This window comes from Terrapene carolina, unplaced genomic scaffold (assembly GCF_002925995.2).
Source record: "Terrapene carolina triunguis isolate 2854851 unplaced genomic scaffold, T_m_triunguis-2.0 Scaffold58, whole genome shotgun sequence".
Lineage (NCBI taxonomy): Eukaryota > Metazoa > Chordata > Testudines > Emydidae > Terrapene > Terrapene triunguis.
In genome coordinates this window covers 25,799,963-25,865,406 of record NW_020664409.1, presented here as the reverse complement: position 1 = coordinate 25,865,406, position 65,444 = coordinate 25,799,963, and the positions used below count along the sequence as shown (strand labels likewise).

General features: G+C 43.0%; 2 protein-coding genes across 4 annotated transcripts in view; one reads left to right on the top strand and one right to left on the bottom strand.

Annotated features, from left to right (window-relative positions):
• Nucleotides 1-20,781: 20,781 nt before the first annotated feature.
• CEP76 (centrosomal protein 76) lies at nt 20,782-61,651 on the bottom strand. Its single transcript, XM_024212590.1, has 12 exons — nt 61,526-61,651; nt 53,606-53,761; nt 53,146-53,227; nt 52,658-52,882; nt 50,040-50,225; nt 47,614-47,711; nt 45,856-45,984; nt 43,581-43,772; nt 40,872-41,038; nt 33,150-33,483; nt 23,025-23,242; nt 20,782-21,128 (listed from the first exon to the last, which is right to left on the bottom strand). Exons 1-12 carry the CDS (start codon nt 61,586-61,588, stop codon nt 20,990-20,992), a joined length of 1,989 nt encoding a protein of 662 aa, XP_024068358.1. The 5' UTR covers nt 61,589-61,651; the 3' UTR covers nt 20,782-20,989.
• A 3,593-nt stretch (nt 61,652-65,244) lies between these two features.
• Nucleotides 65,245-65,444, top strand: part of PSMG2 (proteasome assembly chaperone 2) — a 17,331-nt gene continuing 17,131 nt past the window's right edge. For 2 of the 3 annotated variants that reach the window (XM_026660915.1, XM_026660907.1), the window contains exon 1: nt 65,245-65,355. In XM_026660915.1, coding sequence (XP_026516700.1) covers nt 65,296-65,355 — 60 coding nt within the window. In that variant the 5' untranslated portion in view covers nt 65,245-65,295. The other variant, XM_026660921.2, reaches the window with a different exon arrangement.

Below are 65,444 nucleotides of genomic sequence, written 5' to 3'. Positions count from 1 at the left end.
GGCGGCCAGAGCGCCGGGGGCAGGGCGGCCGGAGCCCTGGGGGGAGGGCGGCGAGCCCCGGCTGGGGCTCGGCTCTCCCCCCCCCGGCGGCCAGAGCGCCGCGCCGCCGCCCCCCTCCAGGTGCCGCCCCAAGCACCACCTTGGGTGCTTGGTGCCTGGAGCCGGCCCTGTCCACAATAAGGCAATGCTCTATTTCTTTACCATAAAGAAAACCTAAAGACTTGTTTGAGCATTACTACCAAACAAACTAATTTCATATATTTTAGATAATATATAATTTAACAAGATGCGTTGAAGCTATGTTGCTACTGAAAATATGCAGATTGAATCTGAAGCTTTTATTTTCATATTTGCGAGGAGGAACGTATCAGCATAGACGAGAACTGAATTTTATGCTTACAAAAATTATAAACAGCGGACACGAGTGGTACAGTATATTAGCACATTTACATATCACTGTGTACCACACAACAGCAGATAACAGTTTATGTTTCAGCTGACTATGCTCAGGAGATGCTGAGTACAACTAATTAGGATCATATCCTGCATGTGTAGCAAATATCACACCCCATATAAACTGTACAAATTTAAACTGATCAAGCCACTAACAAAAATAAATTGCTTACAGGAGGTCTTTATTAGGAATGTGGAGCAAACCTGTACTCAGTTCTCTTTGGGATATTCTCTGATGGGCTAAAGACAGGTGACTACCCATAAGGGTGACCTCTCACACAGATTTCACTGTATGAAGATGCAGTGCTAACTTGCTTCAGAGACTTGTAGAACTGTTACTGTTGGGAAGCAACGGGAAATATGATTGTGCTCTTCTGCATTTCATTTACTCATGTATTAACCAACACAACAGCTTTCACTATCCCGGAAAGTGAAAAGGAACTAAATACGAATATTTTTTGTTTGGCCAGAATTGCAGGATCTGGACTACAGTAGTGTGATGCTATCAAGACACCTACAACACTAACAAAGACATAATTTACAGTCAGTCTAGTTCATGTGATCATTCCTCCCGCCCTCCCACCCCCCAAGTATATTTGCAACATTCACATTGGAACCCATACAGGATATCACTAACAACTACAACCCGTAATCAATGTGGACCATATCCTAACAGAATTTTTTCACAAACAACCCCCCAACTTCATCATCAGAAGCGCTCAACAGACCAGGACCCACCAACTCAAAGCGGCAACAGACCCTGCCGTGACAACAGATGCAAAACCTGAAGACACATCTCCACTGCTACAATGATCAATACCCTCCCTCCACAGCACACCTTTCAAGATCCATGGGTACTACACATGCCTATTACAACATGTGATGTACCTCATCCAGCGCACTAAATTCCCCGATAACAACTATGAGGGTGAAACCAGACAATCATGCTCTCGAATGAACTCACACAGAAAAATGATAAAAGACAAAAACACTTTATTACCCGTAGGCAAACACTTTTCATAAAATGATCACTCCATATTTGATCTCTCAGTCCTCAGCCTCAGAGGAAACATGCACACCTTCAAAAGACAAGCCTGGGATCTTAAATTAATAACTTTGCTAGACACTAAAAATCATGGGTTTAGGCCTGGTCTACACTAGAAAATTTGATCAGTTTAACTACATCAATCAGGAGTGTCAAAAATCCAGATGCCTGACTGGCACTGTTAAAATGACCTAAATCCCTGTATACACAGTGCTGAGGTTGATGGAAGAAGTCTCCTGTCGACCAAGCTACCACCTCTCAGGGAGGTGGATTGCCCCTACACCAACAGGAGAACCCCCATCAGTCTGAAGGGGTAAAACAAATAATCATTTTCATATTTGATCTCTTTAAGTGACGCACCTAACACAAGAGAGAAGTTGGTCCAATAAAAGATATCGCACCCACTTGTCTCTCTAATATCCTGGAATTGACATGGCTACAACTACACTACATACACCTAATACAATGCCTTTTTAAAATGAGCCCAATTTATCAGTAGTCCATGCTTCTTTACAGAACAATTTGTAGGCCACTCCAGGGGCTAACAGTTCATGTTTCAAAAAGTTCCTTTGTAATTAATACCTGATGTGATTTTAGAAAACCTCTAAGACACACACACAAAATAACTACTGTAAGTGAGGCAACTCTATGCCTAGCAATAGATCTGAAACTCATTTTGGGTGCAACATTAATTTGCTGCTTAAGTACTATGCCTGCTTTCTTACAGTGTAAAATAAGTGTATACCTAGAGTAGATAATCATATTCAGAAAGGATCAGCGTGGGAAAAAAGTATTCTGCAATGAATAAGGTGGAACCATCAGAGCATATAGCATGATGTGCAATGAACTGACTCACATGCAAGTCTGTGATTAACTGGTGAGAGTAACTCAGCAACATTCTAGAGTGGAGATGAAGTTAGAGGTCAAGAAAAATCTACCTTCAGTGTTTCTCAGGTACCACTCAAGATTTTTTTTTTTTTTTTTAAATCAGACACTCCAGTGATATTAAGTGCTGGCTGAAGATGTCCTCCGATTAACTAAATACAAAGGGAAAAATACATATTTAGTCTAATTAATAATTTCTCATGAATTTTTGCCCTCATTCTCCATGGCCACCATCTCCCATTATTGCCAATAGGGCTTCAGCCCAGTTTGTCCTCACTGAAGTTGGCTGCCGTTTCCTTCCCATTCTGCATGTGGGAGTGAGGCTGTCCCATAGTAAAGATGGGAAACAATTCCCACTGTTTCTAGTATGGCTGAAGACAGGCTGCCCTCAGGCAAGATGGCCATACCAGGTAGTCGGAATGTGCAGGAGGCCAGAGAGAGGGAAGAGGAGTGCTGAGGAATTTAGTAGTCAGGGAACAGACTCAGCATTGTTAACCCCAAGTGTTTAGAAACTGTGAGTCAGGCCCCGAAATATAGTGAGATTTTAGAAATATAATATTTAGTTTGCCTTAGATTTTTGAGCCTTTAGGGTGCACACTGGTCACATTTTCAAGCTTCTCTCTGAAACTTTAAGGACAGGAAATTTCCTTTTTTAAATTGAAGTTGAGATTATGATCTAATCACTTGATTCCAGGAGCTGGAGCATTAAGAACACCAAATATTGAGAGACTTTTGATAAAACTGTGGGAGCTGGTAACACCAAGACTTGAGAGTGTTGCAGGGCAATGTGGAGAGGTAGGAAAAGAGACTACAGGTGCTGGGCAATATCGGGGAGCGGAGGAACATGTTGAGGACAGGAATAAAAATGAAATGGGGCGACAGACAAATATGGAGGGAGCAAGAGGGAGTTTAGGATGTGGCAGCAGATGTAGGGACAGAAGGTAAACTAGAAGGGGAAAAGGAATGTGAAGTCTGACAGGAGACGTTTATTGGGAGAAATCCTAATTCCACTGAAGAAAATGGGAGTTCTGCCATTGTCTTCAATGGAGCCAGGATTTCACCAAAGCTATTTACCACCACCCTAGTTTGATAATCCTGCAGCATATAATTGTATTTATCTTTCTTGTCAATTCATTACTTTTGCCCAGTCTCACGGTCTTTTTTACCTCTTATGCCTCCATTTTAAAAGTTTATCATCTTATTAATGCAATTTTGTTTGTTCTCTACCTTGGCTTTAGTTTTTGCATACTCTTAATTGCATTGTATATCTGTCTGGCTTCTGTTCCTTTGAAAATGTGTTGTGCTAAAATTCACATATCATTCTCAATCATATTTTAATTATCTACATTTGCCAGTAAGACTAACCTGAGAGTGTATTTGAAGTGGGACAGTATTTATTAAGCATTATAAAAGTATTTTTATAAGCATTACTAAAGTATCAATCGCCCTGCGCTAACTCATGAATTCATCTAAAAGTAAAAGAGGAATGTCCCCCATCCCAGTTCTTGTACCACAAAATTAAAAAAAGCCTTCTTGTGCTATGTTCCCAAACTTGAAGGATTAATCCTTCATAATTTATGTCCAGGGTGTTAGATATCTTCCATTCCCCTCATCATGTCATGCCTCAATTACTGCAACATCCTTTTCTCTGGCCTTGACAAATGCCATCTTGCTCCCGTTATATTCATTCATAATGCTACTGCAAATATCATTTTCCTTGACGGTCGTTTTGACCATGTCACCCCGTTCTTTGCATCTCTCCACTGGCTCCCTCTACTCTATCACCTCAAATATAAGATGCCTATCTTCATTTTCAAGTTCCTTCACAATCAATCCTCACTCTAGCTATCATCTCTCATTCACTACCATGATGTCAACTCCCACCTCTAGCTGGCCCACAATACAAGCCTCCACCACCCATTTGTTAAGTTTTCAAACAAGCCCCTTCATGCTTTCTCCCATGATTCCCCTCACACTTGGGAGGAGCTCCCAGAAAACCTCCACAGAAAGCCCTCCTTATCGTCCTTCAAAATCTCCCTTAAAACTTTACATTTCTGTGATGCCTACAAAAAACTTGACTGCTGGTTAGGCTGCTGACTACCCTGCTGACCAATATGGTCTCTAGTTTCCTGGTACTCCCCCATCTGTCTGTAATCATCTGGAGTCTCTTGTTTATACTTCGATTGTGAGTTTTTGGAGCAGAGACTTAGATATCTGCTCAGGACTAATTTTTAAACCCAACTGAGACTTGAACCAGACCCAAGCCCATCCAACCCAAGAAGGCTGAGGTGTTTTCCTACCCAACCCTTCCCTCAGAACCTGAGTCAGCACTGCCACTACCTCCTGCCCTTGGGGTCAGTGCAGCAGTGGCTGCGTCCTCGGCTCCCGCCTGTCACAGCCCCCTGCTGCACCATGCCGACCCCACGGGCAGGATGAGGAGAGCCAACCTGAGCATGAGAGGGTCAGGTTGTTTTCCAACTCAAACCCATAATTGTAGTCAGGTCCCGCTGGTCTTGGATTGAGCAGTAGGACTCTACAGGGACAGTATTGTTGTTCTTTGTTTATATATTGCTTAGCACAATGGGGTCCTGATCCAGGACTCGGGCTCCTAAGTGCCACAGTAATTCAAGTAATATATAATAACTATTCCATAAGAACATAAGAATGGCCCTACTGGGTCAGACCAAAGGTCCAGCTAGCCCAGTATCCTGTCTTCCGACAGTGGCCAATGCTAGGTGCCCCAGAGGGAATGAATAGAACGGGTAATCACCAAGTGATCCATCCCATGTTGCCCATTTCCAGCTTCTGGCAAACAAAGGCTAGGGACACCAATTTGGCTTTTCTTGTCTCAGAAATTTTATCTCATCATTGTTCCCTTTGATCTGGCATTCTATAGCAAAATCCTATTAACTTACCCTTTTTATTATCTTTATGTCATGATGAACCTACAATGTCTGAATCCTACAATTCTGCCAATATTTCCTAGAGCAGTAGGTTACATTTAGGCTAAATTACAGTAGGTTATATTTAAGGCTATTTCTTGCTTTTATATTTTCCTTTGATCTTGCCTAAAATCTCAATTGTTCATTATTTATTCCTCATTCCCTCATTGATTTGTCAATCCACCACATTTTGGTTATATTCCCTTGTGTGTGTACTTCAAGGTCACCCTCTATTTTTGTCAGGCTTCTTGCATAAGTAATGTTGTAGACACATTACAAGGTGTCTTTTGGCAATATACTTCTTCCTTACCATGAAGTTTTTTGTCCTTTGCTTATTTGTCATCTCCCTCTCCAGTCTTGTCTATGCTAGAGTTTTTAGCCATCAACGTAGGGGCACTGGTGTGAACTCTTAGTGCACAGGGTATATCCATGTAAACCATGATTAGAATTAATGGAGTTTACTGGTATAGCTACACTAATGGCAAAAGCCAGTGTAACAAGGCCTAAGGTTCATGGTACCTCTTTCACAGCTTAACACAAGAACTGTTTTTCTCTTCCTTTCTAGTGACTAGTGTCTGTTCCACTTCCACCCTATCCCATTAGTTGATATAAAATGATGCCTGCCATTCTTACCTGTCCACTCTATCAATGTACTGAGGACTACAAGTAACTATGAGGCTTTAGGATACCAAACTTTACTATCCTTAAATAGCAGTAAGTCTCATTTCTGGATATGTTAAAATAAAAACTCAAAGTCAGAGATAATTAAACATTAATTTAAGCTTATAAGGAGTACTAATTTCTCAAAGCATACATACTTTCAAATATTAAAAGCAACAAATTTTAAAACCAAAACAGGGAATTCATGGCTATTCTGATGCATTTATCACAGTTCAGGGCAACTGTGCCTCTCCTCCCCCTCTATAGTTCCACAAGGGCACCCCATCTAGGCTTCCAGCTTTCCAGCCATCATCTCTCTTGGATGGAGACCAGCATCTCTCCCCCTTCTGACCGAGATATTTCCAGGCTGAACAATTCCTTGCCTTCTCTGGGTTATTTCCAGCAAAAGACAGTCTTCCTAAGCAGGCATGCTTCGCTTCTCTCCTCAGAGATGGTATACAATATAATTGCCCCAGTGACAAGTTACCACACAGTTCTTTCTAAGTAAGCACATTTTACTCTTAAGGTAAAAGCAATACACAGAAAACATATTAAAAATTACAGAAGGACTTGCACACATGCTAATAAGCTTACCAGAGATCACCCCTGTAACTCCAGCATGGGCTCTGGTAGGTGAGCTGTCCTTCAAAACCCCCACACACAGATGTTCCTGTCGTTTCGAATTCATAACACTCTTCTGCCCAGAACAGTAACCACACATGAATATGTGAATCACTCATTTATCTGGTTAGGTTCTTTGAAGAAAACCTGAATATGTAATCAGCCAGACAACAAGTCTCTGCTCAAACCTACAGTTTCAAATGGATAGATTCCAGGTGTTTAATTTGCATTTCCTTTATACCAATATTTCCTAGGAAATCTACTTCATACGTATTGTCTCAAAAAGTACTTTGAAGTTCCTAATATCTCCCAAAGATTGTATTAATCCTCTCTTTCTCCTAAAGAAGTTCCATACAATCCCACAACAATACATAAACCATTTACATTTTTAACATAGTGGGCTTCTAAAATACTTAAGCTTAATTCAGTAAAGTTTAAACTTAATTCAAGAAGGTTTGTCGAAAATATTACAGGAAATTGCCATCTGTCACACCATTTTCTTTCAAAGGGTCAATACTACTAGAAGTATAATGTCTTTACATAGATTTTCCATTCTTTAAAAATAACCTATATATATTTTTCTAAATGTTTTTTGAAAGACCGATGGGCAAAAAGCATTTCTTGCCATGAACTAGATCTGAAGTTAATAGGCCCCATATACTCCTTTCCAATATAGAGTCACACAAAGGGTGCAAGAAGGGCAGAACAGCAGAAACCATACCTCTACAGTATACAGTCCGTGAAAACCACTCTGTAGTCAACACTCTGCAAATCTTTTTGGGGTAGAGGCAAGGAGCACACATTCTCTGTGCTCCCATCAACTAGTGGAAGATTTTGAGGATTAAATGTGCATAATAATTAATGCTGGTCAAACAAGCAGTAATTCTCCACTTTGCCTTCTATCCATGGGCATGTGAGGTGGAGGATGGTGGAAAAGAACATCCACTGACATCACCGTTCTCTGGGAAGCCACACGCTCAGTAGAGAATGGGAAGGGAGCACTGTGGATGTGCCAGCCCTCATGATTGACAGCTGGAGACTGGCCTTGTGAGATTTTCAAACCACCGCTTGCCCCCTCCACAATTCCTCAAAGCCATCCCTCCTCTTTAGGAGCTCAATCCAATCCCCACTGAAGTTAACAGACACCTATACATTGACTTTATACTGGTATTGGATCTGGCCCTAAGGGAGCACGTAAAGGAAACTGAGATTTCTGAGTATATTTTTCCATCTCAAAGATTTTCTCATATGTAAGGAACATGTAAGCTAGAGCTTTTAATAACTAAAATTTGGCAGATCAGTTACAGCAACAACCTTATTTCTGAGAAGGAACCTTATATTTGTTCAACTCTAACACTGATGAATACATTGCCAAGGATTTAATATCAGTTTTTAATAGTCATATAACTGTCACCTCAACTATATGCTTGAGGTATAAATAATATATAAGAAATGCTTATTCACAATAGCATTTATATAATGAAACATCTCTACACCAAAATGTTCTAATATTTCTCAATGACCAGTTGCCGGTCTCTGAGATCTCCCTGACACAGTTTAGGAAGGCAGCAAGCCAGTCCCTGGTACCAAAAAGATTGAGAAACACTGATCTAACTTATACAGAGGTTTTGTTTTTATCTGCTCTGGCATTTTATCAAATGTTGCTGTAAATTAATTTTTCATAAAACATAAGTAACAAAGGACAAGCCATTTGAGTTAAACATATTTTGTACCTTCTTGGTTTCTGCAATTTTATATAAGAACCCACATATCTGTAGCATTTACATACCAGACAGAGTAATTATGATTCACACTAAGGTGATCATAGTGGACTCAGCACTTCATTTCTGCTAGATTAATCTATTTCTACTTATTACATTTGTAATGTTTATTTCTTCCCCATCTAGCAAAATGATGAGATTTGCAATATACTCTGAAGACAGTCAGGTACTTTATAGGCATCTCTAAAGCAAATTCTGTAATACCGCTTTATCTCTGCATTTGCTGTTCCATTAGCATAGGCTATACTGACAGGCATGACTGATCACATCCTCAACAAAGCTTGAATGTTCACTAAACCAAGATACCATTCTCGGGGGACTCCTTTATTTGCCCATACACACAGGATTCCACTGTATACAAAAACAGCAACCAACATCCAATATTTGCTTCTTTTGATAAATTAAACCTGTACAATAAAGCTAAAATCAAATATGCTTATGTGTATTACTACAGAAAAATAAAGCTTGGTGCAAGAGACTAGCTTTTGAGCTCCACATGCCCTGCAGGAATAAAGATGAGTAGGATGGATTAGCACCTAAATTCAGAATATCTTTGCTTTTATTCATTAGAAATTTAACAGAAAAAAATATTTTAAATGTTAAAAAATGTAGGATCCTAATCATTAACATAATGCACAGACAACTAAAACAAAGTATTTAAGAATCGTTTTCTCTTTTACGTACCTCATAGGACCCAACTTCAGAGTTATTTCTTCTGTACAAACTGATGACATTTCAGACATACACAGCTCTTTATGGTATGTAACCCTGGGCCTCATCCAAAACCAATTTAAGTCAATGGAAAGGCTACAAATCATTTCACTGAGCTTTGGATCAGGCCCTTTATGCTCATCTGAACTAGTTGTGATGCCATCAATTTCTGCAGGAGGAACAGAACAAAGCTGTGTTTCTTTGTTTTATACGCTAAGTCTAGTCAGTTACATTTTAAAAATCTATTTATTTGTAAATTCAAAAATAGCTGTGTATTCCCCTAATGATGTAAGGCAGGGTTTGAAAAATCCACTTGCAGGAAGCTGTTCTGGAAAAATGCCATCAATTTCTGCAGAATCTGTTTTTTAATTTAAATAGTAATTAATTTCTAGCTTTTATGTTTGTGGAGATAACTTTGGTTTAATCTTCCAAACACAAACTAATGCAATGCTGTCTTCCTAAGTCTACAGACAGCTCCAGTGCCTGTGCTACTGCTCATTGCTTCCAAAGCTACAACAAAATGAAACTATGATTCTTGTTAATTTTCATTGCTACTAACCAGAAGATTGTGAGTAGCAATGAAAAGCTAGAATCAGGTTGATTTCATGCTATTGCTGGTTGTGAAAGCCATGGGCCAGAAGCAATACACCTACCCACTGCAGAAGAGGACCTGAAAACAGAGGCTGAGAGAATAGTACTAAAGAACGCACACCCTCAGAACACCTTGGTAGAATCCAGAAAGCTGAGGAAGAGGTATATTTTGCAAAACCACTCCCAAAAAATTACAGCTGTCAGGAGGATATAGGGTGGGAGGGAGGAACACAGAGAACATTGATCCCTTTCAGCAGCCATGGGTGGTGTTGAGTGGAGGATTCAAATTTATCAGACACCTACCAGCTGGAGGCTGATACAAAAGATGGAGCCAGTGAGCAGGGTCTAGGGACAGCTCTATGGTAGGAATCCCAGCATCTTTCCTTTTTCCAGTATATGGGGAGGAAGAAGCATTGCCCCTTGGCCACCTCCTCCACCCAATCTTTTATATCAATCTTTGGCTAACGGGTTTGGTTCTCTGGCTCTTAGGTGTATAGTAAGATTTTCAAGACCTAAACATGAGTACGTAATATGAATAGATGTTTGAGGGTGACACACAAAAAATAGGGAGAAGACAGGGAATAAAATGTAGAAAAAGAGAGAAAATTATATAAGGGGTTGGAGGGAAAAATGGAAAAGAAAAAAAAATAGGCCTTGTCTATACTAGGATTTAAAGTATGATACACCTCTACCCCAATATAACGCTGTCCTGGGGAGCCAAAAAAATCTTACCGCGTTATAGGTGAAACTGCGTTATATCGAACTTGCTTCGATCCGCCGGAGCGCGCAGCCCCGCCCCCCCAAGCGCTGCTTTACCACGTTATATCCGAATTCATGTTATATCAGGACGCGTTATATCGGGGTAGAGTTGTATTAGCTAAGCAATACATTTTAGAAGTCTAGTGTAGACAAGGCACACTACATTTAACATGAGATAAACTGGTCAAGTTAAAGCCTAATGAGGAGCCTGAGCTTTACATTACACTTTAATCCATGCCTAGACAGGGCCTTACTGAAGACAACTAAGAAAAAGATATATCATGATCTGTTATAAGAAAGAAAAGAGGAAGTGGAGTGAAGCCAGGAAAGGAAAGGAGGTATAAACAAAAACAAGAGAGATGTAATAATTTAATACATTTTCTGAAAAAAGTCTGATTGAAAATGTTAGAAGTAAAATGTGCTTCTGCAGTGCACAACTCTTTTCCTGTGTCCCTGCAAAATGCAGGGGCTGGTTGTGGAAGTTTTGTCCCACTGGTTAGTAGGAGTTGTGTAAAATTTTCAATTGATGTAATATCAGACTTTTTATTTATTTATTTTATTTAAAAAGCATTCCAGATCAATTTTAAATTGGAATTTCCGTTAGACTAATATCACAAGATTATGTCTTATTTTTCACCCTATGTATTTTGATATTTGTATGCAGCCTCACTAGTTCCAGACAGGATTACTGTAATTCTCTGCCACTGTTTGTCCAGACAGACATCTTTTAAAAGACTTCATTAATTCATAATTCCAGATTAGTATTCATGTTCTAAATGCTTAATTTATGTTACTCCCATTTTGAAGACTTTATATAATAATCCTCTGTTTCATATCAATTTTCAAATCTTGATTCCTATTAAGGAATTTCGCTGACATTTACTCTTATCATGATGTGGACTTTTGGGATGCTATTATCTGTGAGATCTGCTTCACTTTTATATCCTTCATACTGACGGTTTTAGATTTCATACAGAAATCAAGCTTCGTTTACATAAAAAAGAGCTTATAGGCTTTTTCACTTATGAACATGAGCTTTGAAACTCCATGAACTGAAAAATTTGATGACAACTGAAAATACATTATTTCTATAAACTTTAAAATACCTAGTGGTATGTGCTATGTCACTGGCAGAAATAGACTGTTTTGCTATTTGGCTAATGTTAGCATACCTATCTATAACATCAATCTATTTCTGGTGAGTGTTCTAAGATGCTGATCTGTTTTCAAAAATGTTTTAGGAGAGGTAATCTAATCATAGACATTTGAAAGGTACATCTTATAAATACTTATAATATGGTATTATATTACTCAGACACCAAAAATATATATTATACATTATAATTATACTCCATTATAAAATACTGCACATACATATTATATATCTGTGTGTGCATCATACATTTAAAATATTTATATTTCATATCCTGTATGTTCTACCCTGGATATCAAAAATGCATACAAATAAGCTTTTATTATATATGTTATAGTATTACTCCCTAACCACTATATGCCTCTGTTAATTTGGTCTTCTCCCGAAAAATTTACTATTTTTGTTTTTTTGGATGCCAAATGGCACAAACAAAGGCACAAAAGAAGGCATACATCGTTAATACCTCCGCCTCCCCCTCAACATTCAGTCCTCTGAACACTGTGCACGGTCTCTCTGACAGCTGCTCTCTTTGTTTTGCTTTGCAGCGCCTTCCCCCTCGTCATGCTGACCTACATGGGCAGCTTTCATCGATTTCCCTTCTCCAGGCTCCCTCTCCCACCAGCAGAAGGATTCTGATTGAAGGAGCCGCCGGAGCTCTCCAAATCAACACACACACCCTTGTGTACCTGGGGCACTGTTAGTCAGTCCAGCTTGGTAGAACCAGTGCAGTGTTACACTAGACAAGCTATCGCAAAGAAAGCCACTGAGTCCGATTTGCTCTGACCCCTTCTAAAGTGCAGCACACACACACCCCCGGGGGCCCCGTCTCCCCGAGCGGTCCGGCTATAATTCTCTGCCATTCTGCGGGCTCTGTGCTGCTCGTCTCCGCATCAACCACGATGGGGGGGGAGGGGGGGACGGGGGGAGACAAGATGTACAGTAGGGCCCAACATGGGAGACCCCTGACCCAAGTTCAATACAGCCATTTATAGCAGGGATGGTGAAATGTGACATTCATACACAGCGGGATTCACACACGGGCGAACCAGGAGCAGAATCGCCGTGGCCGCAGGGCAGGCGGATGGGTCCTGGGGAAAGGGATTTACTCCCAGTGTGAACGGGAAAGGATTGCGTTGGGGGGGGGGGGGGACACCAGATTCAGTTCGGTGCGGCTGGAGGGGGGAAGCCGGGGACGTGGGGAAGGGGCGGAGGCTGGAGGCAGCCCGGAGCCCCGCAGAAGAGAAGGGCCGGATAACAGGAGGGGCTGGAACAGCCCCAGGTCAACAGCGGTGGGAAAAGGGAAGGGCCCGGGGCTCAGACTCACCCGCAGGGCTGCGGGGGTGGGCGCCGGTAGGGAGCCGAGCCCCTGACCCGGGGTCACTGCGAGAGGGAGGCCCGGGGAGGGAGCAGCCTGTACCCGCAGGGCGCCCCTGGCCGCCTCACCTGCTGCCGGAGGGGAAGCCCCACTGGGCGGCTCCAGGGTGACGGCTCCGTCCTTCCAGATGCGGACGTGGGAGGCCGCCTCCGCCCTGGCGGCGGGGGTCTCGCGGCGGCGGCCCCGGGCCCGCAGGGAGCCGCAGCACTGGTAGCACACGGCCCACGCCTGCTCCTCGTTGATGGGCTGGTTGTAGAGCCTCAGGATCTGCTCCAGGGAGAGCGCGTCCCGCGCCTCGTCCTCCCTGCGGCAGGAGGCGTCTCCTGCCGCCGCCTCCCGGGGCCAGTCTCCGGGCAGAGCCCCGGCGCGAGCCATCCCCGCTGCTGCCTGCCGCGCCTCAGCGCAGGGAGCTCTGTTGCCGGGCCCCGCTGCGTCCCGTCCGCGCCGGCCTCATACTCCCCCTGCTCCGCCAGCCCGCGCCGCCGGAGACGCGGCGAGCACCGACCCGCAGCAGCGCCCCAGCTACTCAGCGGCAGCGCGGCCGCCCGCTCATAGCAACGCAACGGCGTCCCCTCCCCGCCAGATCTCCGCGGGGCCGCACCGCCTCCTGCCGGCGGAGAGCGGGGCCGGGGAAGCGCCGCGCCGCCGCTCAGTGACTGGGAGGAGGTGGCTGGGATGGGTTGACACGAAACCCAGATTTAGCCGCCCCCTATAGGCAGCCGAAGTCCCTCCTCGGCCATCTTCCTTGCTAAAGCGCTTGCGGCACCCTACACAGCACCTCGGTGCAGGGACACGCGTGACACAGACTTGCACATAGGGGCTCAGAGTCAGGAAGCATAAGCCACATATGGGAACTGGGAGAGACAAAGCGCTGCTCAGGCCAAAAGCAAAGAGGCGCTTCTGTGCAACCAAGGTTTTTACTCCAACATCCAGCTACCATAGCAACCTGCCAGTAGCGCAGGAAAAAATACTAAGGCGAGATGGATAGACGTAGAATAAAACCCCCAAACACTGTGGGAATTACCATAATGGAACGTCTATACACCTGAAAGAGGGTCTCTCTCTTTTATATGTGATCCTGAATTGATCACATTTAATATGTGCAAGCAGAATAAAATCCAGCCTAGTAATATATATACTTGCTGCTTGAAAAGAGCCAATTTCACAACGCTGAAAATAATTATGACCCAACTCAGATGGGAGAACGAATTTAATTGGATAATTTTAAATGACAATGAGGAATAATTTTAAATTACCATAGTAGGTTCCCATAAAGCCACAATTTCACAAATGAGGAAGAAGGTTGCCATAGTTAAAATAAACTGCCTGATCTAAAAGGGAACTGAAGCCAGCTATAAAAATAAAATTATATATAACAAATTAAAGAAAGGGGAGGTCAATCATAAGGAATATAAATCAGAAGCTAAGACTTGTAGAAAATACATAAGGGAATGCAGGGGGCAGAAGGAGAAATCTAAGGCCAGCAGCGTTAAGGACAATAAGAAGTTTTAAAAATACCATTACAAATATCAATTACAGTTTATAAGTACCTATGTGGGGAACAAATATTTAATAATGGCACCTCAGTCTAGCAGAGAAAGTATAACACAATCCAATGGCTGGAAGACATATCCAGACTGGAAACTAGACATATCCAGACTGGAAATAAGGTAATTTTTTAACAGTGAGTAGTATTAACCATTAGAACAATTTACCAAGGGTCAGGGATTGGCAAACTTTGGAACGCAGCCCATCAGGGAAATCTGCTGGCAGGGCGGGACCATTTGTTTACCTGCAGCATCCGCAGGTTCGGCTGATCGCAGCTCCCACTGGCCGCAGTTCGCCGTTCCAGGCCAATTGGCTGTGGGAAGTGGCATGGGCCAAGGGAAGTGCTGGTAAACAAACCGTCCTGGCTCGCCAGCGGATTTCCCTGACAGGCCGCGTTCCAAAGGTTGACGATCCCTATCAGTTGCAATCATAATTATTGGAAGATGGATTCTGTATAGAACTTTTGTAACAAAACCCACAGCCAGGCAGAACTGTCTTGAAAGTGGAATAAAAATCTGGGACAAGTTTAGAGAGTTTCATAAACCATTTCAACACTAGGTGTTTTATGACTACATTGGAAACCAATGGCAACCAGTGCAATGCTTTCCAATAGAAAGCATGTCTACGGTATGTACCTAGAGGTCTTCCTTTATAACATGCAGAAATGATGCATGAGGGGGTCAAGTGCCCCCCCTCCCAGATATCTGTCTGGCCTGCTGGTGAGGGAGGGAGAGGGACATGTGGGGGAAGGCGGGGAGGGGGAAGGCACAGCAGCAGCAGGACAGAGCCCCCTCCTGCAGGTAACTCTGCTGGGGCAGGAAAAGCACGGTGACCCTGGCCTGGGCACAGGGCGAGGGGAATTCCTGGGCAAAGGAGACATGTGGGGTGGTCATGTGTCCTCTCCTTTAGATTGTGCCCCCCAGTATGGGAGGGCATGAATCGTCTATGACATGGCATGAAAAACACTACACTCTAAAAAAACGATTAATTAAACAATGCCATGATACAGAGATCATGAGGCCTTTATGCAATAAAATGTGCAACAATGCTTTCCCTTTGCAACATCAGCAGACACTGCTATACATCTGGAACTCTAATTATTCTGCACACTAAGCTGGCAGGATTCAGTATAGAGCCACGAAAACGGAATTGCTCTCCACCTATTAGGATGACTAGCAAACTTTGATTTTCCTAGGTCTCACATTCCAGTACACTGTAGGTGACAGTCTGTACATGTCCTGTGATGTTACCATTTATGAAGGCCTCTCCTAGAGCCAACTAATGTTTGACTTCCCAAATATCCTAGAAATATCCCTCTTGCAGCAGAGGTTGAATTTGGTTCATCGTGGGACTAGGAGCTGGTACTTTTTTCTGGGAGAAAAATGCTCTAGAATTTAACCTTTACTTCTTTTTAAAAGTCCTAATCATTATGATTACAATAAAAACCTTCAAGATATGAACTGCATTTAACTCAAGGTACTGATGTCTTCTCTACAGACAGTACAAAACAATATCTGTAAGTGGTGTGGAACGCTCTGATTCATCTTAACGGGACATTTACTACTCAATTTAAAATAGCAGCATAGATAACTATTTAATTGCTCAGTAAAGCATACAAAGAAGAGTGGCAGTTATTGTGCACATCTACACAATGTACTGGGCATCACAGGTGGGCAGGACTTGATTTGAAAACATATACTGAAAGAACTGCCACTCCCCTCTCCTTCTTCTCTCTCTTCTCCCCTTCCCCCCAGCCCCCCTCCGCCCTTGGCTCAATCCATTTTGCATATATTTCTCCCTGTTAGAACATTAGGAGAAAGAGATGCACTCTGTAACAGGGCCAATGAGTAAGTATTAGGGATGTTAGAAAGAGAAAAAACTCCTACAATCATCATCCAGCCTAAGTCACTGCCAATGCAGGATTGTTCCCTGTAGAACATGCAAGTAGCAGACTTTGGGTATGGAAAGTTCTTCTCATGAAAATTTAAGATATTCTCCCCCCACTTGGGAGGCAGAAGAGGCTAGTATATTGCTGATTATATGTAATTTAAATGTAAAGAAAATTTTACTTGTATATTGGAAGGTTTACACAAATGTAGATTAGTGGGTATAATGTGAAGATTTCTATACTGTTACAGAGTTGCACTTTGGATTCACACACAACCTTTTCTGATCAAATTTCTCTCACTCCTATTCAGTTAGATATGAAGTTTCTCTTATGATTTACTTAAATTGTAGTTTCTTCAGGGCAGGGACTGTCTTTTTGTTATCGCTTTATACAGTGTCTAGCACAAAAGGGGCCCTGATCAGGCCCCTATGGACTCCTTCATACAAATAATTACTCCAATGGCAAACTGGACCTCTGGTTTTCAGAGGCCTGAGCATCTGCATAAGTCACTTTCTCCTACAACTGGTCTCCTTACCTCAGTGACTATCAAAGTAAGTTCAATAAGGTATGTTAGAGAGCATGTTTTTAAAAATTGGAATGAAACAAACTAAAAATTAGCTTGAGTCTTTCTTCTGTCAACAAGACTGATAGGTGGTGTTATCCATTATCATCAATTATAAATTTGGGTTTCAAGATCACATTGGAATCTAGTTATATTCTGCAGTGTGGTTTTAATTATCTCTAATCTAGCCTGTTCTCTCATGTCCTTTCTGTGACATTGATTCATTCATGACTTTAATTAAAGCTTCATCTATGGGTGGGATGCTTTAAAGTATTTTTTCACATTTAAAAAAATAAGATAAATTTTAAATTAGAAGTTTTTAGCTTTTTATCAGAACATCTAAAAGTAAAAGTAGCCAAAATTCATTTTACATTAAGCAACAGTACAAATTAATGCTGCACTAAGAGATCAATTTATACTATAAAACATCTTTTAGTGTTTGAGTTATTTCTCTGCAGTTCTCTTTCCATCATTTTATTTAAAATATCTGAGGGGAAAAGTGTATGTTCTCTTTGCATCCAACATTTATGTAAACTGTTACAACTGACAAACTGCAATATTAAATTTTACAGAGTGACCTCTTCTGTATAAATTGAGTACTACAGGTTTAAGAGGCCAAAAAAATTATATTCAAAAGACTTATGCCACAAGACAACAACCCTCCATTTTCTGAATAGTTTACATTTGGCAGTATATTGTTTTTAATGTAATGTAGTGGATTTAGGTAAGTTTCTACATTTACAGATAGACGTATATACATAATTAATTTGTTCTAATATGTAAGTATTTTAATAAAAATAATATTGGTTTAATTTAGCTATATCCACCCAGTAAAGTGACCTCAATCTTTCAAATTAAGTTAGGTAAAAATGGACAAATGCTGTGGAAATAGCACTGTCTAAAGTTTTGATCAGATTGGCTCATTGTGGGACACTGAGCAAATCAAAACCTCTTGTACCTCAGTCTCACAACTGTAAAATGTGGATAAATACTAAGCCACCTTTGTAAGGCACTTTAAGATCTTGAATGTGAGGCCAAGTCTATAACTCAATGTATAATTAAAACCTGGGTGTTGCAGGAGCCAGTACTTTGTTACTATGAGTCAGTACTTTAATAATACTTAAACAATGTCCCAAGATTGGTGTTACATAGAATCATGCTGCTGAAGATATCTTTTGTCTGAGACATAAGTAGAGAAGTTCTAACTATTTGTTGCTATTGTATATCTCAGGGCACTGTCCAGAGTTAGGCGTGTTACCTATGGTGTCAACCACAGTTACTATTAGCAGAAGCACTTGAGCTAGAGCTCCCTTGGATTACAGAAGTTGGCAGGGAGTAATTTTTCCTCATTATATGTCCCTCTTTATCCATGGTACTCAAAGACAATCTGGGACAAGCAGCATATATAGTAAGCAGGATATTGAGTCTTACTTTATTGTGCTGCTTGCAAGATTCTGAGACTGTGGTGAACAGGCAGAGACCCTGGAGCTAATGCAGGGACAGTGAAGCAACTAACATGCAGCCAGTGCCTTCTGTGACTGAGGTAATCACTGCCAGGAAGCCAGAGACAGTGAAGGAGCAGAGTTGGGTCTGTGATGCATGGTGATGCTGAGAAATTATTTTTTAATAGACCAGGTAAATTAAATGCCCCAAAACTTCATTAACACAAATTAAGGTTGCCCAGAGGTGTCTCATGTCATTCCAGTTGTGGAGCATGGCTAAACTTAAGCCTCTGAAAACCAGGACATACAAAGTTAAGGCACATGCCACCCTTGCAACACCTTAACTGCCCATACCCCAGCACATACATACTAGCACTCTACTCTGACATGCTACAGAACACTTTGAACACAAAGCATGTGAGCACTACAGAACAAAGAAACCTCATCTTTGCTAAGACAAAACTTTGGTTTAGGTCAGGTGTAGCAAACAGGAGCTACCTATATCACACTATGCTCACCCAGTCTACATTAAAACTACTCCAGACTTCCTAAATGTTACACATACACACACACACACACACACACCACCAATCACACTTACCAAAAGAGTTCCTTCTACACATGCAAGTTATTTCAGAATAAGATAACAGGTGAATTTAAAATTTGAAATTGAATTTAAAATGTGGAATAAGTGTTCATACATGGAGCTATTCAGAAATCATTATTCCTGAACAATTTCATGAGTAGACAAGCCATAAGCCCTAGAGGCTACTGCCATATTTGCCACCAGATTGCAGACAATTCCCTTGGAAGATCATATCCTTGTGCACCTCCACCGACACAATCTACAAAATTCAATGCTGAAAGGATGCATACTTGATCTCTTTAAGTACACAAGCACTTCGTATCAGTCACAGCTCTGACAAGCTGCTCCAACTAATCCCTCCAACATTCAATACAGCTACTCTTAACACAGTTAATGCAGCTAGAATGTGTGCAGATAAATGCTGGGAATTCAAATATGTGGAACACAACACAGTGGAACATTCTCTTTCTCTCTCCTCATATCTATTTATTGTAGATTCATAGAGTTAGAGACCACAATAAACCAAAAGATTGTTTAGTCTGACCTGTACAACACACACCGGAGCATTTCACCCACTTATTCCTGTATTGAGCCTAATAACTTGTGAATGACTAAAGCATCTTCCAACAAGGCAGCCACAATCTTGATCTGAAGACATCATAGAATATCAGAGTTGGAAGGGACTTCAGGAGGTCATCTAGTCCAACCCCCTGCTCAAAGCAGGACCAATCCCCAGACAGATTTTTGCCCCAGATCCCTAAATGGCACCCTCAAGGATTGAACTCACAACCCTGGATTTAGCAGGCCAATGCTCAAACCACTGAGCCATCCCTCACAAGCTGGAGAATCCACCTCCCTTACTGAACCATTCCCAGTGGCTACCACAGCGTCAGGAGTCAGGGGGAGAGAGTTAAGTATGCACTGTGGGGGGTGGCATGTATCTTAACTTTGTGTTTCTTGGTTTTCAGAGGGGTTAATTTATCACTCTCCACATTCTGGAAGGGCATGAGGCACCAACTCTGCATTAATGAAGTTTCTGGGAATTTAATAAAATGTGGAGACTATTTCATCGCTATTGCAACAACCACTGATGTTGACACCTCAGCCCTTGCTACATCTCACACACTCCAGACACTGGTAACCTCCTTGACCTCAAGAAAGAGGACAGAATGCCATTTGACCAAAAGACCTGACTGCAGGATCCAGTGGAGACGGGACTAGGAAGTAGGTTAACACAGGTTGTGGAAGGATTTAGCTAATGAAGGACAGCTCTGACAAAAATGAGAGAAAGTGATAGGAACTCTAAGTGCCTGTAGCCTGGTGTTAAAGAACCTCAGGAGGAAGAATTTAGGACTTTTTCTAACTAATCAGGAAGCTATCAAATGAGATATCCTAGGACTCTATCCTGTGATTGCTTCCTAAGTGCTGTCAAAAGATGCCTAGACCAGTATGTAATTGAGACAGGGATAAAAGTGTATCCCCTAACAGAGCGACTATTAGCATACTGGTGAAAATCTTTGGTGAAAATCATAAACCAAAAAAAAAAAAGGGGTGACAAAATGAAAGGGTCCCCCAAGAATAAGCAAAGGAAACACCAGTGGACTTGAGTATATAGGAAAGTACAGAAAGGATGCTTACTTTTGATGAATCCTTCCACAATTTGGAACTGTGAAAAAGAAGTAGATATTTGCATACATGTTTTAATGCATGCAGATCTTTACCACTAAAAATGTAAATAAAGCAACTTTTATTAAAATAAAAATATACACTTTATATAAATACACTCATTACAGTATATACAAGTATTTTTGCCTTAATTTTGTTTTAAATACACACATTAAAAATATTCACAACCATCATCAGAGTGGTGTTTACCCAAAGTGAAACATTAAATGTTGTAATTAATATGATTTTTAATAATAATGTTCCTTTGTAGTAACACTTATGTACACTGTTTCAAGGCTCTAAGAAGTATACGTGATTTTTTTTAAAGTACAGAGCGGTATTTACAAGCAAACATGATCCAAACAGCACACGCAGATTCAGGATATGTAAACACTCGCACACGAACTGCAAGCCGCACTTGGTCTCCCCTACAACAGATTATTTCTTCACAGAAAGGAGACCTATTTGGCACAAAGGAAACATGAATAATATGGTTTAAATAATGCAATTAGTTATGAGTGACTAAATCACTAATAAAGTTTTTAATTAAAAAAAAATTGTACAAGTATTAGTCATGACTGAAGTGATAGACATATTTCCAGGACATCACTATGCCAGGAATCTGGCTTTTTGATGCTATGACAGAGTAACATCATTACCCTATTAGTAGGGCCCTACCAATTTCACAGCTGTGAAAAACGTCAGGGACCGTGAAATCAGCCCTCCCCCATGAAATCTGATCTCCTCTGCTGCTGGGAGCCTGGGACTCCTAGCCACTCTGGGGAGGAACAGGACTTGTCCTTCTCCTGCCTGGCTGCTCTTGGTGAGATGATCAGATCCACCTCCAGAGGCAGCACAGAAATGAGGGTGGTACACCCTCACTTCTGCGCTGCAGCAGCCCGGGAGCTAGGCTCCAGGCTTCTGTCCCCTTCCCTCCCGCAGTTCCTGCCGCAGCTCTGGGCGCTGAGCTCCTGGCGCCCCCTTCCCCCCCCCCCCCCCCCCCCCAACAGCTCCTGCCGGGCTGCTCCCCGTCTGCAGCCGGGGCAAATCGGGCTTGGGGACTCCCCGGCCCCTGCTCCAGCCCAGGCTTGGAGCAGCCTGGGCTGGGACTTCTGCTTCCTGTTGCTCCAGCCGGAGCTCAGGGCACCCCCGCCACTCCAGCCTGGGCTCAGGGCTTCCACACCGCCACCCCCTGCCAGCCAGGGCAACCCAGGCTTGGGGCTTCGGCACCTTCCCCCTGCTGGAGTGGCTCAGGGCTTCCACCCCCCAGCCGGGGCTCAGGGCAGCCCAGGCTCAAGGCTTCAGCCCCGCAGCTGCAGCTGGGGCTCAGGGCTCCTGCCGGGGCTCAGGGTGACCCATTTGGGGCTTCTACCCTAGGGCTTCTTCTGGGGTTGGGACACTCATTTTTCCAGGGTTCCCTGCCTTAATCTGTCACTAGCTGGACTAGCTCCTAGGAGCATGGGGGAGCTCCTAGGAGCATGGGGGAGCTCCTAGGAGCATGGGGGAGATCCTACCCACCTCCACTTCCCAGAACCTCCTCTAACTGCAGGAAGCTCGGAGGCTACTAGCTAGGCAGCACAGAAGTGAGGGTGGCAATCTTGGAAACCCCCCCTACAACAACTTTGCAATCCCCCCACGATCCCATTTTGGGTCAGGACCCCCACGGTTACAGCACCATGAAATTTGAGATATAAACATCTGAAATTGTGAAATTGACCAATTTTAAAACCCTCTGGCCATGAAATTGACCAGAATGGACCCTGAATTTGGTAGGGCCCTATCTATTAGTATTGAAAAGTCAATAACCTGAATGAAACCAAGCACGGGCCTCTTCTGTATATCACCTCACTAAACACTTCCCACAACAAGATGCTGGGTTATATATTGCTACTTTTCACTTACTGTCCTTAAGCGAGTTTTCAATCCATGGGGCAGTGATCATAGGAAAAATAATTTGAATTTGCTTGATAATATGAAGTGTCTCAAGTGTTTTAATAAATCTAACTGTATTACAGCCTTGACCTCTCAGCTAATACTGCCAATAATTCTACTGATTGTAGTTACTGTGATATTAACAGTTGTCCATTAGACACTGGGCTGAGACAAATCACTTATTTCACATAGGCTACTAAATAGTTACTACCAATCTGAACCAGATTTAGATTAGTGACCTAGATGGGAAAAGCTCTGTTCCCCATTTCCAGTTCATTATGCCATTCTGATTTCTAGCTAAATCCCTTATGCGTAAAAGATGATAATATAATTTAGAATTATTTCAGCTTCATCAATTATGAAAACTCACAACCTATTACATGTTTATAAAACCTAATACTACTAGAGTTACATCTTAATCTTACCGAAGGCACGTAGAAAATGCTCTCCTTGCATTTCTGTAAACAAAATGGATGGGGAATCCTTTAAATGTGTGACCATCAGGTACTGCTCTCCTTATAGCATCTTGAAACTCTTCATTTCCTGCAGAAATGCTTGTTGTACGTTCAAGCTCATAGGCTGCCAAGGCTGGTGACAAGAGATAGGATAGCTGGTCATCCCAAACAGTAGTAAGGCCTAGATCCTGTAGGATGAATCATAGAGCAGAGTACAGTACAGAATTATTGGTCTCAAGGCACTAAAAAAAAAAAGTTTAAACATATGGTAGATTAAAACACATCTATTATATATGTGTGCTGAGATCACAGCCTATCATACTGACCAATATTGTCTCATTGTTTCCTTATACTCCTGTCAGTATCCATCTGCTATCTATACTTAAATTGTAAGCTTTTTGGGGCAGGGTCTTTTTGTTCTGTGTTTGTACAGAATCAAGTGCAATGAGGTCCTGCTCCATGACTAGGGCTCCTAGGCCCTACAATATTACAAATAATAAATAAATAATAAATCTTTCATTAATCAGTCAGTGTTGGAAATGAAAAGTGAAAAAGGTCAGTACTGCCTACCAACTACTATTACAAAAACGTGCCTTTGGCAGGAATTACACTGATGCACAGAAGATTTAGTTCAGGATGAGCTGCAAGTGGGATAACTTTGTACTCAAAGGGAAAGCTGTTTTAGAGGCAATGATGGGAGGGCTATAGTTTTTGTGGTTCTACAGCAATTATGAGACATGAATCCATGGCAACAACTGACTTAAAATGTTGTATGTTCTGTTTTTTCCTAGCTCTGAACTGTGAATTAGCAAAAATTAAAGTAAAGTCAGAGTACAAGAAAAAAGAAAAGCAGGCTAGAAATAAATTCAAAATGACCTAATTACAAAGTAATTTTTGCATAAAGCCAAGAGCCACTTTATTAGTATGTGTGTAAAAAAAGAGCAAGGCAAATCCCAAAGCGAGATTCACTTACAAATAATATTTCTACTGTCCCACTAAAAATAATTTCCAAAGGGAATGGACTGCATAACCTGACTTTAAAAAAAAAATACATAAATTGAAAAAAATCACTACAAAATTCAGTATTGTGCATGATCTTTATTTGCTCTATATAATGTAGTATTGTTTGTCCAATCTACTGTTAAAAAATTCCTGTTTAGGAAATTAAGGAGTGTTTGGTGCATAGCACTGGGCTTCAGACTAAGCCCACTAATTGCTTCTTCCACAGCAAGTATTGACAGTCTAGAAGCATAAATAATTAATCTCAAGATTTACATAAAATAAAAAGCATGGATAAGAATACAGCTAATCAACTTGGTTTGTGATCATGTCAGATAAGCTTTGTGGGCTGGTCTGTTTAGTACAAGAATGAAACAGTGCCAAAAAAACACCAGGCCCCCCACAGATTCTGGAGAAAGTGGCTCAATAGCATTCCTCTCTCTGAGTCGTAAAAGGAAAAAATGGTCCAAAATACTGCTTGGGGATACTATTACAATGAGATGTAATATGGAGATCATGATCAACTGCTACTAGAGGTACTGTGTGCTCTTTAAGAATGTGGTTGTTATTCCGGATATGGCTAAACTAACTACATTAGTCAACCCAAATTCCTCTTGTAGTTTATACTGAATAAATAATTCAGTTCTTGTCCTAAAATTTTGTGTTGTGTCAGTAGTAGGTAGTCTGACCAGATAGCGAAAAACTGTGAAAAACTGGGACACGGGTTGTTTTTTTTTGCGAGGGGGTGTAGTTGCGTATGTAAGACCAAGCCCCTAATATTGGGACCTTTGATCACCCTAGTGAAGTACGAAAGCACATTTGTATCTGGCTCTTTTTGATGAAAGACACTGTATTAATATGAGTATTACTGTACATGGCTAGATAGTTTATATGAAGTGAGGTAGTCAGTTAATGGGGGGAAAAAGAGGATTACAGCAGGGCTTACAATTTTGGAATCAGTCTTCAGAAACAGAGAGGAAAATGTCATGAGAATGTATTCACTGAAACCAGTCAGAAAAATATCTTTGTAATTAAGTCAGTGAGGCAGATAATAAATTACCCTGTTTCCCCGAAAATAAGACAGTGTCTTATATTAATTTTTGCTCCCAAAGATACGCTAGGTCTTATTTTCAGGGGAGGTCTTATTTTTCCTGGAGCTTCGGGGCCTTATATTCCGGGGTGGCCTTATTATCGGGGAGGTCTTATTTTCGGGGGGATGCCTTATATTACAGCGAGAGGCAAAACTGGAAGTAGGTCTTATTTTCGGGGGATGTCTTACTTTCGGGGAAACAGGGTAAGTATTAAGAGTTTAAGGAATTTAGGAATTTCTGAAAAATGAGAGATCAAAGCCTTGTCTACGTTCCTTCCTATCTATCTGTTACACCAAAGTCAGAAGATTCAATCTGAATCTTAGGCTTTTGCTACAGCCCACAAGCTCCCTGGGAAAGTCTAGCTTTTTCCCAGTGCAGTTTTGGACATATGGGAACCTGAATTTGAAAAACAAGATGCTGAAAGCGGCAAGAGATACTGACCAGTTTGCTTACAGCCACTGTGGAAGAAATGGTTACTTGCTGTAACTGTGGTTCTTTGCGATCTGATTCAGATGTGTATTCCACTTAGGTGCATACGTGCCTAGCACTCTGGAGCCAGAGAATTTTGCCTAGCAGTACAAGTAGAGGGTCGGTGCTTACGCCTTGTGGGTATAGCTCCTCCCCTGAGGCAGAATCGCCCCGACCCCCTCAGTTCCTTTGCACCAAATGCCCAGAGATTAGACTCTGATGCAGAGGACACAAAGGGTGGTCATGGAAAACACATCTGCAACACATCTCGAAGAAAAGACAGTTACCTGTTCCATAACTGGTGTTCTTTGAGATGTGCTGCTCATGTCCATTCCATATTAGGTGTGTGTGCTCGCCACATGCACCATTGCCAGAAGTTTTTCCTTCAGTGGTATCTGTAGGGGATCGGCTCTGGTGCTCTCTGGACTGGCGTGCACATGCTGTGGTATAAGGGGCACCGCCAGCTCCCCCCATCCTCAGTTCCTCCTTGCTGGAAACTCTGACAGTGGGGATAGAGGGTGGGTCATGGAATGGACATGAGCAACACGTCTTGAAGAACACCAGTTACGGAACAGGTAACTATCTTTTCTTCTTTGAGTGCTTGCTCACGTCCATTCCATATTAGGTGACTCCCAAGCAGTACCAATGGAGGCAGGTATGAGTTCATGGACATGTAGATTGCAACACAGCTCTGCCGAACCCAGTGTCATCTCTGGCCTGCTGAGTGATTACATAATGAGCCATGAACGTGTGAACCGAAGACCAAAGTTGCTGCTCTGCAAATGTCCTGGATGGGAATGTGCGCCAGAAAGGCTGCAGAGGACGCCTGGGCTCTAGTTGAATGGGGCCTCACGATCAGCGGTGGTGGGACCTGTGCCAGCTCGTAACAGGTCTGGATGCAGGAGGTGATCCAGTTGGAAATCCTCTGCGAGGATGCCAAAAGGCCCTTCATCCTGTCCACTGTTGCAACGAAAAGTTGGGTAGACCTGCAGAAGGGCTTGATATGCTCCAGGTAAAACACCTGGGCACGCCTGACAACCAGGACGTGCAGCCTCCTTTCCTCACTAGTGGTGTGCGGCTTGGAACAAAACACCAGGAGAAAGATGTCCTGGTTGACATGGAAGGAAGACACCACCTTCGGCAGAAAGGCAGGATGGGGTCGCAGTTGAACTTTGTCCTTGTAGAACACAGTGTACGGTGGCTCCGATGTCAGGGCTTTAATCTCCGACACTCATCTCGCCGATGTTATCGCCACAAGGAAAGCGATCTTCCATGACAGGTGAGAAAGGGAGCAGGAGCCCAGAGGCTCAAAGGGTGGGCCCGTGAGCCTAGAAAGAACCAAGTTAAGGTCCCACTGTGGGACAGGAGCCCAAACCTGCAGGAAGAGCCTTTTGACGCCTCTCAGGAATCGGATTGACATGTCGTGCGAGAACACCGTCGGACCTTGGATCAGCGGGTGGAAAGCGGAGATGGCTGTGAGGTGCACCCTGATGGAAGAGAGTGCCAGTCCCTTGTTCTTAAGATGAAGCAGGTAATCTAAGATAGATTGCAAGGAGGAGCACGACAGAGAGATGCTACACTCAGACGCCCAGCGGGAGAACCTCGTCCACTTGGCCAGGTAGGTCGCTCTGGTGGAAAGCTTCCTGCTTTCTAGGAGGACTTGCTGGACCTCGTTAGAGCAGGCCTTTTCCTCTGGGTTCAACCACGCAGCATCCACGCCGTGAGATGGAGGGAGGCGAGGTTGGGGTGTCCGAGGCACCCATGATCTTGCGAAATCAGATCCGGTTGGTCGCGAAGGGGCCAAGGAGCGGTCGCCGCTATGCCCATCAGCATGCCGAACCAATGTTGTCGTGGCCATGCCGGGGCAATTATGATGACTTGGGCCTTGTCTTTCTTGATCTTTGACAGGACTCTGCTGATGAGTGGTATCAGTGGCAACACGTACATCAGACCCCCCCCCCAACCATGACAGGAAGAAATTGTTGCAGATAGAGTCCTTGCCCAGACCCTGCAGGGAACAAAACTGATATTTCCTGTTCTGCCTCGTGGTCCACTTGGGGAGTTCCCCACCTCTGGAAGAGCGTTCAGGCTACCTCCGTATGGAGCGACCACTCATGGTGAGAGAAAAAGGACTTGCTGAGGCAATCCGCCAGCATGTTCCTGACGTCGGGGAGGTAACAGGCCTCCAGGTTAATCGCATGTTTGATGTAGAAATCCCACAATTGGAGAGCCTCTTGACAGAGAGCTGACAAGTGTACTCCCCCCTTGCCTGTTGATGTAGAACATAGAGGCCATATTGTCCATCGACACTCTCACCACCTTGCCTGACAGATGTGGTAGGAAGACCCCGAAGGCCAAATGTACCACCCTGAGCTCCTTGATGTTTATGTGCAATGTCATCTTCTCTGGGGACCATGTCCGTTCGGTCTGTAGCTCGCCTAGATGTGCTCCCCAGCCGATGTCCGAAGCGTCCGATATTAGTTCAACCGAATGGTGCAGGCTGTCGAATGGAATCCCTTCCAGGACAGCCTGGGGGTCTGTCCCCATTGTAGGGAGGTGAGTATCCCCGGTGAGATGGTAATGACTTTGCCCAGATGATCTCTGGGCTGGGAATAGAGACTGTCGCCAGTCACTGCTGCAAGGGTTGCTTTCTGAGCCTTGCATGGCGGACAACGTACGTACATGCTGCCATGTGGCCCAGCAAACACAGATATATCCGAGCTGTGGTTAGAGGGAATGCAGAGACCCCCCACAATGAGATCCACTATCATCTGTAACCTCTCCTGTGGCAGGAAAGCTCTGGCACAGGTGGAGTCGAGCACCGCTCTGATAAATTCTATCCTTTGCACCAGAACGAACATTGACTTCTTGTCGTTCACGAACAGGGCCAAGGACTGGTACGTGACCTGTAACACTGCGATGTCCTGTTGGAGTTGAGATCTGGAACGGCCTTTGACCAACCAGTCGTCGAGAAACGGGTATATTTGAATACCCCGAGGCAAGCTGTTACCACCGACATGCACTTAGTAAACACACTAAGGGCTGTTGCTAGGCCAAAAGGGAGGGCCGCAAACTGGTAGTGGTCCAATCCCACCATGAAGCGTCTGTGTCCTTGGAAGATCACTGTATGAAAGTACGCGTCCTTCAAGTCGAAGGCGGCATACCAGTCTCCTGAATCCAGGGAGGGGATAATGGAGGCCAGGGAGACCATGCGGAACTTCAACTTCTTTAGGTATTTGCTGAGGTCTCGCAGGTCCACAATGGGTCTTAGACCGTCTTTGGCCGGGACTAGAACCCCTTGTTCCTGTACTCGCGAGGAACTCCCTCCACTGCTCCCAGCTGCATCAGGCCCCTCACCTCCTGTGTGAGGAGACTTTTGTGAGAAGGATTCCTGAAGAGGGATAAGAGAGAGGGTAGAAAGAAACTGGAGGGTATAGCCCTGGGCCACTGGGTTGAGGACCCAGCAGTCCAAGGTTATCGCAGTCCATGCAGGGAGGAAAAAAGAAAGGCGGCTGGAGAAACATAGGGAGGATGGATCTGGGGTACAGTCTGGTAGGTCGCCCTTGGGTGCCCGACTGGGTAGAGGGAGGTTGGTGGCTCTGGCGGCGTTTGAAGCCTCTGCTCTTCTTATTGACCCTGTGGGCTGTTGCGGCTTGAACCGCTTATGGGCCAGACCCGAGACGTAGAGCCCTAGGGTTTTCAATGTAGTACAGGAGTCCTGCAACCTGTGTAATTTATTGTCTGTTTGCTCAGCAAACAGTGCTTGGCCATCGAAGGGAAGGTCCTGTATCGACTGTTGGGCCTCTGTCGACAAGCCTGAGAGCCAGGACACCCTCCGCATGGAGATGGCAGAGGCTATGGTGCATGCCGCGGAGTCGAGTGTGTCCGAGGCTGCTTGCAGGGCTGCTCTGGCTGCAGCCTTGCCCTCGAGGATTGCCCAGAACTCCTTTGTTCGGAAAGCAAATCCTCAAACTTGGCCACATATTGAAGTCATACCGGCCAAGGAGAGCTTGGTGGTTGGCTACCCTCAACTGGAGGCTGGAGAATGAATAAACTTTGCATCCAAACAAATCCAGCCTCTTTGAGTCTTTATACTTAGGAGTGGCTCCTGGTTAGCCTGGTCTCTCCCGCTCATTAACAGCTGCTACTACCAGGGAGCTTGGGGCCGGGTGGAAATATAGGTACACAGGACCCTTAGCCAGCACAAAATACTTTCTTTCTGCCCTCTTGGAGATGGAGGGATGGGATGAAGATGTCTGCCACAAGGCGTTTGTAATCTTAGACACCACTTCATGGAGGGGCAGAGCCACCCTAGCCGGTGCCGTTGAGCAGAGAACGTTGAATAGGGAGTCCGATGGTTCCTCCAGCTCCTCCACCTGGAGCCCCAAATTAGAGGCAACTCTTTTCAACAGTTCCTGATGAGCCTTAGCATCATCCTGAGGAACCGGGTGAGGGACTCCTGCAATTGCCTCATCGGGCGAAGATGAGGAGGAAGCCGGCACCACAGCATCTGACACGTCCATTGGTAGTCCAGCCGGCTGATTCCTGGGGTCTGCATGAGCCTGAGGGGTTCCCTCCTCAGAAACAGCTGGCTCTGGGAGAGGGTGGGAAACCAAAGCCGATGGCTTGTCTGAGGCCCCCGCCACTGACCTGAACCTCGTGAAGGCTAGGTAAAGCCCCATGGATACCAGGCAGCCGGCCACTGGCCCTGGGACCTTGGGGTAGTTGGTGACACCACCGACGTCAAGGGGACTGCTGGTGCTGGGTTTTGGCCCACTGGCAACGACTCCTGTCCAGTGCCGGAGCTCAAAGCTGAGTGGTTGCTCTCAGGTGATCATGAGTGAGTAGATCAGCGATCCCGGTTGCTGCGGTGCCGATCACTGCACCTGGACGGGGAGCTCTCCGCTTGGGACAAGTCCCTTCTGCGATCTATGCCTCACGGTGCTCAACCGGTACCGGGATCCAGAGTGGGACAGTTGCCGGGAAGACCTTCCCCCCGACCTAGGGGATCCACGTCGTGGCGACACATACCAACGAGCAGATGACTGGTGACTCCGCTCCTGAGACTGACTGTCCTGGGCCTGTGACAAGTGTGAAGCACTGGGCCAGTCCTGGTGCTATTGATGCCGGGAAGGGCGGACCTCTGCAGGCCTGTGCCAGGTCACCGGCGAGGCGTGCCTTGAGCCCTGCGGTGGGTGCCCTGAGTCCGAAGACCCATGAAGGTTTAGCCGAGCCTTCCTCTCTGCCTTCAAGGCCTGGTTGCTCCGTGCAGGTGAGCGCTGGTGGGACAGCCCTCACAATGGGGAGCGGTGCTGCTGAGACGGGGACCTATAGAAAGGACCCAAGGTAGGTTTACCCCTAGACCAGGGTACCGCTATACCCAGTGTGGGCAGGCCCAGTAGCGCCAGGATATCCTGCGCTGCCTACAGGGCCTTGGGCGTCGACAGGACCTCTAACTGATAAAGGCCTTCATTATTGTCCGACGTGGCAGGCATTGGTTGGGGTGGGCTGGACCGCTCGACCTGAGGCTTTGGCTCCCCCTCCTGCCCTCTCCTTCCCCTTGTGCAATGTAGGAAATCTTCCACCCCTGGTCTTCTTTTGCCGCTTGGCAGGTGCCGGGGAGTGGGATCGGCGTCGATCTGTTGACAGTGCCAATGGGGCGCTCCGCACCAATGCTGCAGTGCTTGGGGTAGAGTTGAACCTCGACTATTGGTTGTAATCGAGCCCCAAACATTGTCAAAAGTAATCCAACATATGTCTGAACAAAAGTGGCATAAAGGAAGCGATGACTGGACCACTGCTCTGGACCAAAAGAGTCAAAATGGGCACTTGGGGGTGCTGGTGAAAGGTGTGTCAACTGGCCAAACTCTAGACCCAACTGCCTCCTCCTCTGGGATCTACACCCCTTTCTGGGGTAATCCCGCTGTTTTGAGGAGAAAAAGGGTGCCCAAAGGTGCTTTGTGGATGGTATTGTTGCTGCTGTTGGCCATCGATGTGGCGCCTCTGCAATGAGTGTATATACACCCCGAAGGAACATAGGGTGGCCCTAGAATCCTTGAAGGAGTGCAAGGTCTCATCTGTCTTGTCTGAAAACAACACCTGGTCGTGAAAGGGAAAATCCTCTGTGGCCTGCTGCACATCGGGAACAATGCCCAAATTCTGCAGTGAGGAACGCATGTGCAATCCAATGGGCACGGCTACTGAAGATCTCCAATCCCAGGCACATGGGGCACTGCTGCACCTATAGTGGAGCACCCAAAGTGACACTACTCGAAGAAACTGCAGCAGCACTCTCAGAACCTGAGGGTGACCTCCAATCCGACACAGGCCTCAGTGTCGAAGCAGGTAACGTGGCCAGTTCAAGCAGGTGATGCTTCATGTGAAGGTCCTTTGCCTTTGTCTGAGTGCATTTAATGAACAATCTACAGATCAAACACCAATCTGTGATGTGGGCCTCACCCAAGCACAGCAAGCTCCATGTGTGGGGATCATTGTTGGGGGTCACTCCCCCACACGACGGACAATGTTTAAACCCCAGTGAGGGCATCATAGGGGAATACTCAACTAAATACAACTAACACTAAGGGCACTATTAACTATATACTACTAGGGAAAAAAAACCCAAACACTAAAATTGTGGGAGACTGTGATGCTTAGGCCACACAGAGCTCCGACTCTAGCCACGGGCAATAAGAAGAAACTGAGGGGGGAGACTGGGGAGGTGCCTCCTCTTGTAGCCAGGGGAGGGCTATGGCCATGAGACGCAAGTTCTGCCCTATTATGGGTACTGCTAGGGTACAGAGCTCTGTGGCTCTTGTGTGCTGGGCGCATACACACCTAAGTGGAATACACGGCTTCATCTACTCTAAGAACTAAAATCTTTCCAGACTATACTTCTGCACTGGCGAAATGTAACACAGAGTTCTTCTAAAGTTAAGAAAGAGATGAGCCTAAGAGGGGCTTAAATCCAGGAATGCTATATCCAGGAGGTTATATGTGGAACAAGGTGTAATTTTTTAAATAAGTATTAGCCAAAACTTACAGAAATTAACGTGAAGACTTATGGGTATATCATAAAGACTAATCCCAAGTCTTTAGCAGATGTTTAAAGATTAACCTATTTAAACTAGCATTTCTTCAAAAATATATTGCATTTGCTTTTAAAAGGGCTTCTTTACACCCAATGCAGAAAGAATCAACCGCAGCACATTACTGCACTATAAGAAATCAGTTAAACAGGAGAAGAGACAATTTCAACCTTGGAAGGTACTGAGATATTTTTAATCTTGTAAAGTACTCAGACGTTAGAGTGATTAAAACAAATGCAAAGTTTGAAATTGCTTGATGCAATCTTCTCCAACAGTTTCTTTCAGTCACACACACTAAATAGTGGTGCAAGAGTTACTGCTGGGAGCATGTACTGTAAACCAAAAAGCCAAACCAAAACACCCCCCTCCAAATTTTTAGACAAGTAGATACTAAAAGCTTGATACCTCATTTATTTGGCATACCAATGAAAAACATTAGAGAACACTACCTTTCTGTGTTCTGACACCAGTATTCTCAGCTGTAATTCTATCTCATTGCTTATTACTGCAGCATCTATTGTGGAAGCACACAGAGGGGGAAAAGGAGGAAGTGAAGTTGTGGCCCCTGGAGAACACACAGATTTGATTGCTTCTCCACTCATTGGTTTCCATTTAGATTCATCATGCAGGTCAAACACACAGACTTCCACTGCATCGGAGGGCTGGCAATTCCCCAAGAACTTTTGATGATTGAAGACACATCCTACTGTTCGATAAGGATACATTGGCTTGGGTTGTTCAACAAGTGGAGAGTCATCAGGATTGATAGGATTGTGGATGTATCTGAAGATCAAAAAGATGTGCTATTATATTAAGAATATTTTAAAGTAAATAAATGTTTACTTTATTGGGAGAGGGTTACAAGATAAGTATTTAGCTGGCATAGAAATATAGTGAGATTGTTTCACCATGAAAGAACCTTGCATCACAAATTCCTTTTCTTAATATACGGTAATTTAAATTGCTTTTTTTTTTTAATGTACAGAAAAAGGTACTATTAGCAAATGAACAGTTTTCTTTTAATTTAGAGAAGCAGCTTGTTTTGAAGCTTAAAAATCAAGCATGATTACTCAGTCAACTACTCAACTGATGGCAATTAAAATGAACTTTTCAACTGTTTCAAGAAAGAATGAATAAGAACAATTACTTCCCTCTTCCCATTAGATTTTCAGAGAAACACAGTTTCACATTATAAAACATCCCATAGTGTTTATCAACAGGCAATAGTAATGCAGAATTGCAGAGTCATTTTCAAAGCTAGACAGTAATCAGTCCCTTTCATAAAACCAAAAGTCCTTATTCTTCAAATTCATGATCATGTAGTTATTCATGTATCACCTTTCATTTCAACAAAACCACCATAATTTGAAATGATATTGCATAAAAAATAAAATATTTAATATTCTTCTTTAAGCAGTACTTTTCAGCTGAAACTGTTAGATAACAGATAACACTTATCTTTGAAAAGTCTTTTTATGACTCCCATTGTCAAAGCTAAGAACTCAAAGTCATTATAGTATTATACAGTGCAAATGCACTTTAAAAAGTTAGCCTTTTACAGTTCTCCTCTGATGCACTTTATATATTTCAGATTAATAGTTAGGCTGAACGCCTGGACTAAACAGCCATCATTCACAAGTAGTACATTATACATTTAGAATGTTTTGCTTAAAGAGGTGCACTTAAATAGTTTAGGACCAGCAGTTGGCCTACTTTGCAAGTAGTATCTAGTTAGGAAAGTCCTCCAAATTCTCAAGATTCATTTAGAAAACAAACTCATAGCACTTCTTGCTCAGAATTTTTTTTTTTTTTTTTTTTTTAAAGAAAAGACAACATTCCCCTCCAAAAACCCCAACAATATGGGGGTGTGATGGGGTGTCCATCCCCTCCCCCCCCAGGCCTGAACGGGCTAATGTGGGTCTGGGATGCCAATTAGGTTACCTGGCTGCACCAGGGAGAGCCAGGCTTAACAGATCATGAAGCCCAGCTGGGCAGGAGCAGGCTGAAGAGAGGAAGTTTGTAGCAGAAGGGGGCTGCAGGGAAAGAGTCTGCAGTCGCTCTCAGGAACAGAGAAGTGGTGAGGAGGAAGCCTGGGAACAGAATAAGCCCTGAGATCCTAGCCATGAAAGAAGGATCAACCTAGAGAAGTTGCAGGGCAGAAAAAGTAAGTCATGCAGGGAAACAACAGCAAAGAGAGAGGCTGCTGCTGGTTATAGGGTCCCTGTGCTGGAACCCAATGTAGTGGGTGGGCCTGGGTTCCCCTACCAGCCACTGGCAAAGTGATATGAGCTTGGAGTTGGGGCCAAAGACCCTCTTGTTAGGATATCATACAATTTTACGTCTGACTTTGTTACCCTGGAAGGGAAGGACTAAATTGTGACCTGGCCAGAGGACAAAGTTAGAGAAGAGAAACCACCACAATGACAGAGTGATCATCAGCAGGGAGTGCCATACAGGGAGAGAGCTGCTACATCATGAAGACATGCTCCTGTGATAAATGAACCCTTCGCAGGGGGCTACCAAAAGAAAATGTGAATGCTCCCCTCTTGGCTCTGCAAAGGTGTTACCATGAACCATTCCAGCAGTTGTGCACATTCCTAACTATGTACTGTAATGATGCAATTACAAAAATATATCTAATGGAAAATTACAAAAATTGCCCAGAAACCACATTTTCCAATTTTAAAAAACAAGCATTACCCAATAATGTAGGGGTTGGGAGTGAGCTAACAACCCGCTCCCATAAAAAACAGACATTGTTACAGTTGCTACACTATTGGTTAGTTCAACAAACTCAATCCAACTCAGCTCAATTCTAACAGACCTAGAAGGGAAATCATGACATGAAGAGGCCAGTCCCACAAGGAAGCTACTGTGCTGATGAGTTTGCTCTTTCCTAAATCCATAACCAAAATTGGTACATGGACTGTTCGGACACTACATAAGCCTGATGAAATGATCCAAGTAACAAAAGAAATGGACAGATATAAACTACATATACTAGGCCTAAATAAAATGAGAAGGCTAATGTCAGGACAAGTAACTTTGTCAAGTGAGAACATTCTACTATATCTTAGGCTACTGAATGACACCACCAGTGACATACACAGAGATGGCATGGGTTTGAAACTATCAAGGAAGGCAGCCAAAATCCTGACAGAATGGGCACCAATTTCAAAGGCTTATAATACTTTTACACAATTTCTGGAATATTGATGTATTATTCAGTGTTATGCTCCAACAAATCAAGCTAGTCAGGAGGGGGGGAAAAATCTTCTATGAGAAGCTACAGAACATAATACACAAGGTCCTGAAAAGATATGTTCTAGTAACTGGAAATGTGAACGCTAAAGTAAGGAACAACAACACTGGCAGGCAAGTAATTATGGGGAAACAAGACTTTGGTGAAGTGAACGAAAACGGTGAAATGTTTGCTGATTTTTGTGGAATGAATGACTTGGTCACTGGAGGAATTATCTTCTTACACCATATAATTCATAAGTAAGTTGGAGGTAACCAGACCACAGAACAGGGAAACAAACTGATCATGTTACAATTTGGCACAAATTAAGATGTTTAGAAGATGTATGTAGCAGGAAGGGGGCAGATCTGGGAATGCACTGCACACTAGTGATGGCTAAATTGATAACAGAAATAAGAACAAAGAAGAGATCTGAACAACAGGTGTCTATATCACAACATCACCAAACTAAAACAGATGAAAACACAAAAAGCTAGCAAACAGATAAGAGGTACTTGAAGATTAAGATGATGGAACAGCAGAAAGCAAATGAAAACAGGTAAAGTAAACTTTCACTAAAACTTGTGAAGGGGTGCTGACATTCATGGAGAAACATCACAACAAATGGTTATCTGAGGATATATGGTAGAAAACAGAAGATGCAAAATTAAATAAACTAAAATCTAGCAAGAACAAGAACACAAGATGCGATGACTCTAGGAGAAATATGCTGTAAAGAACAAAAAGAGTGTTAGGAAAGGCAAATGAAACTTTATAAATAAAATGGCAACAGATGCATAGACTACTTCAGCCCAAAATGACACAAAGACACTGTACAACATCATTAGACAGTTGTCAGAAAGAAAAACAAATACCAACTGATCTGTTCAAGACAGCGAGGGCAACTTAACAACAAAGACGTGAGAAGAACTAAATACATGGAGGAAGTACTTGAGTCAACAGTTGAATGGCAAGCCAGTGGCCAATTTCCCAAGTACAGAAGAAGAAGAAGAAGAAATGGATGATGAGCTAGGATTTATCAGGAGAGTAGAAGTACAGAAAGCAGTCAATCAGTTAAAAAGTGGAAAGGCACGATGGCCAGATAACATTCCAACTGGGGTCCTTAAGGCAGACTTGAAGAAGAACACAGTAGACATTTTGATGAGCTGATTATAAAAAAAGAAAAAATACAAAATAGTAAAAAAATGGGTCACATACTGAAGCTTTCAAAGAAAGGAGACCTCAATCAGTGTAAAAACTAGAAGGGCATTCAACTACTGTCTATCCCAGGTAAGGTATTTACCATTTTCTTTATTCTGGCTAGAATAATAAGTGTAGATTCGAGGTTATAATAAGAACAGACAACAATTCAGACAGGAAAAATCATGTATTATCACATAGTAAACCTATGTATCATCATAGAACTGTTGATCAAATGACAGTCACCGGTTTATATGAATTTTACTGATTTCCAAACCCTTTGATACAGTGACAGAACAGTTTGATGGAAGTTGCTATGCCACTATGGAATCGCTCAAAAATTTGTGAACACAGTTCCGATCATCTAATAAAATAGGAAATGCCAAGTAATACATGACTAAAGCATTCAAGGTTACTGCGAGCATCAGACAAGGATGTCTTTTGTCATCCATGATCTTTTTACTGGTAGTGATTGGTTAATGACAAAAATCATAGAATACCCAAGCGGGATACAATAGACTCTCACATAGAGGTTAGAGGACCTTAACTTTGCAGATGACATCAATTTGCTATCCCATATGCATAGAGACATGCAAGCCAATACAAATGATCTCCAGGCCAATGCACCATTAGTAGGATTGAAAATCACCACAGAGAAAATTAATACCACGATAATTAACACACAAGAAACACCAATAACATTTTCTGGGACTGACTTAGAAGAGACCCAATATTTCACATATCTTGGCAGCATTGTAAGTACAACATGTGGAATAATCGAAGACCTTAAAGCTAAAACAGCAAAAGCCAGACATGCCTTTCTATCTCTATGGATGATCTGGAGAAATATAACTCTTGCCTTCCAAACTAAACTTTGAATATTTAACACCATTGTGAAGTCGGTCTTATTATATGGTGCTGACACTTGGAAACTTATCAACCTTACTATCTAAACTCCAGTTTTCCATAAACAGCTGCCTTAGACAGATGCTCAATACCAGACAGCCAGAAAAAAAAAAAAAAAAGAATCACAAAGAATCTGGAGGAGAATGAAACAGAATGAAAATGGAGATTGCTGTGACGTAAATGGAGAAAAGAACCAAATAAGATAGGTGTTGGACTGGAACTCCCAGGGCAAGAGATGATGAGATAGACCAAAAATAACATGGAAAACTGAAAGCAATCAGAATGACACTGGAAGAAGCCAAGACCTCATCAGGAGACCAGCAAACAGGGAAGGCAGTGGTGAAGGCCCTATGTTTCACACAAAAAAAGGAGAGGGAAAGAGAATAAAATATATCTTTAAAAGTAGTTAATTTGACATTGTTCTTTTAAAAGCAAATGCAATCAGTGTAGATGAGGGGAAGGCCAGTGCTCACACAGTCAGTGGTAAGAGTGCTCCCTAGTTAAAAAAAAAAAAAAAAATTATTTTGCACATGTATCTTTCTGCTCCGGAGGTATTATTACTTGAACAATGCAATATCACATAACAATTGGACAAAAAAGATTTTAAGAAATATAACCTACATACTCTAAAATACAGAGCATCCTATGCTCCTCCAAAATGACTGAAGTGAGAGAATGGCACAGCAACATTAATTCACTGACTGAGCTCTTTGAAGCTTTAAGAGAAGCAGTTGCTCATCAGCTGACTGCACTACATAGTATGAACTAAACAAATGATACATTTCATGCAAGTATGGATAAATGGATTGTTACCCAGACTGGAAGTTTATGTAAGAATGTTCAGTGAAGGTGAAGTGGGGGCAAGAGTGTAGGATTTCATGTGATCTCATGCTGGTTTTAAACACCTTCCATCTGCAGAGCAGTAGTGATATCTTGGCGCATCACCAGCTGGTGAAGTAGGTCACTGTCTCAAACTCTGAGACAGTGATATTCCAAACAAGTCAGGTATAAAGAGCAGAGCATCTGTGCCAGGTCACTGGTGGCCAGTGGACACAGAGTGAGTTGCTCAGTAAGTGGGCCGAAGAATCAAAGATCAGTCTGGAGCCAGACCAGGCCAAAGTCACAAAGTCAGAGTCCATTACCAAACTGAAAGCACGGGAGAGAACCGGGGTTAGGAAGGGACAGGGTCTTGCACCAGGGTCAGCAAGGGTCCTAAGCTGAAGACAGTAAACCAAGATCAGGATCAGGACCCAGACCAAGGTCGAGAGCTAAGAGTCTGGAATCCAGGCGAGTCACAGCGAGCAGCAGTGAGGTGGGGGTCTAGGACGAAAGCACACTAGAGGTCTGTGTTGCTCAGACAACTCCCAGAAATGGCCTCCTAGTTTATATGGAGAGTGCCAACCAATCAGGTAACCATGGAGGGCTGTCACTCATGCCCCTTAGGGCAGGACTTCCTGCAGGGCTTAGACTCTCAGTACTTCTTGGTGGCAACTCCTCCTGGGCTCCTGATTGTGATAAGGAAATGGCACTTGCCTCAGACCCAGCAGCCCCTTGTTCTAGTGCCACGGGTTTTTACACAGAGACCCAAAAGATGGGTGTGACGTTGCACTCTATATGATTTTATGAAAGTATGCTGATGAGTGCGAATATAATGTAACTAAAATATGCTTCATGCAAAAGGTCTCTTGTAAGGCATCATTATAAAGTTTATAATCTACTGAGTGTGGTCATCCTATTTGTATAAATGTATCACTCTTGTATCTGAAACTAGAAATATAAAGTATAACTGTGAGGGCCTATTGTAATTATGCAAAGTGTGGGCCATTAATGGCGGTTTGGAACCTTGATGGCTCCCATTAACCAGGACAATTGACTGTGGATGGCTCTGTTTGCAGGCAGGCCTTCCTGTGAGTTAGGCTAGGAGGAATGAAGGCTTGGGGTCTTACAGTGACATATGATCATGTCACCTGAACTGGAATCCATCTTTAACCTGGTGTTTTTCCATTGAGGAGGAGGGGTGGCAACCCAGAGGGACAAAGGATTATCGCCTTATGCAAAAGATATATAAGTGGGTGGAACAGAACAAAGGTGGGAGCCATCATGAGAAATCCCCTAGCTACCACCTGAGCTGGAACAAGGGCTGTACCAGAGGAAAGGGCTGTACCAGACTAGGAAGGCGTTCAGTCTGTGAAAGAAACGTATTGAAACATCTCTGAGGGTGAGATTTTATCTGTATTCAGTTTTATTACTGTATTAGGCTTAGATTTGTGTGTTTTATTTTATTTTACTTGGTAATTCACTTTGTTCTGTCTGTTACTACTTTCTGTATTTAATAAAATCATTTTACTTATTAATTAACACAGAGTATGTATTAATACCTTGGGGGGGGGGCAACAGCTGTGCATCTCTCTCTATCAGTGTTATAGAGGGCGAACAATTTATGAATTTACCCTGTATAAGCTTCATACAGGGTAAAACGGATTTATTTGGGGTTTGGACCCCATTGGGAGTTGGGCATCTGAGTGTTAAAGACAGGAACACTTCTGTAAGCTGCTTTCAGTTAAGTCTGCAGCTTTGGGGCACGTGGTTCAGACCCTGGGTTTGTGTTGCAGCAGACTGGCGTGGCTGGCTCAACAAGACGGGGTGCTGGAGTCCCAGGCTGGCAGGGAAAGAAGGGGCAGAAGTAGTCTTGGCACATCGGTTGGCAGCCCCAAGGGGGTTTCTGTGATCCAACCCGTCACAATGGGAACCTGCAGTAACATCACCTATGTTTGGAAAATACATTTTACATTATCTTAATTCCCCTTAATCTCATTTTACTCACCTGTGTCCTGTTAAACTCTCCCAAAAAGTGATGGTTCCATCAGTCCCACAAGTCATTACCCATGTGTGAGGGACTCCTTTTGCTTTTGTTCCTACACAAACAAAGGCTTCCAATCCATATCCAAGGAGAAGGCTGCACAAAAGGTTAGCATGATCTTCACAGTCACCCTAGATAGCGAATATATTTATTAACTGCGTGAACACAAATTGCAGTAATTTTTAAGGCTTCTAATCATGATGCACCAAGCCTTTTTTTTAAAATAATTTATCTACAAAAAGAGCACAGCAGAACAATAGGGTATTTTTAAAAATGAGAAGGGTGTGTGTTATCAAGTATCTTGCAATTCTTTTGTGAATATATTACTCATGGAAGATGGCAGGTCTGACAACCATGGAGACTGTACTACCCAGAGGACAGGTACAACAGAGAAATAGTAAGAAACAATTCATACATACAATAAATACTCTAGGGCAAGTTCATGCATTAATCCACCAGTGTGCCTCAGCTGCATTCCAGAAGCAATATTTCTAAGGGGCATGAGATATGTGCCACTTTCCATCCACATTACATTTTCATCTTCTCAGAGGAGACTGACAGTTTTATTTGTGGTGGTTTCATCATGTGGACACCTGACCACTAGGAACTAGACTGAGATCTCCAACTCACTTCACAGACAAACTTCTTAGGCCTGGTCTACACTAACACCCCAATTCGATCTAAGGTACGCAACTTCAGCTACGTGAATAACGTAGCTGAAGTCGACATACTTTAGTTCGAATTTACCGCGGTTCAGACGCGGTCCACACGCGGCAGGCAGGCTCCCCCGTCGACTCCGCGGTACTCCTCTCGCTGAGGTGGAGTACCGCAGTCGACGGCGAGCACTTCCTGGTTCGACTTATCGCGTCCAGACCAGGCGCGATAAATCGAACCCGGAAGTTCGATTACCAGCCGTCGAACTACCGCGGTAGTGTAGACCTGGCCTTATTCTATTCTGGTGGCCTGTTAAATCTCTCCACCTGACAAGTCTCTTAGTTCTCTGTGAGGTATTGCTTCATTTCCTCTAAGAGTGACTAAAAAATGCCCCCAAAAATAAAAACAAAATTTCATTTTGAACTGAAACAATCAGCGTGATGCAATTTTAAGAAAACTTTTGTTCTGTGTCTTGCATCACACTCAGGATATGAGTATTATTTGAGAATATGTCTACTTATTTTATTTTGGAGTGACTTTAAACCAAAACAGGAGCTGGAAGAACATCAACAGCAGTCCTCTGAAATAGTAAAGGTACGTAAATCAGGCAAGTATCTGCTGGAAATATAACAAAAGCTCTACTGAATTATCACACACCTAAGGGTAATAATTAAGCCAATTTATAAAACAATTTGAAAAATAGAGAAAAAAGTTTTAGATTTTATTTCTCAAGTTTTTTTAAGATCACCATTAAGCAATTAAATATTTTTTTTTAAATCTCTAGAATAGTTAAAAGAAAATTAACGCGGCTAGATACAACTCTCAACTACAAAAGAACATCTTCTTTCAGAAGTTGTAAAGCAATTCTTTGAAATATATACCTAATAATTCTGAGAAGGAATTACCGTAAATACTGAAAGTGATCCCAGATATCCCGAAGTCAGCTGAGATTTTACAAAACAGTGACTCAAATATTAGATGTCAGAGTTTTGCATTTCTCAAACAAAAACATATGGTTTCCAAGTTTTCACAAAGAAGATCAGAAGTTGTCTTCCTTAAAATACATGCTCTATTCTCTTTCACCTCTAAGAAAAAAATTTCCAAACGTCCTGCATGAAGCATAACACTCCAGTGTAGACAATGAGTCTTTTCAGGAAAATTGAATACTGCATTCCTGAATTATTCTCATGATGTTGTATGTTTTCCTAAATGTATTATTTTATACCCTGACAAGGTTTCAATGCTAATGTAAAAACTCCAAAAAAGCACTTACTGAAAGCAGTGTTGGTGATTCCATAGGGCCCCCACCTAATGTTAGGGGTCATTATGATGTTGAAGGATAAGAAATTAAACCAAGATTCTATCCATTTGTGCTCATTAAAGATCCCATGGACCTTTCATAGGAATCGTGTAATATTCTAACACAATTTTAACTTGGGAAACTACATTCTGCCTATTTAAACTCTGTCTGCAGTTTCAGTTGGCTATGGTATTCTGCACTTCCTATGATAAACATACAGGTGAAATTATTTTTTATGGTTTAACACTTCAGAAGTGGCAGCACTTCGGGGGGGGGGGTTGTTCAGAAGATTCTTGCTTCTGTGTTGCATTCTGGGATTATTCGTGATGAAAGAAGATATTTATTCAGATATACAGTAGATGCAATCCATGATAAACTGTACAGTCCCTACTAGTCTAATGTACGTTGTGAAAATTGAATACAAAGATTTGTTTCCAACCTGTTTATAGCATATCCCCCCTCAAAAAGAGAGACTTGTAAGAGACTTTTCACCTTTCTTTGGATCATTCAAAACACTCCTTGCCTATTGTTTAATGTATTTGTCATGATATGAAAAATACAAGATAGGCACGGGTTATCATTTGTAATTTAGAACATATCCCCTGTGAAACGTGTATATTTTTCAACATACAAAATATTAGCCACTTTAAATAAGTAAAAATATAGCACTGCAGTTATAATAACCATATTGTTTTACACAAAGGAATATCCCATTATACCTTATTTCTACACAGAAAAGCCAGAAGGGTGCACCACTGTTCTTGTTTACCACCACCTCCTCCAATAACGGGGGCTCTTTCATAACCAAGGACGTTAACAAATCTTGCAGCTTGCCTGGGTGTGTCCAGCAAACGGCCTGCTCGAAGTGGTCTGACATATGAACATACTGGACGGTTTATCCCATTTTCATCCTGAACATTAAAAAAATTGCGATGAATGGGGATTAATCAAAGTTCCATGTGAAAACAAAATCCCATCAATCTTTTCTGGGAATGAACTGCTGCATAGCAAGATGAAACCTGTGTGTGGCTAACTCTGATCTTTTGCTTTAAAAGTAGAAGTCATGTAAAAAAAATTGTTTCTTTGATTTGCTTCTGTTTTGTTTTTAATGCCCTTTTAGAAGCAAACCAAAAAATATTAACGGAAAATTTAAAATTAAGTGAATTTAGTGTTGGTTAAAAAGTGCCAGATTGACAACAGATAGTCCTTGAATCCACAGAACAGACACAACAAGGCAGTAGCAGTACTAGCTTCAACTTCATCCGCCCCTTCTAGGAATGAGAAGTCGCTCAGCCAATCTTTGACAACTCTACTGAGATCGGTAACAAGGGTGTTAATTTTATTGCAGTTGCCTGTGTGGCACCCTGAGTTACTCTGGAGTGGGTGCACTTTATAAATAAAATTATAAAATCTTTTCATTAAAACATCACATAATGTAAAATGCAAAGACAAAAATATTAAAACTAAAGAGATTAGTAGCATTAGTCAAAAGTTCCTGCATAAAAGACAAGAAAGGTCCTGACAGTAAACATTCACCAGCTCATTTTAAAGACCTATTTAACATTGTCACATGGCAGTAACCTAAAGGTTTATTGCCAACCAGGGCTGGATTTGAGCTACTGATATACTCTACATCCCAATTCCAATACCCTCCCACAATATTTCAAGGTAAAATATATTGTATAATCATTTTTATGCATATTGGGGTTATTTTAATTCATACAAAATCAAGTAGATGCTAATAATTCTTAGATCTTCCTCAATGTCTCCAAGGGTACGTCTACACTTACCGGAGGGTCCGGCGGCTGGCAATCGATGTTCTGGGATCGATCCCGGAAGTGCTCGCCGTCGACGCCGGTACTCCAGCTCGGCGAGAGGAGTACGCGGCATCGACGGGGGAGCCTTCCTGCCGCGTCTGGACCCGCGGTAAGTTCGGACTAAGGTACTTCAAATTCAGCTACGTTATTAACGTAGCTGAATTTGCGTACCTTAGTCCGAAGTGGGGGGGTAGTGTGGACCAGGCCCAAGAAATCAGAATGAGAAGAAGATTCTGAAAGATCTCCTATCAGGTTATGAGGAATGCCTGCAGCACCAGCTTCTTCATAATTTTAAGACAGTTTCAAGCAGTATAAAAGTTCACTTTTACCACTGCAATATCACATGGTCAAGCAAAACTAGTAGTAAGTTATACAGGTCATGCTAATAAAACCTTTTAACATACATATTCTATATTATGTATGCACCACATAGATTATAGAAAGTGTATTCTAGGAATAGAAGTTTTTAGTTTCTTTTATTTAGGCTTGCAGCTTCAGGAGATAATGGACTTCAAAGATGTGAGATGTTTGTGTTCAAGCCTTGGTCAGATGTAACTTTGGGGAGGGAAATCAGTATTTGGGTGGAGGAGAAAATATGTCTCTGGCATCTAGGTTTAAGAGAAGTGGCAGCTGTTTGAAGCTCATCAGAATTCTGAAGGAGATGGAATAGTAAGCAGAGGGCAGGCAGCCACAACTCAGCCATGACTTCCATTTATATACTTGTGTTAAATATGTGGAAGTGGTAACCATGTGATAAATAAATTTACCATGCAACTTTGACTCTCTCTCTCTACTGGGATTTATTCTAACATTATAAAACTCTGAGCAGCTTCAATAAAACAGTCCCATGATAATTTTTAAAACTCTAAAATATTCTTTAAAGTTGTTCTGTAATGTATCTGGCATATATAGATTACATGATGTTTTAGTGTGGCATAAGAACTTGTTTGGAATGACCTGCATAAATCACTTTGAGATTTCTGCAATACTTACAAGTGGCAAAACCTAAATTCATTAGGATGAAATTTTATATCACATCGAAACATGTATTCTGTACCTATAAATATATACTCTTATGCAAAACAGGTTACTTATACCTGTAGTCTATACATACAATTAAAATACCTTAAATTAGGAGTAAAGCAGATATTTGCATCTTTTAGAAGAATTCACAAACCTGTGCAAAGATCTTTACCAGCCTTGTGTTGTGTGAAGGCCTGATCTGCAAGTATTCTCTCCACCACTGCTTAGCATACACGAGAAACAAACGCTCTTTTTCTGCTGTTTTCTGGCGTTCTAAGGCAAGCTACAGTAAAAATAAATTTATTTAACTTTAATATTCCTGATATAGATTAATGCTATGAGAAAAAATTCTAAACTGCAAATGGTCACCACAGTAAGCAGTGGGAGCATCAATTCCTTCCATTCTTAAAAAAATGAAAAAAAGAGGGCAGCAGCTTAGTATTTAAAATAATAGTTATGCAAGTGCTGAAAATAATCTTATTTAGGGTTTGAAATATTTCCTAACAACTAATGAAAACTTAGTGTTATATTTCTTATTTGGATGCTAACACACCAAAGAGCTAGTAGATTTGTCATCAGCGTTGTGTGTCTTATTAATGAAAGTGGAGGACAACCTCTCTGTGTCTTCATGTTAACATTTACTGGCTTTCATCATGAGGGGAAAGGTAGTAAGAAGACAAACACATATGTCATGTATACAAGAAAAAAGCGTGCTGAAGCTACCTTATTTTTCTGCTTAAAGGTGATTAAAATTAGGTTTAAAGGATAAAACGTATATGGTGATGTAATTTGGAATAAAATTGTGAATGATTTTTTTTTTAATTACAAAGGAGAAACAGCTTTGGAAATGTCAGAGCAAAAGCAACCCTATCCCTTTCTTCCCAGCCAGTAATGGATTTGCATGCAGCTGAGTTCATGGCTGCAGTGGGGATTGGGTGTAAGCAGTCTGCCAGATATTAAACTCTGAATTGAACTCCCTTTTTTATCAGGAGAAGGAGAAACAGCTGCTTATAGGGAATTTTTAGATGAATATCATTGTTCAACATGAATACTCTTCAAGACAATTTAAAAATCCAGTGTCAGAGAAGAATACTGTGTATACTTCTAGTGAAAGACTCAAGGAGCTCAGTCTATTTAGTTTAACAAAAGGAAGGTTAAGGAGTGATTTGATAACAGTCTAGATGTACCTACATAGAGAACAAATATTTGATAATGGGCTCTTCAGTTTAATAGAGGAAGACATAACCCAACTCAGTGGCTGGAAATGGAAGCTAGACAAATTCAGATTGGAAATAAGGGGTAAATTTTTAACAGCAATGGTAATTAACCATTGCAACAGTTTGCCAAGGGTCACGGTGAATTCTCCATCACTGGAAATTTTTAAATCAAGATTGGATGTTTTTCAAAAAGATATGCTCTAGGAATTCTTTTGGGGAAGCTCTCTAGCCACTGTTACACAGAAAGTCAGATTACATGATAACAATGGTCCCTCCTGGCCTTGGAATCTGTGCCCTGGTCTACACTAGGGGGTAGGGGGGGGTCTACACTGGGGGGGGGGGGATTGATCTAAGTTACGCAACTTCAGCTACGTGAATAACGTTGCTCAAGTCGATGTACTTAGATCGACTTACCGTGGTGTCTTCAACGTGGTGAGTCGACTGCTGCCGCTCCCCCGTCGACTCTGCTTGCGCCTCTTGCGGTGCTGAAGTACAGGAGTCGACGAGAGAGGGCTCGGGGGGGGGAGGGGGGGAATTAGACGCGATAAATCGATCCCCGCTGGATCGATCGCTGCCCGCCGATCCAGCAAGTAGTGTAGACATACCCTTAGTATCTACACGTCTGAAATTTGACAGCTGGGTGAATTTAAAAACAAAACAAAAACACTCTCCGTACAAAATTATGAATTACTTACTTGAGTATTAACTATTTCCTGGGACAGTGTCTTATTTAGCTGTGGATACATCTCAAGTTTGATATTTAGGACTCCAACAGAAACCTTTGATTCTGTACCTTTGAACCAAAATATTGCTTTATCAATTCACTGAGAATTTCAGAGGCATCTATGACATATAGGTCAGTCAACCAAGAATGAACACAAAAAAGTTAATTTAAAAAAAAAAAAAAAAAAAAAAGGATACCTCCCCTTTTAATTTTAAAAAAAAAAAAAAAAAAAAAATGCAAGTTTTTCTTACGATCATATTAGATTGACGCTTAAATATTTGTGTGCGTACTTTATTATACGTATGACAGCAGCATCTTGAGGCCCCAATCAAGTGTAAGAGACCCACTACATTAAGTATTGTACAAAAAGATTTAAAATCCCCCCCCCCAAGAAACAGACAGTCATTGCCCCAGAGATCTCACAATTTAGGATTATGACCTGATATTAACAGGTGTAAGAAACAAACAAACAAACGTTTAGAAGAGGATGAGGCAACAGTGAAATTAGCAACATAAGCAACAGTATCAGCTAGCTATTTCTCTAGCTCAGGGGTTCTCAAACTGGGGGTCGTGACCCCTCAGGGGGTCACGAAGTTATTACATGGGGTCGCAAACCCTACTTCACCTCCAGCATTTATAATAGTGTTAAATATAACAAAATGTGGTTTTAATTTGAGGGGGAGTCGCACTCAGAGGCTTGCTGTGTGAAAGGGGTCATCAGTACAAAAGTTTGAGAACCATTGGTCTAGCTACATCAAATGGCAGCATCTACAAAATACATCACATGCATGACAACACAGGTAAGACATAAAGGGAGTTTGAAGGAGGACAAGATAGTGGTTTTATGGATTTTAATGCTTTAATGGAGTGAACAAGTAGAAAAATGACAGGAGTTTTTCCATTAATAACTAAAACTTATTCAAATCCTTCTGTTCAAATGTTTTTTGTGTACTTTTCAGACCCTCTTCTACCCAAGTCTGTGGTTTTGTGTTAAACTTCTTGAATAATTTTATTTTGTCAGTGAGCTATTTGGTTCTTTTTATTTAATTTAAAAAAATCCACAAAAGTATTGGAGGTAATATAAAACAATGGTGTGGTCATAGCAGAGTTGTTTTTTCTTAAAAAAGCTTCTTGTCAGGGTTTTACTCCTTGTACATCAACACTGGACTAATCCATCAAAAACAAAACAAAACATTTTTTTTTAAATTAGCACTTATGTAATACCTAAAATGTACAAACGGTAATGATTTAATCCTCACAACAATATTCTAAAATACGTAGGCAAGTTGTTCCTGTTTTACAGATGTAGCAACTGTGACAGAAAATACTCTCAAGTGACCTACCCAAGAGTACAAAGTGAGTCTATTGCAGAGCTAGGACTGGAAGTCAAGATCTTCTTCCTCCTATCCTAAGTCCATGTCTGGTCCATTAAACTATAGTGCCTCAAGACTTAAAAGTTCCACCCCAATTTGGAAAAAATCATATATTAAAGCTACACTTAATGATAAACCTATACATTTAAAACTGAACTACTATCTTAGCAGCAACATGCTTTAGTCAATCACGGTAACCTGTAGAACTGAGAGCACAACACATGCTCTCTGTGGCTGGTTTTAAAACTGCTATTCAGAACTCTGAAGAGCAATGAAATTGTGGAGAATGTCAATTTCACGCCAATGATGCTCTGGAGGGGTATGAGCAGAAGAGGCAGACAGGGAAATATTCACTCATAAAAAGTGAGCAAACACAAAGGCTGACAGGTGGAGTCCAGAGACTTCTTTCCTCCTAAACCTCTTGACTGTTGCAAGGGGTGTAGATAAAGAGCTGAGTAACAAAAACCCTGCACTCGTGCAGCAGCCAGGAAGCTCTAGAGCAGGTAAACAGAAAGAGCCTTCTCCCTTCCATTTGCTGTGGTAGTTGAAATTTCAGATTTGACATCGCTACTAGCTATAGGCTGACAAAATATGAAGCCCCTATCCAGGGTTCAAAGACTGCACCTTGGTAAAAATCCAGCAACCTCCCCTTTCACAGTAAGTGGATATGAGCTTCTCTGCAGGCTGACCCTAGAACTTCCTGGTGGTGGTCAGCCTCATCTTTTGGATCTGTCTGGCTAGGTGGTCTTGTCTGGTTATTTATTTAAGCTCTGCAGAATACAAATGGAGGGGAGGTCCCACCTCACAGTTTCTCCAATCATAGAAGCGAATTTGGAATATTATATTTTCTGTATCAGATGACAGGAAAGAAGATTACAGGTATCCCATGTAATTTATTAGGAGATATTATTCTATGTTAGTTAGCCAAACCATGATGAAACCATATTGTAAATACTGGTTTCAGCCACAAGCAATTTTTATACAATTTTTAGTTTGCCATTATAGCTGAAGTGTTTAATCTTACCTACACCCAGAAGTTCTACAGCAACATTTGTTACTCTGTTCTCTGCACCAAGGACTGATCGCCATTCCAAGAAATAAGATGCCACTAATGTGGTCTCACCAAACGTGTCAGTTTTGATCAGAACCATATGCACTGGATCACATATTGATAACATAGTGGTTGCATCCACCATTTTACTTCCATCACCTGCCATTATTAGACCAATACAAAATAACAAGCACATTACAGATAGATTACTTCAATCACAATACTGTAATTAGAAATTCTCCCTACTAGAATTGCTTTAAGAGCACACACAATTATAGCCTCTAAAACATGGGTCTCAAACTCAAATGACCACGAGGGCCACATGAGGACTAGTACATTGGCCCGAGGGCCGAATTACTGACACTTCCCCCTGCCCCCCCGCTGCCCTCGGCCCCGTCCCCACTCCACCCCTTCCATGAGGCCCCACCCCTGCCCCGCCTCTTCCCACCCTTTCCCTGGCAGGGAGTTGGGGCGTGGGGTGCAGCAAGGGGTCAGGGTGCAGGGTGCGGCGGGGGCTCAGGGCAGGGGGTTGGGGTGCAAGAGGGGTGCAGGGTGCGGCAGGGTGTCGGGGTGCAGGGTGCGGCAGGGGGCTCAGGGCAGGGGATTGGGGTGCAGGGTACAGCAGGGGGTCGGGGTGCAGGAGGGGTGCGGCATGGGGCTCAGGGCAGTGGGTTGGGATGCAGGAGGGGTGAGGCAGGGGGTCGGGGTGCAGGGTGCGGCAGGGGGCTCAGGGCAGGGGGTTCGGCTGCAGGAGGGGATCGGGGGGCAGGATCTGGCCCGGCACGTACCAGGGGGAGGACAGGCTCCCTGCCCTGCCCCCGCAACAGGCTGGAACATGGGGAAGGGGGGGCGGAGGGGCTGTGCGTTTCTATTGCTTGAGGCACCGCCTCCAGCAGCTCCCATTGGCCGCGGATCCCCGTTCCCAGCCAATAGGAGCTGCTGGGGGCGCTGCCTAAAGTAACAGCCAGAAACAGCCCCTCCGCCCCCACCCTTCCCCACGTTCCAGCCTCTTCCCGGAGCGGCGCAGGGCAGGCAGGCAGGGAGCCTGCCCTGCTCCCGGTGCACGTCCGGCCGCCGCTCTGGTAAACACTGGGGGAGGGCGGGGGGGCTGCGAGGGGCTCGCGGGCCGCAAAAAATCACCCCGCGGGCTGCATGTTTGAAACCCCCTGCTCTAAAACTTTTTTTTTTAAATTACTGCGCAAGTTAAAAAGCAAACAGTTCTGGCCACTCATCTCCCCCAATCTCAAAAGAAGATATAGGAGAAATAGAAGGGGTTCAGAAACAAATTATGACAGAGACATGGAAAGACTTCCATATGAGAAAAGACTGAAAATATTAGGGTTGTTTAGTTTACAAAGGTGACAAATGGAAGGGGTCAAGATGCATGTACAGAGAATAATGACTGTTAGAGAAAGTAAACTTGGGCACTCTTGTTTGACCTTTCTAATAATACAAGAACAATGAGATATTCAGTTAAATGAAAAGGTAACAAATTTAAAACTGATAAAAGGAAATATTTGGGGGATTTTTTAAACCACGATGCATACTTAACCTGTGGAACTCATTGCCACAAGACATATTTGAGGAAAGCTCTTAATAAAAATTTTAAAAGATAGGTATTTAATGAGAATATCCTCAATTACATTAGCTGGGGTACTTTAAAAAATAAATAATATAACCCATCATGCTTCAGGGCACAAGCCAACTACTAACTGACAGCAGTTAGAAACAAACTTCCCCCGTGGTCCGGTTCTTCTATAATAATCTTGTATGGGCTTTCTAATACCTTCTTTTGAAGCATCTGGTAACATAGGTGAACCACTGATCTCATGTGGTACGACAACTCTTATGTTCCTATGTTTTCATTTATACCACTGTATGCATAAATGTGGACTCTTCATCTGCTGTTTTACTATCTGACTATTTTAACAAAAGAACCATACGTTATTTTGGTACAATAAAAAAATAATGATATGGCCTTCTAATATTTTCAATAGAACAATAGAATATGTCTAGTCTGAGTGGCTACAAGGCATCTAGCCAGGAACGATGCAGTCAAGGCACAGCAATATTCCAGCATGACATACATCCTGTTTCATCTTGTTAATTCAATTAAAATATTTTGGAGGTTTACAACATGGTAATAATCTTGCCCATTAAACTCCTTTTTCAACATATTTTGACTGTTTTTCCGAAGTTAACAGATTCTTTCTGTATCCCTTTAGGAAAGGAATTGGTATTATTGTACCAAAGCCTACAGCCAACAATAGATGTGGCAGTAGCCACCATCTGTATTGACAGGCTAAAATTATTAATTTTAGCCACCTCTAATGTGATCTAATCCATCTACATGTTTTAATTCTGATATGATAAATACTCAAAAATTATTGCAATGGTCACAAACAATCCCTACATTTCCAACTAAATCATGATTAGGTGAATGTAGTTTTGAAAAAATAAAGCATCAGACAATGAACACTTTCACTTGTATTTGCTATATTATTGATCAAAATAATATCAAATAATTTGAAACCACTCCATAAGGTTAGCACAATACGTGACATTATTTTCAGACTTACGGTGTTCCTTACCTAGGCTATCCTTGTGTACTTCAAGTAAAAAACCATCATGAAAATCTGGTTCACAGGCACATGGGACGGGTTTAGAGCGGAAACGTTGGTTTCGAAAGTGCAAACACAGAGTGAAGGTAGAACAAATTTGACCAGGTAAAGGTTCAGGTTCTTGCAGATGTTCCAGAAAAGCTTTTCCACCCAAAACCTGAAGGTAAAGATACCTTCGTGTTGGGTCAATGTTAGCTGCAAAGTGTAGCAATAAATGTGAAGAAACTGCCAACAGGTCTTAAGAAATGTTTTTAAAACATCAGTAAACTAATAAAAAAAGGTCACAAGATATATGGAAAACCTCTTGCTTTCTGTACATTATGGTAATTATTTTAACTGAATTCCTAAAACACAATCAAAACTTCATTAAGTTCAAATAGTTAACCTTACATCTTGTAAGTAAAATTTCATATTTCTTATGGAACTATGATCCAGATATTATATTAACAAAAACATACTTTTTTGCAGTACTGGAGGTTGTCTGTCAACAAAATGTGTAGAAGGTTTTGGAGTTGAAGTCATCTCTCTGTCATTCATATCCTAGAATTATAGTTAAAATACATTTTTAAAGAGTCAAGGAAGGAAATAACGCTCTTGAAACCCTGAGAATCCCTCACTCCCACCCCTACAATGCCTCAAACACCACCCTTCTCATGAGTGGCTAAGACCTTCCCTCTGACTGGATAGTTTAATACTGTACACATAACTTCAACTGATTTCAAGAAACAATAGTGTCATTCAATGATGTCAGAGTAAATGTTAAACTGATTTGCTAACAATTTGGTAGCAATTATTAAAGCTAATATAAGTAACATTTGAGTGCATTGAGCTTTCACTCTCTAGTGAAAGAATTTCCACAATGCCAAGATGATGATATTTTCACCCTGATTCACATATTCTTTTTCAAAAGTTACTCACGGTTACAAATGTAAGTTCTTTCATAACATCATCAATGATTCCTCGTCGTCTTAGGGCTTTCATCAGATCTTCTGCGGATAACTGTTGATGCTCAGGCCCTAATTCTTCACGTATAGTCTCAGCAAGTACTTCTCGGATTCTGCCATGGACATCCATCTAAACAGAACACTTTATTACTCCTGGGAGAATTCTGCGCTACTGCGCATGTGCACAATTAATGAGCCCCGCAGATTTTTGCATAGAAAAAAGCTTCTGCCAAAATGTTACTGCAGTCCACCTTTTGCCCACCAGAGGGTACTGTGGTGCAAAAATAGCAGCAGCTCCCAGCTATGGGGAGACAGCATAGGGTTCTGGGGCGGGGGGTCAGACAGGGGCTCATAAGGGCTAGTGGGGGAGGACAGACCGGGGCAGGGGCTGAATGGGAGTGGAGCATAGGGCCTCAGGGGGAGCAGAGACACATGGGGATATAGGGACAGAGGGTGACTGGGTGGGGGCACAGAGAAACATGGTGATGGGGAAGGGCATGCAGAGCTACACAGGGGCAGGGGAGTGGCTGGGTGGGGACACAGACACATGGGGACCAGGGGGAGTGGGTACAGGGACACAGGGAGGCTGGGTAAGGATACAGAGACACGTGGAGATGGAGGAGGGGGTGCAAAGCTACAACGGACGGGGAGTGGCTGGATGAGGGCACAGAGACACACGGGGACAGGGGCAGATGTGCCTGACTGAATGGGAGAGGCTACGGGTCATCCAGGGTCTGCATGGGAGAAGCTCCCCAACAATCCCTCCCCACCCCGCACCAAAAAAACCTGTTCCACACCTTTTCCCACCCATACCCAACAACCCTCCAAGTTCACACCCAGGCTCCTCCCCAGCAATTTACTTCCCTCTCCCTCAGCTCCTCCGTTACCATTGACTCTCCCAAGCCTTTGCATTTTTTCTGAGGAGTGCGGGAAATATGGTTCTGTATTGTAGTTTAAATGAATTATTACTCAGAGTTCTGTATTAATATGCCTAGTAAGGAATCTATTTGTCAAAAAACATTTCCTGAATCTTTTGTGTTTTCTGTACTGTTACAGACATACTTGCTGACAGGTATTTTGAAACAAATGACCAAAAATAATTGAAACTGGTGTGATTATATTGTAATCTTTTGACAAATAAAATATGCAGAATTTTAAAATATTGTGCACAGAATTTTTAATTTTTTGGCACAGAATTCCATCAGGAGTAACTTTATATTACATTCTGTACAATAATTTACCCAATCTCTGACAGGATCTAAAAACACTACTTTTTGATTCTCCTACAATATTTAAACAAGCCATATCCCTCAATGAAACAACAAAAATTAGAAAGCTAGTTAAATGGAAATTAAAAGGAACAGTCACAAAAGTGAAATGCCTACAAGCTGCATGGGAACAATTTAAAAACACCATAACAGAAGCTCAAACTAAATGCATATATTAAAAAAACAAAACAAAACAAAAAAAACAGTAAGAGGACCAAAAAAAATGGCACCATGGCTAAACAGAGTAAGAGAGGCAGTTAGAGACAGAAGGACATCCTTTAAAAATTTGAAGTCAAATCCTACCGAGGAAAATAGAAAGGAGCATAAACCCTGGCAAGTCAACTGTAAAAAGTATAATTAGACAGGCCAAAAAAGAAAAGCAACTAGCAAAGACCCAAAAACTAAAGCAAAAATATTTAAAGTACATCAGAAGCAGGAAGCCTGCCAAATCAGTGGGGAAAATGCACGATCAAGGTGCTAAACAGCAATCAAAGACAAGATTGTTGAAGAGAAGCTAAATGAATTATTTGCATTGGCCTTCACTGCAAAGTATGGTGAGGGAGAGTCCCAGACTGACCCATTCTTTTTAGGTGACAAATCTGAAGGACTATCCCAGAATGAGATGTAAACAAAGGTAATTGATCAATTTGTTCTAAAACTAACAGTAATAAGTCACCAGGATCACACGGTAGAGTTCTGAAGAAACTCAGATATGAAATTGCAGAACTACTAACAGTAGTATGTAAAACATTGTTTAAACCAGCCTCCGTACCAGGATAGCTAATGTAACACAGATTTTTTAAAAATGGTCCAGAGGTGATCCTGGCAATTACAGGCCAGTAAGCCTAACTGCAGGCAAACTTGTTGAAAAATATTGTAAAGAACAGAATTATCAGAGACAGAGATGAACAGAGTATGTTGAGTACTCCTGAGGGAATTCTGCGCCAAAATATTAAAAATTCTGCACACAATATTTTAAAATTCTGCCCATTTTATTTATCAAAAATAATGTAATGTAATCATGCCAGTTTCATTTATTTTGGTAATTTATTTAAACTACAATACAATGGATGGAGAATGGGAATGGGGAGCACTGGAGGAAATCCCCAAACCCCTTTGTCTAATAGTAATGTAGCTAGGTTTGACCCTTTATTTCTAGTTACTGGTCAACAAATATATGCAGCCATATGCTCAGTGTTACCTCACAGGCAACTGAAGAGCAAGTGAGGGCTGGGGAATCAAACTCACAATTTATATTGGCTGCTGACCATTTCCAGAAAGGTAAGTACCAAACAGTTCACGGAGAACATTTTGATAGGAATTTTTTTCAGCCCAAAAATTTAGACCTGTTCTAATCACTAAAGCACCATAATCATTCATAAGGCCATACTGTCCTTTACACCACTCTGGCAATATAAAGGAGCCTTAAAACTTTTACACCTGTTTTATACTCCTGGGGAAATTCACAAAAGACAACGTGAACAATTCACTAAGCAGGCAAGCTGCTACATTCTGCTCTGCCCCATGCCTACCTCCTCAGAAACACCCCAAACCCTTGCTTCTCTATGCCAAGCGTGCTGCAATAGTGAGCAAGAGGGACAGATTGTCTCTCTCCCTCTCACATGCATGATTGCCCAGCCCTTCCACCCCTCATCCTAGTGGTGATTTATATCTCTACCGGCTGCTCCAGGTGCCTGAACCAACCTGCCTGTGCTGCTGTGGAGGGGCACATGACTGCTCTTGTGGACTTCCCTTTGCTTCCCCATCAGAAGACTTTTTCTGCAGAGAAGCAAAGAAATCTGTGGGGGACATGAATTCTGTGCATGCGCAGTGATGCAGAATTCACCCAGAAGTAGTGGAGGAAGAGTCAACACAGCTTTTGTAAAGGGCAAACATGCCTCATCAATCTGTTCGAATTTTCTGAGGGTGTCAACAAGCATGCAGACAAGGGTGATCAGATTGCTATAATGTATTTGGACTTTCACAAAGCCTTTGACAAGGTTCCATATCTAAGGCTCGTAAGAAAAGTAAGCAGTCATGGGATAAGAGGAAAGTTCTCACGGATTAGTAACTGGTTAAAAAATAAGCAGCAAAGGGTAGGAACAATTGGTCAGTTTTCACAATGGAGACAGGTAAATAAAGGGGTCCCCCAACGATCTGTACTGAGACCTGTGCTGTTGAACATATTCATAAGCGACCTGGAAAAGGGGGTAAAAAGTGAGGTGGCAAAGTTTTCAGACGATATAAAATTACTCAAGATAGGCAAGTCAAAAGCTGACTGAAAAGAGTTACAAAGGGATCTCACAAAACTGAGTGACTGGGCAACAAAATGGCAGATGAAATTCAATGTTGATAAGTGCAAAGTAATCAACGTTGGAAAATATAATCCTAAATATACATAGAAAATGATGGGGTCTAAATTAGCTGTTATCACTCAAGAAAGAGATCTTGGCGTCATCCTGAATAGTTCTCTGCAAACATCTGCTCAGTGTGCTGCAGTAGTCAAAAAAGCTAATACAATATTAGGAACCATTAGGAAATGGAAAGATAAAAAGACAGAAAATATCATAGTGCCACAATCATACTCCCACACCTTGGATACTGCATGCAGTTCTGTCTCTCCTATTTCAAAAAAGACATACTTAACTGGAAAAGTTACAGAGAAGGGCAACAAAAATGATTAAAGGTATGGAACAGCTTCTATATGAGGAGAATTTAAAAAGACGGACTGTTCATATTAGAAAAGAGATGACTTAGAAGGGATATGATAGAGGTCTATAAAACCAGGAATGCTGTGGAGAAAGTGAATAGGGAAATGTTATTTACCCCTTCACATAACACAAGAACTAGAAAGTTAGTGAAATTACTAAGCAGTACATTTAAAACAAACATAAGGAAGTACTTCATCACACAATGCACAGTCAACCAGTGGAACTTGCTGCCAGGGGATGTTGAAAGGCAAAAGTATAACTGGGTTCCAAAAAAAATTAGATAAGTTCATGGAGGATAGGTTCATCAATGGGTATTAACCAAGATGGTCAGGGATGCAACCCTGTGTTCTGGATCTCCCTAGGGTCTGATTGCCAGAAGCTGGGAATGGATCACTCAAAAATTGTCTATTCTGTTCATTCCCTCTGAAGCACCCGGCGTTGGCCACTGTCAGAAGATAGGATACTGGGCTAGATGGACTACTGTTCTGACCTAGTATGACCATTTTAAATATTCTTAAGATAAAACACTGATTCGAGTTTAACGACTCTCCTCTGTTCACCCTCTCCACCTTAAGTTAACATGCAGCTTCCTCTACATTTTTTTTAGATGACTGTTTCAAGACAGAAGTACTTCTTCTGGACAAAAGCAGTATCTTCAGACTCATCTCTATTCCCCACCTTGACTCAGGCATCAACTACACTAGTATAGTCAAAGCTTTATTACCCCCTAGTGTGGCAGCAGTTCTACCAGTAAAAAGATGCTAAATACTGTTATAGTTATTCCCATTCAGGTAAGGAAATAACTATACTGGTTTAATACACCTTTACACTGGCATAACTGCATATACTGGTAAAGGACTTATTGTATAAGTGTTTCAGTAAAAAAAGCCAAAAAAACAAACCTCATCCCCTACCTAAAATAGCTTTACTGGTAAAACTCAAGTGTAAACCAGGTCTCAACTATTTGGCTTCCCTGTCCATTATCTTGACAGCATTCCAGACCATGAACTCTCCTCCTCCTACATATCTACAAATCTGACCATTATGAAATCTTATCCATGCTTTTGTATCATTTTGTGTGTCAGACTCCAGAGTTCTGCCCACACATTGTGTCTAGTATACCCTCGTCCTACAAGGATGGTCTTGTGTTCAAGGGACTAGGCTGGGATTCAAGAGATCTGGGTTCTGTTGCTGGTTCCATCACAGACTTCCTGTGTGACCATATGGAAGTTACTTAATCTCTGTATTTTAGTTCCTCAACTGTAAAGTTGGGATAAATATACTTCCCAATCTCTCAGGTACATTGTAAGGCTAAATTAATTAGTGTAAGTGAGGTACTCTGATTCTATGGTGCTAAGTACCACAGAAATGTCTATAAATAAGCTTCACGTAGTTCTCGTCTGTTCCAACATCCAGTTCAAACTTCATCATCTTTAAAAGAAAAAACTAAGCCCTCCATGAATTTTCTCCAATTTACCTCAAAGACCTTGTCTTTTCCTACTCCCAATTCCTTTCACTTATCTACCGCTAGCCTACTCTGTCCTGTTACACAATTTGGTAGCTGATGGTGCAAGAGTCTTCTCTTAAGGTCCTGCCTTTTGCAGCAACCTCCTTTTCTCTCTTCACCTTACCCACTCTGTCTCACTTCACATAACTGAAATCACAGCTTTTCTCTATGGCCTATGTACCTTTCCAGCTCTCCCAAAGATTGAGAAGAAAGAAAAAACAGACTAAGGGGTCTGAGCTTGGTATTTTTTGTGATATATAAAAAAAGACAGATGGAGCAAGCCCAGGAAAAGACTAATCAGAGCAGAGAGGAGAAACAAAATGAAGGAATAATAAACAGATGTTGGAAGGGAGCAATAATTAGGCAAGCAGATACTTGCCCTAACAAAACGGGAGTAGAAAGAAAAACCTCACTTTTAAAACAAACCCTGAGGCAGAGGGAAGGATAACAAGGCAGGACACATATTGGGAGGCTGTTTATTTGAAATCACTTAGTGACCAGAGCCATTGCTTTTCTGACCAGGAGATCCCATAAGGAGGTTCAGTCGCCAATTTGATTACATTCATTGTGTTTTTGCATTACAGGGCAAACCGCACAAAGGTTGTCATCTGCTCCTTGGCATCTTCATCTTTTTCTGTCCCCTACACAGTAGGTTAAGTGGACAAGGGTCTTTCCTACACTAAGTCCAGGAAAGCAGCAGGAATGGACAGAATATATCCAGAATTCCTGAAAAACCTTGGTCTGAAGGTGGCTAGTAGTCTTCTTCAGCTACGTCCACTTTTCCGGTATCATATCAAAAGAGTGGAAAGGGGGCCAAGATCATAGTCATTCTGAAGCCCAGAAAAGAGGCTACTGACCCAAAAAGCCACCAGCCCTTAGTAGTTGCTATAAACTGTTAGAGCAGCTCCTACTTCAAAGGTTACAGCAGATACTGCAGCAACTGGTGCCCAAAGAGCAGGCCGGATTTAGAAATGGTCACAACTAGTGTGACCGGGTGCTGGCCTTAACTGACTACATAGAACCCAGTTATCAGCATTAATTAAAAGCAGCATTCATTGATCTGTCTTCTGCATAAGATACTGTATGGCGCAAACATCTTCTGTTGAAGTTACCATTAGCTTTCTCATGCCAATCAACCATCAAACTCATCACCGAGATACTGAGTAACACAAGATTCACTGTACGTCTTGGTAAATCTACCAGCAAATCACAGAGATCTGTCTGCACTATTCAATTTCTACACAAGTGAGAATCTGGTCACATCATCCCATAAATTCATCCATGCAAACAATATTGCACTAGCAACACAAGCGTCTCTCTGAGGCCGTAGAAAAGGTGATGAACAATGACCTCCAGACACTTGAGACATATTTCAAAACTTGGCGACTGAAACCCAATGCTCTGCCTTACATATGAGAAAACATACCAAAGTGCCACTGAAAGTGGATTTTAGTGGTCTGCCTCTACCATTTGACTACAACCCAGGGTACCTTGGAGTTACCCTCAACTAGATGCCGAACTATCGCCAATACCTTGATAACACCAAAAAGAAGATAAAGACAAGGGCTAACAGCATCCAGAAGCTCACTGGCACATCTTGGGGATGATATGCACACATGCTTCGAACATCAGTACAAGCTCTGGTCTTGGCAACAGCAGAGTATTGTGCGCCAGTGTGTATGCAAGAGCTTCCACACCAATCTTGTTGACACTGAAATCAATGTCACACTCAGGATTGTTAGTGGTTCTCTCAAATCAATGCCAACCAATACTGGGGCTCTCCATTTTGGAAGGCATCGTGTCAGTCAACATCAGGTGAGATGCTGCTGTGGTCCAGGAGTACAACAAGATCCTGGCCACTCTGGACCAACTCATACACCTAGACCTCAGTTCACTCCCTCTCTCCCAACTCAAACCCACGAAGCCTTTCCAGATCCACATGTCAAGGATACAGGCCAGCAGAAAAGCTGCCAGCACTCACTGGCTCGAGTCATGGACTGCTTGCGATGTTCCAATCAAAGACCTGATTGGAGATACAATGAAAAAGTCCAGGCACGTTGCCTTCCCCCTATGCAGCGGGCAGCACTTAACCCCATTTGGGCAACGCACAGAAGGTGCAGATAACTCCTCCACAAATGGAAAAACCAAAGAACCACCAAATTGTGGCTGTGGTGAGGTACAAACCCACGGGACACACCGGCTCCCTTCGAGGTTGCAGGCTGGCTCGTGGGTGGGGGCACTTGCCTACCCCCGAACGGCGTTAGAATGTGGGTGGAGACACACACACAAAAGCTGGCAGTGGCACGAGCCCCCCATGCGCGCGGGGCAAAGCCCTGGCATCAGCCGACCCAGCACGCGCGCTTCCAACGGCGGAGGGGGCTATTCGCCGGTCTCCCCCCGCCCCTCACCCGGGTCAGCTGCTGCCGGATGATCTGCTTCAGCTCCGAGGCTTTCTCCGGGGGCAACGCCATGGCGAGCCCCAAGCACGGCAGCGCTTACAGGACACGCGCCCTGCCCGGTACCCAGCTCCGACCCGTCCTCGCTCATGCACCCCCTGCGGGGCTCCTCTCTCCCAGCCCCACCCACCACGCTCAGCGGCCGCGCGCGCTCCCCTCCCCCCGCAACCGCTTTTCGAACTGGCGCACAACTAGGGCGCGAGGGTGCCTCACTCAAACGCCTGATGGAAACCAGACTCTCCTCCATCGCCGGTGTAGGAAACTGCTCCCTGCAGCAATGTGCTACCGGTAGCAGTTACTGATAGGTAGTGGATGGTAAGAAGCTGCTGTTGTAAAAAACTGCTACCTGATGTAGCAAATGCCTACAGATAGCAGTTTGTCCCCTGCACTCATGGCAGGACAAAGTATTCTCTAGACCATTCCTAACCCATGTAAGTCCAACCTGCTCTTAAAAATCTCCACTGATGGAGAGTCCCTTCCCTAGGCAATTTATTCCGGTGCTTAACCACTCTGACAGGAAGTTTTTCCTAATGTCCAACCTAAACCTCCCTTGCTGCAATTTAAGCCCATTGCTTCTTGTCCTATCCTCAGAGGGTGAGGAGAACATTCTTCTCCCTCCTCCTTGTAACAACCTTTTATGTACTTGAAAACGGTTATCATGTTTCAGGCTTCCCTCATAGGTCATGTTTTCTAGACCTTTAATCATTTTTGTTGCTCGTCTCTGGATTTTCTCCAATTTGTCCACATCTTTCCTGAATCGTGGCACCCAGAACTGAACACAATACTCCAGTTGAGGCCTAATCAGCGCGGAGTAGAGCGGAAGAATTACTTCTCGTTTCTTGTTTACGACACTCCTGCTAATACATCCCAGAATGATGTTCTTACTTGAGCATGGGTAGGGGTTTTTGTAGGGAAAGAACAATGGTTCAAGGGAGAACACTAGATATGTTTGTGGGCAAACTGATGCTCAAGGGAGTATACCAAAGTTGTTTTGTTCAGGCTAGACAATAGCAACTGATCATTCCTGGCTATGACCATGTTCCTACGAGGAAGCTCACAATGCAATTAGTCAGCTTCAGTATTTTGGATACCAATAAAGGATTTATTACTAGAATTGATCTGATAACTACTGAGCTGGGGTGTGCAGGTGTGGGTTCATTAACATCTGGAGCAGAGATCCCCCATCATGCAGAGCTTTCCTGCTTTTCTGGTCCCAGGCTTCAGTGCGGTTCTTGCCTTGGAATCTCTGTTCTCCATGCTAATGGGGATGCCTCCCTGTCTCATCCTTGATGCTAATTGAATTTCCTTAATCCTGTCACCCTTGTCCAGAAGGGTTTAGGTGTGTCTTCCACTGCCTTTTCATTGCTTTTTGTAAGTCTTTCTTCTGATTAGTTTTGGTTCAAGCAGAGACTGGGGGGGGGGTGTCTTTCGTGAGTCAGAGAGGCTGGGTACAGAGCCCTGGTTACTCAAGAACACAGAGCTGACAGGTAACGCATGCACTATGTGTGGTGTATGCTGCTACTTGTATTCTGTACTGGTGAGGGCAACCCTCACTCCCCAGTGCTCCTCGTGGTCCTAGGGCTTCCCCTGGCTTTCACCAGCACAGACACTGCTCCCACCACCTTTGCTTGAAGATGTACCACCTTCTCTTCCTCCACACCATGGATCAAGCTTTAGAGCCATAACTGAGCTTCCAGTTGGTAAAGTGTTCGTGATCTCTATAAAACATGACATAGGTTGATTATAATTGTTGCTACTGAGGATCTCAAACTCAGGCAAACCTTAGAAGGGAGGCAAAGAGTTCTATTGAAAAACTAACATGGTGTTTTTGGTGAGGTGAATAGCTCTTTAGAGGTTCAGGCTTCTCCCACGAAAAAATGAGCCCGCGAAAGAAACAAACCTACCCTGCTATTTACATTAGGAGGATAATTGATGCTGAATACTGCAGCTGACAGAATGTGATATAAACAAGTATCCCACAGAAAAAATATTTCACTGCAGTGTTTTCCACAGAAACTGAGATGGGAGGGGGTAACTCATGTTTTTAAATCATCACACAAATTAAAATTGGCTATACAAGCCTACTATGAAACACTATATCTACGTCCTTCTTGGTTTCTTGTTGTAATTTTGCACAACTGTTAATGAACTTCTCGAATGCAGTGCATTCATTTTTGGTGGCTTCTCATATGTCAGAGACTTCCAATCCTTTATGATATGCTCATGATTAGGCAGAAGGTGACTTCTTTCAGAAAACAAAATTCTATTCAATGAGGGGAAAAAATGGTCAGCTGTAGCAGTTGTGACTGGGAGTAAAAAGAGATGAATTCCAACTTCTTTCATCCCAGGAAACAAAGCACAAAAATTGGGTTGAACCATTAGTGATGATAAAGAAGAAGTTGAAATCAAATCTACATTTGTTCATCCCCTCTCTTCCTTCCCTACCCCTGCACAGCAAGCAGGAGTCTCCCGGAGCAGCTCCAAGGCAGAGGGCAGGAGCAGCACATGGCAGTGGGGGGAGGGACAGCTGCAATTGCTAGCTTGCTGGGTGGCTGCAGCACAGGGAACTTAGAGGAGCGGGGAGCTGATGGGGGGGCTGCCGGTCCACCCTCGTTCCAAGCCCCCACCAGCTAGCTGCAACGGGCTGCTCTTCCTGCAAGGAGTAGACAAAGCAAGCGGCTGCCAAACGACGTTAGAAGGGAGCATTGCACAACTTTAAATGAGCATGTTCCCTAACTGATCAGCAACGTAACAACGAAACAACGTTAATCGGGATGACTTTAAGTGAGAAGTTACTGTAACTAATTGACCACTGGAGGGGGTATTGGGAAATTCAGGGGAGTGTACAGACCCTTGGGGGGGTAGGCGTGTAAGGAAGACTGGGTTTCACTGAATTAAGTCTCTTGCTGCAGCACCTCAAAGAGTTACATCAAAGAGGAGCTGCAGTGACTAGGCATTCGGATGTCTGTGCCTTTAATAAAAGGCATTGGAATGCCTGTGCCTTTAAGAACCCAGCCCTGGGAAGCCCCTACTGAGAGGTGCTGTCTGTGAGAGGGGAAATAAAAAAGCCCCTTGGCTCCCCCCCCTATTTTTTTTGTTGCCAAACACTGGGGTCTCAGACCTCTGGGGTAACTGTTACCCTCTCTGCCCCCGTCTGTGCCAGGTGTTTGCCCTCTGTCACGCTCTGGCAATGCCTCACCCCTAGGCTTAACTTCGGCTCCTTCCCCCACATCCCTGATTTTGCCCTTCAGCCCCCTATCCTCACCCTGCCCCCAGCTGCTCCCCTTGAAAAGTCAATTGTTGCCCTCTGCTCAGATCATGGCCACCCCCTCTTCCGATTTCCCCCCTTTGCCCCTTTTTAACCCCTCTAAAAAGCAGTCAGCAGAACCTTATGCCTACTGAGGGCAGGGTGAAGGGCAGTGGCTTCAGCAGATGTTACTGAGCATGCTCAGTTTGTGTGAGGGCGCTGAGCGCACCCTAAGTAGCACTTCCCTACAGAGAGCAGTTTCCTACACTAGGCCCCCGACCCTGTCCCGGGCTCCAGCTGCGCATCAGAGGACCCCCTGCAAAGGAGCCCTACGGAGTGGGGCGGGACAGGCGGTTACAGAGGGCGCCTAACGCCTCCCTCTGTCTCGCCCAAGCGTCAGGCAAATGCGCCGCAGAGCGGAAGGCCCCCGCTGGAGGACAGACGCACACGCACAGCACCGGTTCCTCCCGGCGGGATGTTTGTGCCCTGCGGCAGTTCCGCTGCTCCGGACTTTGAAGGCTTCACGCTCCTGCTGGTAACAAGCCCCCGCCCCCCTCGGTCCCGTCCCAGGCCCGACCCGGCTCAGCAGCTGTCCCGTGTCCAGCCAAGGCCGAGCGCCCCGCG

Coding starts and splice junctions, on each gene's coding strand:
- CEP76 (XM_024212590.1), bottom strand. CDS start 61,588: ATGGCGTTGCCCCCGGAGAAAGCCTCGGAGCTGAAGCAGATCATCCGG. Junction 52,883..53,145: donor ACCTCCAGTACTGCAAAAAA/GTATGTTTTTGT, acceptor TACACTTTGCAG/CTAACATTGACCCAACACGA. Junction 33,484..40,871: donor GAGAGTTTAACAGGACACAG/GTGAGTAAAATG, acceptor TTTGATCTTCAG/ATACATCCACAATCCTATCA.